Below are 71,705 nucleotides of genomic sequence, written 5' to 3' on the forward strand. Positions count from 1 at the left end.
TCACTGATATTAATGGGAGGAAGGTAAAGGAGCCTGACAACTATGTCCTGGTTCATGAACAGCTTCTTCTCATCAACCATTAGGCCTTTGAACCATAATGCACAACACCAACCATGACCCTACCTCAACAATGATCTATTCTGGATTCTGTACAGTTGCACTACAATAATGCTTTGCATTATTATGATTTGGGTACCGAGTATTAATGATAATTTATTGTATTATTGATTATTGTATATTTATTTGTTGTCTTATTGCATTAATGTGCCTGTAAAACGACACCAAGTAAGAATGTCACTTTTCCGTTCCTGATGCATTTCACTTTTAAACATTCTTGACCTACTCTTTCATGCAAATCATGTATATATCACAAATACCAGAGGTCTCAGCAGAATCTTGTGGAACACTACTAGTCACAGTTATCCAGTCAGAAAAGCACCTTTTTACCACTACTTATATGACAAAGCCAAAGTTGAATCGAATTATTCAACTTAACATGGATCCCGTGTGATTCAATCTTCTCAACCAGCCTACCATTGAATTAACTTCCACGGTCACTGTGCAGGTAAGAAACCACAAAAAGATGTTTGTGCAAATGTGTGCAAATTCCCAGGTGGCAGTTTTCCATTCCGCAGTAATCTACCTTCCTAAACAGCTGTGTCTGGAAGCAGATTTTCTGGCTGGTTGCTCAGAGACAAGATATCCACACATCATGGACGGCACCTGGTGCCTCTCTGAAACCTAAGCAATGAGGTACAGGAGAAATCCAATGAATATCACATGGCCACCAGTCCTGTCACTAAACAAGCCTTCAGCAAGTTTAGGGTCCAATTCAAATGCTTGGTATATCTGCCAATGTTCTTCAAGTCAAGAGTGTTTTATTGTCACATCCTGAAACGGAATAATTAAATTCTCACTTGCAATAGCACAACAGGTATGTAAACATAATACTCAGAAGCTAACCATGATAAACAACATAAAGAAGTTCAATAAATATGAAAAAAACAATATAGTGCAAAAACAAAAACAAAGTCCCTAGTGTATTCAAGGCAGTTTGTAGTTTGGAGTTTAGTTGGAGTTCATATTGTTCAATAGCCTAATGGATGTTGGGGAGAAGCTGTTCCTGAGCCAGGGCATTACAGTTTTCTGGCTCCTATACCTTCTTCTAATGGCAGGAGTAAAAAGAGATCATGACCAGGGTGATGTGGGTCTTTGATAATGTTGACTGCCTTTTTTAAGCAGCATTTCCTACAGATCCCTTTGATGGTCAGGAGATCAGTACCTGTGATGGTGATTTAAATTTTGAAAGACAGGACAATACACACTTTAACTTTGATGGCTGGCATGAGATAAATAGGTGGTGAGAGAGATTATTGAGGCAAGGGCAAAAGTGGATTTTATGGAACAAACTAGATTAAACATGATAAAGAAGATATGAAAGAGAGACAAAATTGTGATAGGGGATTATAAATACGTTGAGGTTAAAAGGACATCGGGGGCCCTTTGACAGACCAGAACTTAAGTTTGCATTAACATAAATCTCCCATTTGTTCTAATTAATCCCTTCATTTTTGTCAAATTATAGAGCTATAATTCCACTGTTATGCACGGGAATTTGGTATAATTCCCTTCCTTTTAACAGGCTGCATTCCACTTGAATGGAAAAGTGGAACACTTAATCGGAGACAGTGTAATATGATAGTTTGGCATTTTGTTGTGTACATAGTAGTGGTTCATGGTTCTTTGGCCACCTGGTATGTTCTTGACTTCAGACTTGCCAACATAAGGATGCAATGTCCAGAGGCTGGATTTTTCTCCGCAGATATGGAGCAAACAAAATGCGATACTCTTCATTGCCATCTGGTGTTCGAATATGGAAGACACACTGTTAGCTACTGGATGCAAGATTAAATGAGAATTATGTCGGAAGGAACGGCAGATGCTGGTTTAAAACGAAGATAGACACAAAAAGCTGGAGTAACTAAGTGGTCCAGGCAGCACCTCCAGAGAGGTTTTGAAGAGGATTTGAGTTTAAGAGCACGGAGGTCATACTGCAATGTACAGGGCCCTGGTGAGACCGCACCTGGAGTATTGTGTGCAAGTTTGGTCTACTAATTTGAGGAAGGACATTATTGCTATTGTGGATGTGCAACGTAGGCTCACCAGGTTAATTCCCGGGATGGCGGGACTGACATAAAATGAAACAATGGGTCGACTGGGCTTGTATTCACTTGAATTTAGAAGGATGAGAGGATATCTTATAGAAACATATAAAATTCTTAAAGGATTGGACAGGCTAGATGCAGGGAAAATGTTCCCGATATTGGGGGAGTCCAGACCAGGAGTCATAGTTTAAGAATAAGGGGTAGGCCATTTAGGATTGAGATGAGGAAAATCGTTTTCACCCAGAGAGTTGTGAATCTGTGGAATTCTCTGCCGCACAAGGTGGTGGAGGCCAATTCACTGGATGTTTTCAAGAGAAATAGATATAGCTCTTAGGGCTAATAGAATCAAGGGATATGGGGAAAAAGCAGGAGCGGGGAACTGATTTTAGGTGATCATCCATGATCATATTGAATGGGGGTGCTGGCACGAAGGACTGAATGGCCCATTCCTGCACCTGTTTTTTTCTATGTTTCTATGTAAGGAATGGGTGACGTTTCAGGTCAGGACCCTTCTTCAGACTCAAAATGAGAATTTTCGGATTACTTAATCATTTATTGATTATTCCATTTCCAAACTTTTTCTAACTGAGTTAATATCTTCACGAGGTAGCATGGAGGGGGGCAGGTGGTCACGGGGAGGGGAACACAGATGCGAGAGTCAATTGCTTTTTATGATGTCTATTGAATAAAGTGCAAGGAGACTTCCAGTTCACATGTTGGATCTTTCAGAGGTATTATCCTTTACTTGAGATATTCCCAGCTTAGTCATCCAGACTTGTAGGTAGGGTGACTGGCCTTATGTAGGTCACTCTCAATGAAATAAAAATTGTAGCAGTTCGCACACTTACGCTGTGCTAAGCCTCAACATTAAACTTTGAGAGCTCTCATTAATCTGCGTCCTGGTGCTATTATGTAGTGGGTTAAATGCCTGGCAGGAAGCCGTTTATAGAATATTTTAGTCTATTTCAAGTTGAGTGAAAATCATAGGTGAGATTAAGTTTGTTAAATTGAGGCTAGTGTATTACGAACGTGCAGAAAGAAGATGCTAAAGCACACCAAAGATTAATGTTGGATACCTTACTGACTTGTCTTTGTATGGAGATGACGGAGATTAGAGATGCCTATTCGATCTGCTTTGTTTGTTAATTTCAGTAGAGAGAAGGTCTATAGCAAAGATCATAGAGCAAGGAAAGATGGTCCACTCTTACGAAATCCAGTGGACTGACGTGTAGTACGCACCGGAGCGTAACTTCTGCCATTTCAGTAACCCCGGCCCGACTTCAGTTATGCCTCTCGCAGTGTAATGAGCATTGCGGTGGAACAGTTTGTGTGTTTTTAAATGTTTTAAATGTTCTTTTTAAATGCAGTAAACCCTGATCAATTTCCTCCATCACTGTCAGCAATTTGGTCACTATTTGCTGAAGTAAGTGTGTGTGTGGAAACTTGCGTGGTTGTTAATCTGACTGGAAGCCAAATCTGACTGGCCACACGCTAATTAATATACACGAAAATGGCACATACCTTGTACAGGGAGAAACTGTAGATGCTGATTTAAACTGAAGACAGACATAAAAGGCTGGAGTAAATCAGCAGATCAGGTAGCATCTCTGGAGAAAAGGAATAGGTGATATTTCGGGTCGACTTTTTCGATAGCTGCCATGACCCGTTTGATGTCATCCTTCACCCTGCTCCTGGTCTTGGCCCGCACCGATCTGCCGGACATGCTGTGTGTGTGTGTGTGTGTGTGTGTGTGTGTGTGTGTGTGTGTGTGTGTGTGTGTGTGTGTGTGTGTGTGTGTGTGTGTGTGTGTGTGTGTGTGTGTGTGTGTGTGTGGGGTGGGGTGGGTGTGGGTGGGTGTGGGTGTGAGTGGGTGTGAGTGGGTGTGAGTGTGTGTGTGTTTGGCGGAGTCTGAGGGGAGAAGCACCAGCACCAAGAGCGAGTGAATGCGAGGACAGACGGACGAAAGCAACGATCATAGAGCGGCATAGGTGATATTTTGGATCGAGACCCTTCTTCAGAGTGACAGTCAAGGGAGACGGGAGATATAGGCATATCTTCCATTCATTTGTACTTAGTTCTTAAGGGGTTGGACAGGCTAGATGCAGGAAGATTGTTCCCGATGTTAGGGAAGTCCAGGACAAGGGGTCACAGCTTAAGGATAAAGGGGAAATCCTTTAAAACCGAGATGAGGAGAACTTTTTTTTTTCACATAGAGAGTGGTGAATCTCTGGAACTCTCTGCCACAGAGGGTAGTTGAGGCCAGTTCATTGGCTATATTTAAGAGGGAGTTAGATGTGGCCCTTGTGGCTAAGGGGATCAGGGGGTATGGAGAGAAGGCAGGTACGGGATACTGAGTTGGATGATCAGCCATGATCATATTGAATGGCGGTGCAGGCTCGAAGGGCCTACTCCTGCACCTAATTTCTATGTTTCTATGTACCGTCTATACCTCTTGTTCCTCTTTCCCCTGACTTAGTCGGGTCCCACCCAAAGGAAATAGATGTTTAACAAAAAAAAGTTGGGCCGGCGATCGCTCCGTGTCCGTGTCGGAGGGGGGGAGGGGGAGGATTGCTTGAGTTCATCTTTCCCCTGACTCGGTCTGAATACAGGTCTCGACCCAAAATGCCATCTATTCCTTTTATCCAGAAATGCCACCCGACTCGCTGCATTACCCTTGATATTATATTACTATTATTCATTGGCTCCTTTTACCCCATCCCCACCCTATCTTGAGGGGCAAAGAGAGTGGGGCAGAGAGGGAGGGAGTGGGAGTGGGAGTGGAGGGAGGGGGGGGATGGGATGGAGAGGCAGGGAGAGGGGGGAGAGAGGGGGAGGGTGGAGAGGGGGAGGTGGAGAGGGAGAAATGGAGAGGGAGAAAATGGAGAGGGAGAAGGGAGAGGGGAGAAATGGAGAGGGAGAAATGGAGAGGGGGAAGGGGAGAGGGGGAGATGGACAGGAGGGAGGAGAGGGGGAGGAGGGGAGAGGGGGATGGGGCACGCACACACACTAACCACTCCCCCCAAACACACACACTAACCACCCCCCCCAACCCCCAAACACACACACACACACACACACACACACAACCACCCCCCCCCCACCCCCAAACACATGCCACTAACCACCATGAGGGGAGAGAAGGAGGAGGGAGATGATGGGAGAGAGTCGGGGTGGAGGGAGGGGGAGGAGATAGGATGGAAGGGGAGAGGGGGTGGAGAGGCATGGAGAGAGGGGGAAATGAAGAGGTGGAGATGGAGAGGTGGAGATGGAGAGGGACAGGGGGAGGAGGGGAGAGGGAGAGATGGGTAGAGAGTGGGGAGGGGGAGGGAAGAAGGAGAGCGGGGAGGGGGAGGGGGGGAGGAGAGGGGGTAGAGGAGGAGGAGTGAGGGAGAGTGGGAACAGAGAGGAGGGAGAGGGCGAGGGCGAGTGGTAAGGGGAGAGAGGGGGGGAGGGAGTGGGGGAGAGGGGTAGGGAGAAGGTCAGGGAGAGGGAGAGGGAGGAGGGATGGGAGGAGGGAGAGGGGAGGGGGAAATATAGAGGGGGAAATAGAGAGGGGGGAGAGGAGGAAGGAGAGGGGAGGGGAGGAAGGAGGGCAGGGAGGGGGGGGGGGGGTTGGTTGGGAGGGAGGGGTACAGTAGGGAGGTATCAAACCCTCCTGCTCTCCCTTACCTGTGGCCCACCTGATCTCCCACCTATTTCTCCCCTCCCAGTCTAGCCACATTCCTTCCTCTAGCTTCACAATTTGTAAGTCTTCAATCCTTTTATCTCACACCTCCTGTCTTTGAACTCTGGCCTTTAGCCAATCATCTGCCAATCAAAAAACCCGCCTCACCTGTATCTACCTATTCCCTGCCAAACTTTGTCCTGCCCCTCCCTTTTTCCAGCTTTCTTTCATCACCCCTTACAATCAGTCTGATGTATGGCCCTGACCCAACATATCACCGATCCATGTTCTCCAGAGTTTCTGCTTGACCCACTGAGTTACTCTGGAATTTTGTGTCTTGTAAGTTTGAGAACGAACTTGTACAAACGGACTGTAATTTAAGACTTTAAGTTCTAAATTGGGTAACAAAGTGTCTATTGTAGATTGCCAGAACAATGAAATTGTGGAATATGCAGCAATGCTCAAATAAATTGTATTTACATTGAAATATCAGTGTTCAAACAGGTTATTAAACTCATCTGGTACATGCATCAATAGATTCTATAGGTGTCTCTTCCCATCTCCAATCACACTTTAGCATCTGAGATCCTGTTCTCACATCCGGTTTTTGGTCAGATCACTATTACTGGCCTGAAGAAAGGATACAATGTTCCCATGCATCTCCTTGACATCATCAGTTGTTCCTCACTTGAAGGATGATGTGTACCATATAATTTAGTTTTAGTTTCTGAGATTGTTCAGGGGACCGATCCAGGAACTGGTTGATAAGATAAATTGATCCTGGTAAATGAACATCATGGCATCAGTCTAATTGCATACCAATATCCAAAATAAACACGTTGACAATGAATTGCTTAAGTTTTCGTATCATACTAGACCAGGTGCGGACCTGTTGGGCCCCATCCCAACGCAATATTCCACCACTCACCCATAGCCCCCAACTGCGCACACGTGGCTGAAGGGTTCCCAATGTGATGCCAGAGATCTGCATTGTGACTAGAATCACGGCATTCTCCCCCAACTGTGCCTCACCATCCCTCTTCCTACCCCTATCCTCCTCCATTCCCCCTCATCCCCAGCACTCCCTTCCCTTCCTATTCTTTCCCCTCTCCTCCCCCACTCTCCTCCCCCACCCTTAGTCACACCCTACCCTCTCCTCTCCCTCTATCTCTCTGCTCCCCACCCCTATCTCACTCTCCCCCTCACCTCAGCCACTGCCCTCCTCTCCCTCTATCTGCATTCTCTACCTCCCCCACTCCTCTCCCTCTATCTGTACTCTCTACCTCCCCCACTCCTCTCCCTCTATCCCCCTCTACCCCCCTCCTCCTCTCCTCCTCCTCCACTCTCCCTCCTCACCTCCCCCCTATCCCCCACCCCCACAATGAAAATCGCAATGTTAAAAAAAAAAGAAACCTCCTCCTATTGTTTTTTAAAATCAATATACAGCGCGGACAGTAAGTGGTCAAGATGAGACTTTTAATTATATAGATAGATTATCTGTTAGGATTAAATTAAAATGCATGTTGCTGGACGTAACTTCACTTTAGCCCAAGAGAAGCATGCATACTTAAAATGAATAACACCTTCAAATTGTCTCACTGCCATTTTCCTTTCAATGTATAGTACTTTATGTATGTTTGCTCTGAATTTTAACAGCCATTGGTTTGCTTACATGCAAGTTTTGACTAACCATCATTTCTTATTTAATTCTTCTAATTTCACCAACTTTTCTGGTTTTGTAAGCTTAATACAAAAGTTGAACATATCTGAACATTAGATGTATATTAGATGCATAAGAAACTGCAGATGCTGGAATCTTGAGCAAAACACAAAGTGCTAGAGGAGCGCAGTGGGTCCAGCAGCTTCTTTGAAGGGAATGAACAGACGATGTTTCAGGAATTTGGACACCTTTTGTAGTAGAGGAGTTAATTAAAACGTGAGGTGGCTGTGAGACAAAGCCTGGCAAGTCATGTATAGATGCAGGTGAGGGGTGGGTGATTTGCAGATCAGTGAAGTAAATGAGAAATGCTAGAGGTGAAAATGAAACAAATGGGTGTCAGATATGAAAAGAAGAGTGAAATGTAAAGCTGGAGGGATGGATATGGAGTGGAAGTGGACAGGAAGGGAGAGGAAGGAAGGGGGATAAAAGGGAAATGTAGAATTCTGGAATAGATGAGCAAATGAAGGAAGGGAAAGGAGCAGTATGACTGGAGCATTGGAAGGAGTTGGAAGAGTTTCTCTGGTCCTCACCTTTCACTCCACTAGCCTCCATATCCAACGCATTATTCTTCAACACTTCAAAGTGCTCTCTTCTCCAATCACATTTGCACGTCCTCACCCCTGAACCTCATGGGTGACCCTCGGACTATCTTTGTTCAGGCTTTGTTGGCTTTACCTTGCAGTAAATGTTATTCCCTTATCATGTATCTAAACACTGTAAATGGTTCAATTATAATCATGTATTGTCTTTCTGCTGTGTGGATAGCACGCAACCAAAGTATTTCACTGTATCTCAGTACACGTGACAATAAACTAAACTTTCTGGTTTCTGTAAAGACCACTCCCTCCGCAATTCCTTGGTTCATTCAACCTTTCTTGCCCAATCCTTCTCCTCCCCAGGCACTCTCCCCTGAAACCACAGGATATGCAACCACATGATATGCAACACCTGCATCTCCGATCTCACATCCAATGCAAGAAGATCAGTAGCTCTTCCAGGTGAGGCACCTCTACCAACCTCTTCTACTCCATTCTGGGCTCCTGATGTGACTTCCTTTATTTAATGAGACCAATCAGAGATTAGGCAACTATTTCACGTCCTATACACAATTAGGACGTGTGCTCAAGGAATGTGCTGATGAGTTAGCAGATGTGCTAATGGACATCTTCAACATCTCCCTTAGTCAAGCCATTGTCCCCACATGCCTCAAAACTTCCACAATAATCCCATTAATAAAGAAATCAGTTGTGGCCTGCCTAAATGATTACCGCCCTGTCGTCCTGACCCCCATAGTAATGAAGTGCTTTGAACGCCTGGTTAAACCTCACATTACTGCCAGCCTCCCCTCATCGTTAGACCCCCTCCAGTTCGGCTATCGCCCCAACCGTTCTACAGAAGATGCCATCTCTACTACGCTGCACACAGTACTCACTCATCTGGAAAACAAAAACACCTACGCCAGAATCCTATACATTGACTTCAGCTCAGCTTTTAATACCATCATCCCACAGAGACTTGTGGAGAAATTAACCCTGCTGGGCCTCAACACCACCCTGTGTCACTGGATCTTGGACTTTCTGACAGAGAGACTGCAGTCAGTCTGTGTTGGCAAGAACACCTCAGGCTCGATCACGCTGAGCACTGGCTCCCCTCAAGGCTGTGTGCTCAGCCCGCTGTTGTTCACACTGCTCACACATGACTGTGCTGCCAGATTCAGGGACAACAAGATTATAAAATTTGCAGATGATACCACAGTGGTGGGACTCATCAGTGGAGATGACGAATCAATGTACAGGGAGGAAGTGAAACAACTAGTGGACTGGTGTGGCAACAACAATTTAGCATTAAATGTCGACAAAACAAAGGAGATGATTGTCGACTTCAGGAGGGTACAGCCAAAACACACACCCCTCAACATCAGTGGCACCACAGTGGAGAGAGTGGAGAGCATAAAGTTCCTCGGAGTGCAAATTACAGACAGTCTCACCTGGTCCAGGAACAACACTGGGATTGTCAAACGGGCCCATCAGCGACTGCACTACCTGAGGAAACTCAAACAGGCCTCACTCCCCACCAACAACCTCAGGACATTTTACAGGGGCACGGTGGAGTCTGTACTCACGTACAGCATGAACACGTGGTACTCCAACTGTAACTGCTCAGACAGGAAGTTTCTGCAGAGGGTAGTGAGGGGAGCAGAGAGGATTATTAGCATCTCCCTACCATCGGTACAAGAACTGTTCCAGAGCCGCTGTCTGAAAAAAGCACTGAGCAAAGCAAAGGACAAACTGCACCCCCTCCACACACATCTGGATCTCCAGCCATCAGGCAAGAGATACCGTAGCTTCAAAGCCCAGACAACCAGACTGCTAAACAGCTTCCTTCCTTCCATAGGCTGTGAGGCTGCTAAACAGTCACTCCACCTGATTCTGCTGCTTTGCACTGACATTTTAATAACTCTGGCACTGGCCACTTAAATCAGATGCCCTGGACATTTTATGACTGTTTTTACTTGTATTTAAATGTTGCTGTTTTTACTTGCACTTTTTAATTATTCGTACTGTTTTATCAGGGACTGGATTGTTTTTTATTGTTTTTATTATGTGTGAAATGTTTTAAGTTTTATGTGCGATGCTCCGGTATTCCCTGGGAAACATCTTCTCATTTTGCACTGTACAATTGTTGCTTTGCAAGATGACAATAAAGGTTGATTGATTGATTTCACTGAACACTGGCACTTGATCCGCAAAGACCTGCAAAAATAAATAAGTTATAGGTGGGATTATTAAAATGGAATAAGATGATGGGAGGCAATGTTTGGCCCTTTAAGTGATTGTATTATCTACAGATAAGTACATGCCCCTAATAGCCAAGCCTATATTGATTCATCAGCCGGTAAAAATTACCTCAACTGTTTGTCAAACGATGTTGAACATAAATCAGCAATGTTTTACCATAGACACAAAAAGCTGGAGTAACTCAGCGGGACAGGCAGCATCACTGGAGAGAAGGATTGGGTGACGTTTCGAGTCGAGACCCTTCTTCAGACTATGTTTTACCATAATTCCTTCTTTATTCTTGTAAACACTTACTCAGCCGTTATCTTATTTTTCATACTAAGTGCTACCAATGCATGCATTAAACAACTAGGATGAGAAATGTTATTGCATGGTGCAATGTTTATGTACAATGCAGGTACAGCTTCTATAAAGTTAGAAAAATAAACAAGATCTTTAACACATGTTCTGTTGCCCATGATTTCCCTTTGCGTTCAATGTACATCCGATGCATTCACGCTGATGAAATCCTTTCCAGCACACATGAAGCTTACCTCAAAGAAGATCTTCCTTTGCTGGTTCCAGGTTTAATGTCATGGAAGCCTGCTTTACCTAAATCGTGATCGTCACCCATCATTGCTCTGGCACACATCCCTGGGAGTGCAACCCCCATTTCTCTCATGCCTTGCTCCTTTACTACTCTCATTTTCCAACCCCATCACTCAACCCCCATCCCCTCAACTCTAAAATGGTGCCCAAACAAGTGCACCCTCCTCCATCACTCAGATTATTTCGCCGGAATCCACATTTCTTCCCTGGTTACCTGCAGACCAAACCTGCAATCTGCCATGTCTCGTGCCTTGTGCAATTTCTTGAGAACAACATCCATTTGTTCAGTGTGCCTCATTAATTTTATGTGCCTTTTCAGGCCCAAAGAATTTCTAGGTTGCAATTTCTAACAATCAATCATTCAGCAGCCTGGAGAGAAGTATTTTATCTGAAACAATCATGCTGTTTCTCTGCCAATAGCTTGACGATAAAAAAAAAAGGAAACAACTTGTTTCCCCAATGGTGCTGAAGTGGATGTAAATGTCACCAAAAATTTGTCCTGGGCCAATCACATTGATGAAACAGTCAAGAATGCACTCTACTTCATCACTATCATTTGACTGGATATCAAGCAAACAAAGTTTTTCACTGTATCTCATTACACGTGAAAACAAATCAATAGTAGGGATTAACGGGTCGCTTTCAGAATGGCAGGCAGTGATTAGTGGGGTACCGCAAGGCTTGGTGCTGGGATCGCAGCTATTTACAATATACATCAATGATTTAGATGAAGGGATTCAAAGTAACATTAGCAAATTTGCAGATGACACAAAGCTGGGTGGCAGTGTGAACCGTGAGGAGGATGCTATGAGGATGCAGGGTGACGGATAGTTTGGGTGAGTGGGCAAATGCATGGCAGATGCAGTATAATGTGGATAAATGTCAGGTTATCCACTTAGCTGGCAAAACCAGGAAGGTAGATTATTATCTGAGTGGTGTCAAGTTGGGAAAAGGTGAAGTACAATGAGATCTGGGGGTCCTTGTTCATCTATCACTGAAAGTAAGCATGCAGGTACAGCAGGCAGTGAAGAAAGCGAATGGCATGTTGGCCTTCATAACAAGAGGAGTTGAGTATAGGAGCAAAGAGGTCCTTCTGCAGTTGTACAGAGCCCTAGTGAGACCACACCTGGAGTATTGTGTGCAGTTGTAGTCTCCAAATTTGAGGAAGGATATTTTTGCTATTGAGGGAGTGCAGCATAGGTTCATGAGGTTAATTCCCAGGATGGCGGGATTGTCATATGTTGATAGAGGGCTTGTATACTCTGAAATTTAGGATAAAAGAGGATCTTATTGAAACATATAAGATTATTTAGGGTTTGATGCTAGAGGCAGGAAACATGTTCCCAATGTTGGGAGAGTCCAGAACCAGGGGGCCACAGTTTAGGAATAAGGGGTAAGCTATTTAGAACAGAGATGAGGAAAAACTTTTTCACAAAGAGGGTTGTGAATCTGTGGAACTCTCTGCCTCAGAAGACAGGGGAAACCAATTCTCTGGATGCTTTCAAGAGAGAGTTAGATAGAGCTCATAAAGATAGCGGTGTCAGGGGATATGGGAAAAGGCAGGAACAGGGTACTGATTGTGGATGATCAGCCATGATAACAGTGAATGGCGGTGCTGGCTCGAAGGTGAATGGCCTACTCCTGCACCTATTGTCTACATTCCATTGATCAATATCTCCGTATTAGGTTTTTTTTTAATGTTTTGCTTCAGACTGATTAGCACAGAAATCTGTCCAGTTTCTATGCAGTATGGAATTATTCATGTTGTTTATGATTCAGAATGATGGAAGCCAGTTCCAGTGAATTTCCCTCTACTTATTTACTATATTTTTACAAATTCAATTTACAATGCAACTTTGCACTTTTTAACCTCATGACCTTAGAATGAAACTGCCCTGTAATTTGTTTTGTGGTATGAAATTCTGAATTTCATATTAATGAAGATAATAATTTAATAACACATAGCTCCCTAGCAACTGTTTCTATCACATCAATCTGAGTACACTGCTTGCTTAAAATGTAAGTGCTGATCCAAGCTTCAACTGCAGATTCCCCCCCAATCTTGAGCGCAGTTTATGACTTCTCTGGGATTCTCGTAGGAACAAGAATTTTGGATATATTTGCTGATCATACATTTCCCATGAGGAACTATGATGGAAGGGAAAGCTGGATAGGGAATCATTGTTGTTATCTAATCCACATTCTCTGTGTGTGGCCTCCGGCTGATTGTACAGTATCCATGAATTTACCCATTGTTTATCTCCTTTCATCACTGCGAACATGGAGGCGAGGCTTTTTCCAGCTGCTGTGAACTCACTAGGTAATAAAATACATTGATCTACTGTCATCAAATATATGTTCGTGACTCCGTGTTATCCAGTGAAAAAATATGATTTAGCCATACTTTGCAAATAAATCACTCCTGTCATTAACAAGAGTGGCAATCACTTTATTATAAATCCAGTTAATTATTCTAATCTTGCACAGAAGATTGGTACAATTTTCACCCACTATATGATGCAAAGGTTTCAAGGAAAAGTGACAGGTAAAGCCTAACTATCTGACCAAGGACCCGACAGACCTGGATTATGCGTGTTTGGTTCCGTCAAGTGTAAAAAAAAAACGTCCTTAGGTTACCTTTTAATTTTACATCCTTGTAGATGCCCATGATAATTTTAAGATACAGGGATTCTAAAATGTTATCATTAAAATTGTTGCTCCTGAACAAAAACTGAAGGCTTATAATTCAGAAAAGAGCAAACCATTTGTTCTACTTGTATGTGTACTTGTCAGGCTGTTATTCATTGATTACAGCTCGGCTTTTAATACAATCATCCCCTCCAAGCTGGTTACCAAACTCACAGTACTGGGTCTCTGTGCATCCCTCTGCAATTGGATTCTCGACTTCCTCATTCACAGACCACAGTCTGTTCGTATTGATGAAAATGTGTCAGCCTCGATAACAATCAGCACGGGAGCACCTCAAGGCTGCGTGCTCAGTCCCCTGCTCTACTCATTCTATACTCATGACTGCGTAGCCAGTCATAGTGTGAACTCCATCATCAAGTTCGCTGACGATACCACTGTTGTGGGACGTATCATTGATGGGGATGTCGGAGTATAGAGGAGAGATCGAGCGGCTGTCCATATGGTGCCAGCACAATAACCTGGCCCTCAACACAAGCAAAACCAAGGAACTGATTGTGGACTGTGGAATTAGTAGGATGGGGACCCACAGTCCCGTTTATATCAACGGGTCGATGGTTGAAAGGGTCAAGAGTTTCAAATTCCTGGGAGTGCATATCTCTGAAGATCTTTCCTGGTCCAAGAACACTGATGCAATTATTTAGAAAGCACATCAGCGCCTCTACTTCTTGAGAAGATTACAGAGAGTCGGTTTGTCAAGGAGGACTCTCTAACTTCTACAGGTGCACAGTAGAGAGCATGCTGACCGGTTGCATTGTGGCTTGGTTCGGCAACTTGAGCGCCCTTGAGCGGAAAAGACTACAAAAAGTAGTAAACCCTGCCCAGTCCATCATCGGCTCTGACTTCCTTTCCATCAATGGATCTATCGCAGTCTCAAAAAGGCTGGCAGTATCATGAAGGACCCACACCATCCTGGCCACACACTCATCTCCCCACTACCTTCAGGTAGAAGGTACAGGAGCCTGAATACTGCAATGACCAGGTTCAGGAATAGCTGCTTCCCCACAGCCATCAGGCTATTAAACTCGGCTCGGACCAAACTCTGAACATTAATAGCCCATTATCTGTTTATTTGCACTTTATCAGTTTATTTATTCATGTGTGTATATATTTATATAATGGTATATGGACACACCTATCTGTTTTGTAGTCAATGCCTACTATGTTCTGTTGTGCTGAAGCAAAACAAGAATTTCATTGTCCTAGCAGGGACACATGACAATAAACTATCTTGAATCTTGAATCTCTTGAATCTTGTGTAAATATATATGATGCCATACATTACTGTACACGGGCTACCTCTTTCTCCTACCCCCATTCTCCTGCCTTTTCCCCATAACCCTTGACACCCATACTAATCAAGAATCTATCTATCGCTGCCCTAAAAATATCCATTGACTTGGCCTCCACAGCCTTCTATGGCAAAAAAAACACAACAGATTCACCACCCTCTGATTAAAGACTAAAGACTAATCAAGGTTTTGTGCAGTTGTCGCAAATACAACCCTGCTTTTATAGACATAGAAACATAGAAAGTAGGTGCGAGAGCAGACCACCAGGTCCATCGAGCCCGCACCGCCATTCGCTCATGGCTGAACACTAAACAGACACACTTACCCACAAACAGTAGACACAAGACACAGAACACAAGACACTACCCTCCCCTTTATACCGCTATCACCCCTCTCCACCCCAAGAACCTCGTGATCTCCTGGGGGAGGCAAAAAACCGGATAAAAACCCAGGTCCAATTCGGGAAAAAAATCCGGGAAATTCCTCTCCGACCCCAATCTAGGCGATCGACACTTGTCCAGGAGATCACTCAGGTCTTACTATACTAACCATACCTAGGTCCATATCCCTGCCCTCTCCCCGTAGCCCCTTATCCCCTTGGCAGCTAAAAAACCATCTATTTTAGTCTTAAATATTTTTAAAGTTTCTGCTTCCACTGCTCCCTGGGGCAGTGAATTCCATAAATTAACCACCCTCTGGGTGAAGAAGTTCTTCCTCATCTCAGTTTTAAAAGAGCCCCCCCTTATTCTGCAACTATGTCCCCTAGTTCTAGTTTCCCCGATCATTGGGAACATCCTCGGTGCATCCACCCGATCAAGGCCCCTCACGATCTTATATGTTTCAATGAGATCGCCTCTCATTCTTCTAAACTCCAAAGAGTAGAGTTCCAGCCTACTTAACCTTTCCTCATATGTCAATCCCCTCATTGCAGGAATTAATCTTGTAAACCTTCGCTCGCTGCACTGCCTCCAGGGCTAGTACATCCTTTCTTAAGTATGGACCCCAGAACTGTACACAGTATTCCAAATGTGGTCTCACTAATACTGTGTACAGCTGCAGCAAGACCTCCGTGTTTTTATACTCAATCCCCCTAGCAATAAAGGCCAAAACTCCATTGGCCTTCCTGATTGCTTGCTGCACCTGCATACTAACTTTCAGTGATTCATGTACTAATACCCCTAGATCCCTTTGCGTTGCATTACAACGCAGCTCCTCCTCATTTAGAAAATAACTTGCCCTATCATTTTTTTTCCCAAAGTGAATGACTTCACATTTATTAGTATTAAATTTCATCTGCCAAGTTGTTGCCCACTCACCTAGCTTATCTATATCCTTTTGCAGACTCTTCCTATCCTCCTCATCCCCTACTTTTCCTCCCATTTTTGTATCGTCCGCAAATTTTGATATATTACACTTGGTTCCCTCCTCCAAATCATTTATATAAATTGTGAACAACTGGGGTCCCAGCACCGACCCTTGCGGAACCCCGCTAGTTACCAGTTGCCATCCCGAGTATGAACCATTTATCCCCACTCTCTGCTTCCTATTTGTTAGCCAATCCTCTACCCATGCTAATATATTACCCCCAATCCCATAATTTTTTATTTTTAGCAATAGTCTCTTATGTGGCACCTTGTCAAAAGCCTTTTGGAAGTCCAAGTATACCACATCCACCGGTTCCCCTTTATCCACCCGGGTTGTTACTTCCTCAAAGAATTCGAGCAGATTCGTTAAACAGGACTTCCCCTTCACAAAACCATGCTGGTTCTGTCCGATGAAGTCATGTTTATCCAAGTGCCCCGTTAGTGTTTCTTTAATAATTGTCTCTAACATTTTACCCACCACCGATGTTAGACTAACAGGTCTATAGTTACCCGCCTTCTGTTTACTTCCTTTTTTAAATATAGGTGTTACATTGGCCATTTTCCAATCCACTGGGACCGTTCCTGCCTCCAGGGAGTTTTGGAAAATTATCACCAATGCATCCACAATCCCCACCGCTATCTCCCTCAAGACCCTTGGATGTAATCCATCAGGCCCAGGGGATTTATCCTCCTTCAGTCTCATTAATTTCCCTAATACCACCTCCTTGGTGATCTTAATAGTATTTAGCTCCTCCATTCCTATCGCCCCCTGTTTATCCAGCGTTGGAATATTTTTTGTGTCTTCTATGGTGAAGACTGATACAAAATACTCGTTTAATGCCTTTGCCATTTCCATGTTCCCCACCAACAACTCTCCAGTCTCACCCTCCAATGGACCAACGTTCACCTTAGCCACCCTTTTTCTTTTTATATAGCTATAAAAACTCTTACTATTAGTTTTTATGTTGTTCGCTAAATTCCTTTCATAGTCTATTTTCCCCGTCTTAATTAATCTCTTAGTTATTTTTTGCTGACCTTTAAATGCTTCCCAATCCTCTACCCTCCCACTATCTCTGGCTACCTTATATGCCCTTGCCTTCAGCCGAATACTATCCTTTATAGTTTTACTGAGCCATGGCTGACTGTTCTTACCCTTACCCCTTTTTTTCTTCATAGGAATAAATTTTTCTTGAAGGTTATACAGTATACCCTTAAACGTACACCACTGCTCATGTACCGTCTTATTCTTGAGTCTGCTATCCCAGTCAACTTTGATCAGCTCAGTCCTCATACCTTCATAATCCCCCTTATTTAGACTAAGCACCCTAGCCTGAGTTTCAACCTGCTCCCCTTCTATTTGAATATGGAATTCGACCATATTGTGGTCACTTGTTCCCAACGAGTCCCTAACTATGACATTTTTAATTAATCCTGCTTCATTACACAGGACCAGATCCAAGATTGCCTCCCCCCTTGTCGGTTCTGTGACATACTGTTCTAGGAACCCGTCTCTAATACATTCTATAAACTCTTCCTCTAGTCTACCCTGCCCAGTTTGGTTTGCCCAATTAATATGAAAATTGAAGTCCCCCATGATTACAGCAGTTCCCTTTTTACATGCGTCAACTATTTGCAGATTTATGTTCTGACTAACAGCGTCACAGCTATTTGGAGGTCTATAAATTACACCCACTAGTGTTTTTTTCCCCTTATTATTCTCTATCTGTACCCAAGCTGTTTCACTATCCTGATCCTTCAACGCAATATCCTTCCTCTCTATTGCCGTTATTCCCTCCCTTATTAAAAGGGCCACCCCTCCTCCCTTTCTTTCCTGTCTATCTTTCCTAATTGTCGAGTACCCCTCTATATTTAACTCCCAGTCCTGATCCCCTTGCAGCCATGTCTCCGTAATGGCCACGATATCATAACTATATATACTTAATTGCACCGTTAATTCATTTATCTTATTACGAATACTCCGTGCATTTAGATAAAGCACTTTCAGATGATTTTTACTACCCTTCCTTTCCGTTTTTGCCCCTTTTACATCTAAAGCTTTATCTTCACACATTCTGTCTCCTGTCACATTTTGACTTTCCTCTTCCCCACTGATACCCTGCTCTATTTCCTCTACCCCTGCCGTTATTACCCCCCTTGATACCTCCCCCCCGCTACTTAGTTTAAAGACCTCTCTACTGCCCTAGTTATATGATTTGCCAGGACCCCAGTCCCAGCACCGTTCAGGTGAAGTCCGTCCTTACAGAACAGATCCCCCCTGTCCCAGTACTGGTGCCAGTGGCCCAAGAAACCAAACCCATTATTCCCACACCAGTCTTTGAGCCACGCATTTAGCTTTTTAATTTTACGTACCCTCGCCGATTTGGCCCGTGGCTCAGGTAGCAATCCGGAGATCAGTACCCTCGAGGTTCTGCTTTTTAATTTATTCCCTAACTGCTCAAACTCCTTCAGCAGATCCTCCCTTCCTCGTCCTTCCTATGTCATTGGTCCCCACATGGACCACGACCACTGGATCCTCCCCCTCCCTCTGCAAATTTCTCTCCAGCATCGCAGAGATATCCTTAACCCTAGCACCGGGTAGGCAACACAGCCTTCGGGACATGTTCTGCTGGCCGCAGAGAACCTTATCTACCCCCCGAATAATACTATCCCCTATCACTACGGCATTTCTTCTAACTCCCCCCTCTTGAATGGCCTCCTGATCCACGGTGCTGCAGCCAGGTTGCTCATCCCTCCCACAGCCCCTGATCCCGTCCTTACATTGAGTAAGAGCCTCGGTCATGCTCGTCAGGGACAAGGGCTGTGGCTCCTGCCGCATCTCCTCCTGGTTCCCCCTACCTGCCTCGCTTATGGCCACACCTTCCTTTCCTTGCTCACTGCCTACTGAATTAGTTAAACTGGTCGGTGTGACCATCCCCTGGCACAAAACATCCAGGTAATACTCCCCCTCCCTGATGTACCGCAGCGTATGAAGTTGGGTCTATACTTCATAGTTATACTTCATCTCTTGCAATAAAAAGGCCAACATTCCTAATCATTTATTGTATGTGCATGCTAAATTCATTTAATGCACAAGACTATCCAGATTACTCTCTAGAGCATTTGTATTATCTTTTAATGTAAATATTATCCTTTTCTCTTTTCCTATTGAAGTGAGGAACTTGCATTTCCTCACATTCATGTCCATCTGACAATTTTTTACCCAAACACTTGATGGTAAATCGTTGATGCTCCACCATTGATTCTACTCATAACTTGCAAAAATAAAAATCACATTTAACATGACACTTTTTCTGTTAGTTAGCCTCTGATGTAAAATTCAATGTATTTCAAACAATGATAGCCCCACCCCTGCTTACCCCAAAGGACAAAATGTCCAATGTATATACAATAATAAATAAATCGCATTATTTTGTGAGACTAACAAATCACAATTTCACACTATGAATATAAACAAGTGCATTACTTCAAATAAATAATTTAAGAAAATTATGTATTTTACTTATGTGCCACTTTTTGAACTTACTTACACTTCCTTTTAATGGTCATGTCATGCATTTTTATATTCTTAACTTTGAGTCCATAATGTATGTGGACACTCACAAAGATTGCTACAATAGTAGCCTTGAATATATGGCAGCCCAATTTCATGTCCATGTATTCCAGTGTATTGTGTATTGCTGCGTTTATTAGATGGGAAATGTTGTTCCTGGCAGGGCTGCCAACTCTCACGCTTTGAGAGTGAGACTCACTCATTTCAGCGAATTCTCACGCCCTCACGCTGAAGACAGAATTCTCACGCTGTCATCAACTATAAGATCTTTAGTCTTCAGTCCCTGCACATCAAGGATCCTATAGCGGAGCTATACGATCTTTGCTGCACAGTTTGTCTCTGACAGCGATCTGGGGAAGCGCGTCAGTTGACGGCTGTGAGTGACGTCACATCTCTTCTCTCTTGTTTGGATGTGCAGCCGCCGGGTGTCAGCCCATCGGTTTGCCGGCTGTGAGCGCAGCGCTGCCGGCCGCCACTGCAGCCTCGCTCCCTCCTGCTCTTCAACTCACACGGCAGCGCTAGCGCCGCCAATCCACGCTACACCGTGCCCGCCAGACTCCCCATTGGGCGGCTGGGGAGAGAGAGGGAGGGGGGGATAGAGAGGGAGAGGGAAAGAATAAAAGGGAGGGATGGAGGCAAAGAGAGACGAGGGGAGGGAATTTAGAAAGGGGATGAAGGAAGGAAAGGAGAAAGGGAAGAAAGAGGATCAGGAAAGAGGGTGGGAGGGGGAGAGAGAGAGGGGATGGGGCAGGAGGGAGGAAGGGGAGGATTGAGGGAGGGAAGGGGAAGGGAAGGTGTGTATGTGTGTCTGTCTCCCTGTGTGTGTCTCCTTGTGTGTCTCTCCCTGTGTGTGTGTGTCTCTCTGTGTCTCCCTGTGTGTGTGCGTGTCTGTGTGTCTCCCTGTGTGTGTGTGTCTGTGTGTGTGTCTCCCTGTGTGTGTGCGTGTCTGTGTGTCTCCCTGTGTGTGTGTGTGTCTCCCTGTGTGTGTGTGTGTCCCTGTGTGTGTGTGTGTGTCCCTGTGTGTGTGCGTGTGTGTGTGTGTGTGTGTGTGTGTGTATCTGTGTGTGTGCATCTCCCTGTGTGTGTGTGTGTGTGTCTGTTTCCCTGTGTATGTGTGTGTGTCTTCTTTTGTGTATGTGTCTCCCTGTGTGTCTGTTGTCACATCCTGGCCTTAGACAGGGCTGCTAACTCTCACGCTTTGAGCGTGAGAGTCACGCATTTCAGCCAATTCTCACGCTGGTGACAAAATTCTCACGCTGTCTTCAGTCCCTGCACAGTTTGTCTCTTTTGCGCCACATCAGAGCGATCTGTGGAAGAGCGTCAGTTGGCGGCTGTGAGTGACGTCGTGTCTCTTTTCTTTCTTGGTTGGATGTGCAGCCGCCGACAACATGATGCAGCCGGAGATAGAACTAACCAGGTGAATTGGTTGTAAAACATGGGGAGGACCACAATGAGGCCAAACATTTAGGACAGGGTTTGGCAACCTACGGCACACGGGCCAAATTCGGCCCATAATCCGAAAAACCCGAATACCCCCCCTCCCCCCGGTCGCTAAGCTCCCTCTCAACTCTCGCCCAATGTTGGCAGCCCTGATCCTGGTCAAGTTAACATTGTAAAATTCTGTGCGAAACACTATCTCACACACTTCACAGAACGCTAGAAAGTATTCAGAAGGCACCATCAAGGAGCCAAAGTCAGACGTTGATGCATCATATGCTTTATGATGAATGAATACGAGTGCAGGAACAACTAAAGTGGCATCAAGTCATAGTAGAACTTCTCTGCATGTGTGGCATTTTGAGGACAGTTCATGAAAAGTGGATTCTGCGCGACAGATGTGACCTGCGAAGAATGTTCAGCCTGTATGTTGTGTGACACTGCCAAGACAAAAAAAAATTAGAAAGTGGAGAAAAATGATAAGTATTCAAATTAAATGAATTTAGCATATACATGTAAATAAATCAGCATTTACTGCTAATTATCATTTAACGTAGATGTGATGCACCAATTTCAGTCTACCAAAAGAAAATCATGGTCTTGATTTTTTGAAGTCCCATTAAATCATTTAAATGTTGTCTAAATTATGCTTGAGGAAGTTTTAAATGGATGTTCTTACTTACAAGTACACATTCTATTAGTCTACACTGTGTAGCCTTATGTGTGATTATAGTTTTGTAAACATTTCACAAATGAAAATAGAAGTGCCATGCATGCTATTAAATATTGTGCCACTACCAATTGTATCAGTTGGTATACAAATTTGCTTGAGTATCTTTGCGTGTTACTGTCTCCGAGGAAACGGCAGGGCGGGACCCGGCGCTCACTGCAGCTATTCACTGCTCCGGTTCCAGTCATGGTTCCTCTTTGCCCGCTCCGCTCTCACCGCAGCAGAAGGTGACACAAGGTTGGCATGCGGCGAGCCGGCGTTTCCTCTGGAATGTTCTGGAACATTTCACAAATGAAAATAGAAGTGCCATACATGCTGTTACATATTGTGCCACTACCAATTGTATCAGTTTGGATACAAATTTCCAATTTAGCCAAAGTGAGAAAATAAATGTTATTTTAAAAATGAGAAAATTACTTGCCTCTTTGCTGCTTTGAAGGCTTTGGTGAAGATGGGAGGTTCCCATTCTTCCTCTCGAGTATCCTGCCTTGGGAAGACAGACGTTTCGGTGGGCTAGGGATGTCAAAGAGCGTTGGAACTGCATTCCAATTTAGCCTGTTCTTGGTCTGCTTGTTGGAAAACTGGTCAAGTTCGAAGTGTTCAGAACAAAGACAGCAGTTCTTTGAAGTATGTCTCCCTTTTAAGGGAGATGCTAAAAATGCATTTCGTTGTCTCTGTACTGTACACTGACAATGACAATAAATTGAATCATTTCATTTTTTTTTTTTTTTTTTGACAAGTACTCCGTAGTTCGGTGTGGGAGATCTTGTCGACGAGTATTCTGGACCCACTGTCGACATCTGAAATTACAGTAAAATAACATATAGAATTAAATTATAAGAACAAATTTGATTATAACCACATACCTGCAGAATGGATGATATATCACTTAATGCAATTGTTTTCAGGGGTGGGGAGATATATTGAAGATGCAGTTTTCCTCTAATAGGTCAATTTATCTTAAATATCGAAGAGCTTACACTAGCATGCATGCCTTACAACAAGAACAAAACCAAAAATGTACAGCAGTGTAAAAATTGACACCTTTATTATTGTGGTAAGTCTAAATCTATAAAAGAAGATTTTCCAATAACTTGCTCATGTACCAAAAAAAAATGTTTTATATAATATAATACATTGTTGGGATCATAAGAATAGAATTGTATATGTTAGTCAAGGAAATTAAGGCTTTAATATGTGCTCCACTTGACATGTCGTTGTTCCCTATAACACCATTTATCCTGTATTTTAAACACCATTGATCCGTGTACACTGTGTCCATTTAACATAATTTATCCTGTATTTTAAACACCATTGCAAACCGGCTTAAACACAAGCCGATTCGGGATCTCCGCGGCTTGGAGGTCCCGAATCGGCCACTTACTACCCTGCGCTTCACGATGTTATAGGCCGCAGGCCAGCGGTCGGAGCTCTTCTCCGGCGAGGGATCCCAGACTCCGCGATGGAAGTCCACGCTACATCCGCGGCTAGAAGCTCCGCAGACCGCGGCTTCAGGGTATTATCGGCCAGTGATCGGAGCACTTCTTCTGGCGACCCCCGTCTCTGCGATCTGAGCTATAGGAAGAGATCGGGCAGGCTACACGACAGAAAGTAATTATTTTTTTCTCACCTTTCGTCTTTAGTGGGGAACCTGAAGACAGGTCGGGTTGCTTACATTGGCGGTTCAAGCACTTTATAGCAGAACAGCACGCTACGCTTGTAGATGTGGACGCCATGACTGAAGCCAATTCCAAAAAACCCTCATATATTTGATTCCCAAAATGGCGTGAAAAAATTACCCATGACCTACTACGGCTTTTTCGCCTGGTGGTCTATCTTGCTCCTCTAGTATCTTTGATGTTGCTTGGGATGCAGTTATAAAGAGAGGCTAGGTCGTTTCTTTCTGGAGAGGTTAGGATGGGACTTGATTGAGATATGTAAAAGTATGAGAGGCATACCTCAGGAAACCTTTCTCCTTACCAGAGGTGCATAAAATTAGTAGTAAGGGTTTAGAGGGGAAACATTTTCACCCTGACTGTGCTCAGTAAATGGAATGCACTGCGAGAGAGCAGTGGAAACAAGTCATTGATGGCACAAGGCAGAGTCCTACCGACTGCGAAGGGCGGTGAAGGACGCAAAGAGAAGGTACAGGGACAAGATGGAGTTACAGATGGAGCAGCAGGACACCAGAAGCCTGTGGCAGGGGTTATGGATTGTAACCAACTACCGGAGTACCCCTTCCTCATCCGCATGTGCCGGCACCTCCCTAGCTGACGACCTGAACTCCTTTTACGCTCGTTTCGAGAGGGGCAACACCACTCCAGGTCTGCCGACTATCGACAATACCGCCAGCGGGCTGGCTACCGAAGCTGAAGGGAGGAATGTGCACACATTCTCGCTGTCCGAGCACGACGTGAGGAGGGCTCTGACACGGGTGAACACGAGAAAAGCTGCAGGCCCCGATGGCATCTCGGGGCGAGTACTCAAGTCCTGTGCTACTCAGCTAGCTCCAGTGCTCACTACATTATTCAACCTCTCCCTGGACAAGTCCGTGGTCCCTGCCTGCTTCAAAAAATCCATCATTGTACCGGTACCAAAAAATGCCTCCCCAGCCTGTCTGAATGACTACCGTCCGGTGGCCCTTACCTCGGTAGTCATGAAATGCTTTGAGAGGCTGGTGAAGAATCACATCTGCGCCTTCCTCCCTCGGAACATGGACCCGTTGCAGTTCGCATATCGTCCGAATAGGTCCACGGACGATGCGGTCTCCCAGGTCTTGCACACCGCTCTCTCCCATCTGGACAGCCAGAAGGGGGGCTACGTGAGGATGCTGTTCATAGACTACAGTTCAGCCTTCAACATGATAGTCCCCACCAGACTGGCCGGGAAGCTAATGGAATTGGGGCTCAACACCTCCCTGTGTGCCTGGGTCCTGGACTTTCTCACCGCCAGGCCCCAGGTAGTCAAGATGGGAGGGAATACATCGAAGTCCCTCACCCTGAGCACAGGATCGCCCCAGGGTTGCGTCCTCAGCCCCCTATTGTACTCCCTGTACACACATGACTGTGTGGCTAGGTTCAACTCCAACTCAATAATTAAGTTGGCTGATGACATTGTGGTGGTGGGCCTGATCTCAGACAACGATGAGAAGGCCTACCGGGAGGAGGTGGCTGATCTAGCACTGGTGCCAGGATAACAGCCTCCTCTTGAACATCAAAAAAACGAAGGAGCTGATCATGGACTTTAGGAGGGCACATCATCCGAGGACGTCCACTCCATTGAGGATAAATGGGGATCCTGTGGATAGGGTGAACTGTTTTAAATATCTGGGAGTCCACATCTCCGAGGATATGACATGGGCATCACACGCCTTAGCACTCGTGAGTAAGGCAAGGCAGCGCCTTTACCACCTCAGGCAATTGAGGAAATTCAGAGTGTCTCCGAGGATCCTCCAGTGCTTCTACGCAGCGGCGGTGGAAAGCATCTTGTCCGAGAACATTACCATCTGGTTTGGGAATAGCTCTGCCAAGGACAAGAAGGCTCTGCAGAGAGTAGTGCGTTCAGCCGAACGCACTATGGGAACTTCACTCGCCCCCCTGCAGGAACTATACAACAGGAGGTGCAACTCCAGAGCAAATAAAATCATGGGAGACCCCTTCCACCCCTGCAACGGACTGTTCCAGCTGCTACGGTCAGGCAAACGCCTCCGTTGCCATGCAGTGAGAATGGAGAGGTTGAGAAGGAGTTTCTTCCCAGAGGCAATTCGGACTGTAAACGCCTATCTCACCAGGGACAAACTCTACTGAACGTTTTTTCTTCCATTATTTATTATGTAAAAGAATATGTGTTAAGATTGTGTTTATAATTTGATTGGTTGTTTTGTTGTTTGTCTTTTGCACAAAAGTCCGCGAGCATTGCCACTTTCATTTCACTGCACATCTCGTATGTGTATGTGACAAATAAACTTGACTTGACTTGATTTAAGGAGTGCCGAGACAAGCACTTAGCACCCATTGCCTTAGAAGACGATGGGCCAAATGCCAAAAAAGGGATTAATGCGCAGTTTGGCGTTGACACGCTACACCAAATGGTGTATGATAGAACTGCAGATGCTGGCTTAAACCGAAGATAGACACAAATGCTGTAGTAACTCAGCGAGACAGGCAGCCTCTTAGGAGAGAAGGAATGGGGGCCGTTTCGGGTCGAGACCCTTCTCGACACGAAACGTCACCCATTCCTCTCCAGAGAGGCTGCCTGTCCCGCTGAGTTACTCCAGTATTTTGTGGCTATGTCCTGTTTCCGTGCTGTATAATTCTTTGACTCTAACTTCAGAAATTTAAAAAAATATGAATGTTGCAATGTGGGCTGCATGGCTGGAAGTGATAAGTATTTTGAAACTGTCAAATTCAACTTTGAAAAAGAAGGCAGTCAAAACATGAAGTGCTCCTCAAGTTGGAGCTTATTTATCTCTCCTACAGTTACCGTTGAGTATTCATTCGCCACCAGCACTGTCTCCTGCCTTACTCAATCTGTCCTGATGCACATCTATTGGAGACTTCTGCTTTTCTTCCCCCCACCCCTTTTCCATGTAACTTTTTTTTAGTTTTAAGGAAGTTCATTGGCATGAAATGTTCATCTTGGTTACCCTTCCACAGATGGTGTTCGATTTGTTGAATATTGCCAACATTTATCAGTTCCAATTCCAGTATTTATTTTGCTTTTGAGTATTTTCCGTAGATTAATATATGTGGTCGAAGGATTTAGTATGTACACCTAAAATACCCATTTAAAAAAAGCTATAGTTCATATTTGGGCGTGCAGTATTCTTAATTAAATACTCGATTTATTTAGTACTACAACAAATATCACCCACAATGAACTGCCAATCAGCTCCGCCATGGATTCCACACACCACAAACTTATGCCCAGGCCCGCACCGCACCTTCCCTTCGGCCCCTTCCTTTAAATAAAATCCTATTAAATCGCAGCCAAAGGTATTTTTTTTTGCTGGATCACAAACGTCTGCTCTTCACGCCGAAATGAAAAACCAAAGATCTTTGAGAAAAACAGCCGTAATGACCCAGAAGCAGTTGCATTACCTTTACCCTATGACCTATGGAGGACGTGGACGGGAACGGCAGCTGGAAGGTGCCAACACGAGTGGGTTATTGTTGACTGACTCTAACTGGCGGTGGTAGCAGCGCCCAAAGAGGTAGCGCCCAGGGCTGCGAAGAGTGGGAGCTGTAGACAGCGGAGCCTGGAGCTCGCGCTCCGGGACCCGCGCCCGGGAGGGAGGACAAGACTCCGCACCGCGAGCCACGTTAATCTGCAGACAGCGGTAGCAGCAGCAGCTACTGCAAGCTCACTGGGCGCTTTGTCTGCAGCACAGCGGCTGGTTGACGGCCATGGCTCCGATGGGCATACGGCTGTCTCCGCTTGGCGTGGCCGTGTTCGCCTTGCTCACCGTTGGGGTGCTCTATCACTTCTACTCGGGCTTTCTGGCTGGCAAGATCGCCATCTTCAGAAAGATGCCCGGCTCGGACAGGATCGACCTGAGAGAGATGCTGGCATTGTCGGTGGAAGCCGCCGTCCGAGGAGGGGAAGAAGTGAAGCGGGTGATGGAAGAGGGCGAGCTCCACGGCAAAATCAAAGGGAAGACTAAGGAAGGGGCCGATGAGATCCTCACCAACGGAGACCTGCAGTCACATCAAAAGATGTATCATTTAATTAAAAACACATTTCCATCCATACAGGTGAGCGCAGGGGCGCCAGCAAGGCAATGCGGCAGATACAACCGATGCTTTTTTTTAGGGGGGAGGGAGGGGGGGGAGATGCAGTGAAACTTTCAATTGGATTTCACGTTGAAACGATGTATCGAGTGATGCAGGGGTTTTCCAGATTAAGGTGTAAACAAATATGGCCGGAATAATTTAAAGCGTATACATTGTTCTCAGGACATGCCAATCACGGGTAGGGTGCAAATTATAACTCCTAGATTTCACAAGACATTTCTAATTTAAGCAAGCGTCACCCTAAACAATTTGGATAGTGTTGAAAAAGATGGCTTGTTCTTTCGAAAATACTCTTAAAATTGCAGATAGCTTTGGTGGAAATTTTTACTTGGTGTTTCCTCGTTTCATGTAAGGCTTATTCAGTACATCCCAGATCGCATATCATCGATCTTGCATACTAATTAGGAAAAGGAATGGCTCACTCGGTCCCTCAAAGCTTCCCTGTCATTTAACGTAATCAATGCTGATCTGTTTGTAAATTCAACATTTCCATCTGCTGGTGGTAACCTTTCAACCATCCATACAGCCCCTTTTTGATGAAATATCTGTCTAAGAGTTTAAAGATTCATAAACCTTAGAGAGAAACTGAACCACCTTACCAACAACTAGAGATCAGTCCTTAGCTACTATCTACCTCATTGGAAGCCCTCGGACTATCTTTCATTGGACTTTTCTGTACGTTATCTTGCACTAAGCATTATTCACTTCATCATATGTCTGTACACTGTGGTTGGCTCGATTGTAATCACATATTGTTTTTCCACATGCCGAGGCGCGTTTCCTCGGTACACGCGGGAATCAACTAAACTGAACTAATCTAAACTAGATTAGTTTAACTAGCAGTGACTCGTGGGGTACCACAAGGCTCGGTGCTGGGACCGCAGTTATTTACAATATACATCAAAGTTTTTGATGAAGGGATTCAAGGGAACATTAGCAAATTTGCAGATGACACTAAGCTGGGTGACAGTATGAACTGTGAAGAGGATGCTATGAGACTTAGATGACTTGGACAGGTTGGGAGAGTGGGCAGATGCAGTTTAATAATGTGGATAAATGTGAGGTTATCCACTTTGGTAGCAAAAACAGGAAGGCAGATTACTTTTTAAATGGTGTCAAGTTTGGAAAAGGGGAAGTAGAATGGGATATGGATCCTTGTTCATCAGTCAATGAAAGTAAGCATGCAGGTACAGCAGGCAGTGAAGAAAGCGAATGGCATGTTAGATAGATAGATAGATAGCCTTTTATTGGCCTTTATAACAAGAGGAGTTGAGTATAGGAGCAAAGAGGTAATTCTGCAGTTGTATAGGGGCCTAGTGAGACCACACCTGGAGTATTGTGTGCAGTTTTGCTCCCCTAATTTGAGAAAGAACATTCCTGCTATTGAGGGAGTTCAGCATAGGTTTACAAGGTTAATTCCCGGGATGGCGGGACTGTCATATGCTGAGAGACTGGAGAGGCTGGGCTCATTTACTCTGGAGTTTAGAAGGATGAGAGGATATCTTATTGAAACATATAAGATTACTAGACTAAGTGGGACCCGTTGGGTCCCAGCGTCACACGGGAGGGCGGGTCATCCAACGCAATATTCCACCTCTCCACCAATTCTAATATTGGTGGCCAGTTGGGGGGGGGGGGGGCTTTCTGGAGCGCTAGGCCGAGTGTTGTGGGCTGAAGGGACTGGTTTCCAGAGGGCTAGTATACAAATTGTGCGCCAAATGGATTATTGGGCTGGCGTCTCAGTCAGTCAAGCCTGTTGTGCTGGCAACTCACTCACGGCTGGTGGGCTGGTAGTTGACTCGCGGCTAATCGTTAAAATTCTATTTCAAGCAGGGTATAAGGCCACCAAATTCGTGCAAATTCAAGTCCGTCCCCCCCCCCACACCGGAAAAGTTGTGGCTTTCATGGAGTGATTGACAGGAGAGAGATTCTCAACATTTAAAAAAAAAACTAATAACACTTTTAATTTTCATTGATGGGAAGAATTCTCTGCATCTGCTCAGCGGAGAAGGACTGAGTAAGATGGCCAAAAATCACAACCGTAAGTGGTAGTGTTTTATCTAAAATCAATATACAGTGCAAACAGGAAGTAAGTGCATTTACAGTAGTGCCTTTTAACTTCAAGCCAAAGCACCCAAGCCACCATTTGCAGTAAGTGGAGCCTTTCAACTTCAAGCCAATGCACCCACGCCACCATTTGCAATAAGTAGTGGCTTTCAACTTCAAGCCACACATTGGCAGTAAGAGGTGCCTTTCCACTTCGTCAAAGCAACCAAGCCACCATTTGCAGTAAGTAGTGCCTTTCAACGCCAAGCCACACCCAAGCCACCATTTGCAGTAAGTAGTGCCTTTCAACTTCAAGCCACACCCAAGCCACCATTTTCTGGAGCGCTAGTATGAACCATTTTAGAACCAATAGACATTTTTTTTTGCAAGTTTTAGAACCAATAGACACTTTTTGCAAGCTTTAGAACCAATAGACACTTTTTGCAAGATTTAGAACCAATAGACATTGTTTTGCAAGCTTTAGAACGAATAGACACTTTTTTGCAAGCTTTTAGAACCAATAGACACATTCTGCAAGCATTTTAGAACCACTAAGGGCACTTACATTTGAGTAGACACGTGTTCAGTGTTATTCACAGCTCAGAGAAACGTGACCCTCTGCCTTCCTCCATCTTGAAGAGACTGTGTGGCACACCACTTCCTGGTTTTATAGTCCCTCCCGCCAGCGGGGGCAGCAGAGAGAATGGGAAATTTTGTAAAAACGTTAATATCTCTGTCATTTTTAATCGACGGGAAAATTCCTCGGCACACATGCGGCGGAGGGGGGCTCTGAGCAAGGTGGCCAAAAATGGCGGCCGTAGGTGGCGGCGTTCTCTCAGAAATGCAGCAAAGATGGCCAAAACCGGTCAAGAACAGACTTTTAGTAATATAGATAGATAGATGCTCTGATTTATAAAGGCTAGCATACCAAAAGTTTTCTTTACCACCCTATTTACATGAGATTCCACCTTCAGGGAACTATGCACAGTTATTCCTAGATCCCTCTGTTCAACTGCATTCCTCAATTCGCTACCATCTACCATGTATGTCCTATTTTGATTTGTCCTGCCAAGATGTAGCACCTCACACTTGTCAGCATTAAACTCCATCTGCCATCTTTCAGCCCATTCTTCCAAATGGCCTTAATATCTCTGTAGACTTTGGAAATCTACTTCATTATCCACAACACCACCTATCTTAGTATCATCTGCATACTTACTAATCCAATTTACCACACCTTCATCCAGATCATTGATGTACATGACAAACAACAGTGGACTCAACACAGATCCCTGAGGCACCCCACTAGTCACCTGCCTCCAACCTGACAAACAGCCATCCACCATTACTCTCTGGCGTCTCCCATTCAGCCACTGTTGAATCCATCTTGCTACTCCTGCATTTATACCCAACAATTGAACCTTCTTAACCAACCTTCCATGAGGAACCTTGTCAAAGGCCTTACTGAAGTCAATATAGACAACATCCACTGCTTTACCCTCATCAATTGCCCTAGTAACCTCTTCAAAAAATTCAAGATTAGTCAAACATGACCTTCCAGGCACAAATCCATGTTGACTGTTCCTAATTAGACCCTGTTTATCCAGATGCTTATATATATTATCTCTAAGTATCTTTTCCATTAATTTGCCCACCACTGAAGTCAAACTAACAGGTCTATAATTGCTAGATTTACTCTTAGAACCCTTTTTAAACAATGGAACACCATGCGCAGTACGCCAATCCTCGGGCACTATTCCCGTTTCTAATGACATTTGAAATATTTCTGTCATAGCCCCTGCTTTAACTTCCCTCAATGTCCTAGGGAATATCCTGTCAGGACCTGGAGCCTTATCCACTTTTATATTTTTCAAAAGTGTCAGTACTTCCTTTTCTTTGAATCTCATAGTATACATAGCTACTCTACTTGTTTCCCTTACCTCACATAATTCAATATTCTTCTCCTTGGTGGAGTTTTACAAACTCCAAACCATCCAGCCCATATATACAGAATGTGTTTCCCAGTCTATGTGTGGAAAATTGAAATTGTGTGGATTGAAATCTCCTACAATCACTACCTTGTGCTTACTACTAATATCTGCTATCTCCTTACATATTTGCTCTTCCAATTCTCGCTCCCCATTTGGCGGTCTATAATACACCCCTATAAGTGTTGCTACACCTTTCCCACTTCTCAGTTCCACCCAAATAGCCTCCCTCGATGATCCCTCCAATCTATCCTGCCAAAGCACTGCTGTAATATCTTCCCTGACAAGCAATGCAACACCTCCACCTTTTGCCCCTCCAATTCTATCACACCTGAAGCAACGAAATCCTGGAATATTTAGTTTCCAATCACAGCCCTCCTGCAACCATGTTTCACTGATCGCCACAACATCATACTTCCAGGTATCAATCCAGGCTCTAAGCTCATCCACCTTTCTTATAATGCTCCTAGCATTAAAATATGCACATTTAAGAAACCTACCGCCTCTTATTCTGTTTATTTTCTTTTTCTTCTTTCTCCCCTAGATTTTGGGTCCGAGTGCTACCATTCTCTGCCTCCTGCCTTACACACTGTCTGCTAGCTTTCCCAATTCGAGTCCCTCCCCCCAACCATACTGGTTTAAAGTCTCCCCAGTAGCCTTTGCAAATCTCCCCGCCAGGATATTGGTCCCCCTCGGGTTCAAGTGCAGCCCGTCCTTTCTGTACAGGTCACACCTTCCCCAAAAGAAGTCCCAATGATCCAGAAACTTGAATCCCTGCCCTCTGCACCAGTCCTTCAGCCACGCATTTGTCCTCCACCTCGCTCCATTCCTACTCTCAGTGTCGCGTGGTACGGGCAGTAATCCTGAGATGGTTACTATTTTGGTCCTTTTCCTTAACTCTCCTCCCAGCTCCCTAAATTCTTCCTTCAGGACCTCTTCTCTTTTTTTACCTATGTCATTGGTACCTATATGTACCATGACCTCAGGCTCCTCTCCCTCTGATTTCAGGATATCTTGGACGCGTTGAGACACATCCGTGACCCTGGCACCAGGGAGGCAGACTGCCATCCGGGTCTCCTGACTGCATCCACAGAATCGTCTTATCCGACCCCCTAACTATAGTCCCCAATCACTATTGCCCTCCTCTTTTTTTTCCCTACCTTTCTGAGCAACAGGGCCGGTCTCTGTGCTTAGTGTACTGCTAAACTCCAGCAGGTACAAGCAGGCACTCACTTGTTACATCTTCCCACAATAAACAGTAAAGACTGGTTTCTTCCCATTCCTTTAGTTGTAAGATGATCAATTTTCTGATAACCAATATTTTATCAGCTTCCCCATGTTCTTTTATTTTCCACAATGAACCTTTGAAGCAGCACCTTATCAAATGCTTTCTGAAAATCTAAGTATGGTATATCTACTGGTTCTCTAATATTCACAGCTCGTGTTACTTCAAGGAACAATAAATTCACAGACTGTGGTTTCCCTTTCACAAAATATGCTGGCTTAGTTTGATTAACATGATATTTTTCCCAAGCCTTACATCAGTGATAGGAAAATAGTTGAAGATTTTTAGGACAGGTTTTTTGGGGATGATTTGGAAAAGCATGGAAATTAGGGTTAGCCTGCATGTTTTTGTGTGGGAGAGCATCAGTCTCAATTTTTTTTTAGTGACAAAAATGCAGGTAGGACAATGGAGGTGGTCTATATAGACTTTAGTAAAGCATTCGATGAAGGTCCTCATAGTTTGCTGGTCAAAGACATTAAGAGATCCATGATGAGTTGGTAAGAAATAGGTAGAGCTGTAAATAATGTGAACAGCAGGATATTGATCAATTGAAAATTTTGGCAGAGAAATGGCAGATCTGCATAAGTGTGAGGTGCTACATTATTTTACGTCATATGTAAGAGGAAAGTTATGTGTAGGAAGGAACTGCAGATGCTGGTTTAAACCGAAGATAGACACAAAAAGCTGGAGCAACTCTGCAGGACAGGCAGCATCTTAGGAGAGTAAGAATGGATGCCGTTTTGGGTTGAGACCCCTCTTCAGACTGGTTTGGCATAAGGGAAACAAGATATAGACAATGATGTGGACAGAGTTGACGTGGAAAAGCTTTTCCCACTGAGAGTAGGGAAGATTCAAACAAGGGGACATGACATGAGAATTAAGGGACTGAAGTTTAGGGGTAACATGAGGGGAACTTCTTTACTCAGATAGTGGTAGCTGTGTGGAATGAGCTTCCAGTGAAGGTGGTGGAGGCAGGTTCGTTTTTATCATTTAAAAATAATTTGGATAGTTTTATGGGATGGGAAGGAATGGAGGGTTATGGTCTGAGCGCAGGTATATGGGAGCTAGGGGAGATTTATGTGTTCGGTAAGAACGGACTAGAAGGGTCGAGATGGCCTTCAGACCGGTTTGGCATGTAATTGTTATATAGTTATGATGTGGAGAGATAAAGAGTAAATAATAAAAGATATGCAAAAAAGTAATGATGATAAAGGAACTAAGTCATTGTTAGCTGTTTGTTGGGTGAAAACGAGGTTAGTGTGACTTGGGTGGGAGTGGGATAGAGAGAGGGAATGCCGCGGCTACCTGCAGTGAGAGAAATCAAGATTCATGCCACTGGGCTGTAAGCTGCCCAAGAGAAATATGAGATGCTGTTCCTCCAATTTGCATTTAGCCCCACTCTGACAATGGAAGAGACATAGGACAGAAAGATCTGAGTGGGAATGGGAGAATTAAAGTGTTCACAAATTGGGGAGATTAGGTAGGTTCAGACGGGCTGAGTGAAGGTGTTCGTTAATTATATTTGTATATTGTCACTTATACCGAGGTACAGTGAAAAGCTTTTGTTGCGTGCTAACCAGTCAGTGCAAAGACAATACTTGATTACAATCAAGCCATTCACAGTGTACAGATGCGTGGCAAAGGGAATAACGTTCAGTGCAAGATTAAAGCCTGTAAAGATCATCCGAGGGTCTCCAAAGAGGTAGATAGTAGTTCAGGACTGTTCTCCTCGTGATAGGATGGTTAAGTTGCCTGATAACAGCTGGGAAGAAACTGTCCCTGAATCTGCAGGTGTCCATAGTATACGATATATGGCAGGACCTTCAGGAGCATTGATATACAGAAGGATCTTAGGTTGAAAGTTCATAGTTTTCTGAAAGTGGGAACACAAGTGGAAAAGGTTGTAAAGAATGCCTCTGTGGTAAATGAGTTACTCATTTTGGGTCTATCTTTGTTGTGAAAAGCATCTGCAGTTCCTTCCTACATATTTTGTCTGGTCCACTGTGAAATCTCCACAAGGTATACCTACTTTGAATAAGTTCTCCCCTCTGTGGTGGGAGTTCTGCAACATCTTCTCTCACTGCTTCCCCTCTGTGATTCCTCCAGCTCTCTGTAGCTTTTCATACCTCTAGTTTCCCTCTCCCCTGACTCTCAGTCTGAAGAAGAGTCTTGACCTGAAACATCACCTAATCCTTTTCTCCAGAAATGCTGCATGACCCGCTGAGTTACTCCAGCATTTTGCTTAGCTTTGATGTAAATTATCTGCATAATTCTTCTGCTAACTCCTTGTGTTCTGGTGTCTTCAAACTCATTTTCAATTTTTTGCTTTCTTATTAATCTTTGTCATTTTTAGACTGTTTTTTGTAATCTGTCTGCTATTCTAGTCTGCCAACTGCCATATATAATTGTGTGTTTTTTCTTTAACTTCAATGTTATCTTTAACTTTCTCCGGTTAACTGTGGATTTTGAGACTCCCTTTGGAATTTTTCATTTTTCAAACAAACATATCTATTCTTTGTACCGAGAGAAAGATTTCCTTAAATTGCCATCACTGCAGAGTGCAGAGACGGTTTCACCAGACTGATTCCTGGGATGTCAGGACTGTCTTATGAAGAAAGACTGGATAGACTTGGTTTATACTTCTAGAATTTAGAAGATTGAGAGGGGATCTTATAGAAACTTACAAAATTCTTAAGGGGTTGGACAGGCTAGATGCAGGAAGATTGTTCCCGATGTTAGGGAAGTCCAGGACAAGGGGTCACAGCTTAAGGATAAGGGGGAAATCCTTTAAACCGAGATGAGAAGAACTTTTTTTCACGCAGAGAGTGGTGAATCTCTGGAAACTCTCTGCCACAGAGGGTAGTTGAGGCCGGTTCATTGGCTATATTTAAGAGGGAGTTAGATGTGGCCCTTGTGGCTAAGGGGATCAGGGGGTATGGAGAGAAGGCAGGTACGGGATACTGAGTTGGATGATCAGCCATGATCATATTGAATGGCGGTGCAGGCTCGAAGGGCCGAATGGCCTACTCCTGCACCTAATTTCTATGTTTCTATGCATCTTGACTGACTGATTCCTTGAAGTACTTTGACAGTTCACTTTTGCTAATTCAGCTTTTCTGTACTCGGAGTCACCCCAATTTATGTTTCAAATACAGGATGTAGTTTCATTCGTGTCCCTGCGCCTTTCATTTTATTAAAAATCGAAAAAAAAAACTATGGATGCTGGAAAGTTGAAATAAAACAAAAAATAGAAACGGAGATAAGGTTTCGGGTCATAGACCCTTCGCCAGAACTGTTGTAACCAGAAGTCTCCGATCTGAAACATTAGCTCTGTTTTTCTCCCCACAGTTCCAATCTGACATGAGTGTTTTCAGCATGTTCTGTTATTTTCTAAAGCCACCCTTATCATTTGGAGGAACAGCACCCCATATTTTGCTTGGGCAACTTACACCCCAGCGGTATGAACATTGACTTCTCCAACTTCCTTGCTTTCCTTATCTCTCTATCCCACCCCTTCCCAGTTCTCTGACCAGTCTTACTGTGTCCGAACTACATGGTGTTACCTTCTCCCAGCTAACAATGATCTATTCTACATTTTCCTTGATCTCCATTCCTGTTGTCCTATTTTCACACCTTACACTTCCTTATCAAACCTCAGATTGGCATCAATATCTTCAATGCATTGTCATCTAATGTACCGATATGTACAAACTCAGTGAACGGACATGGCGTGGGTGTGCGGAGATGAGAATAATCAAAGGAGGAAAGACCAAAAAACCAAGAGATTGGAAGCAGTTCTTGACAAATAATGAGAACAAGAAAAAACTCATTGAACTACTTCTTGATGTGTGGAATGAGCAGAATGGGAAAGAGACTATGCAGTCTGAGATTCAATCCCTGAAGTCAAACCAAGAAGAAACAGATTAGCAAGTTATCCTATACTGCAACTGTGGCAAAGAGCAAGGATATGACCACGTACAAGTCAAAAGCCCAGACCGCGATATATTTTTCATATTTGCTTCACAATGCAAACAGCATTCAAGACACTACAGTGTTCTTTGACACAGGGAGAGGCAACAGGCAAAGGCTAATAGATGTCACCCATTTTGCAAAGCAGTCCTCCTCAGAATACTGCTCAGCATTACTTGGACTGCATGCGTTCTCAGGCTGTGACTCAACAAATGCCTTCAAAGGAATCGGCAAAGTCAAGCCAATCAAACTGATGCAACAGCGTAATAAATTTGTGAAACCTCTGGCAGAGCTTGGTGATTTTCATAGTTGAAGACGATATGGTCCTAATTTAGTGGATTTTTTAATGTATCTTTACTAAGAAACAGACTCAATTGCATGTACCAAATTCACAGACCCCAAGAAAGAGGGCAAAGTGTGAAAAAACACAATTTTGACATATTGAAATAAGGGTTAAAAAAACATAATCCAAATGAGTTTTTTTCTTGGGAACATCATTTTTCCGACAGAAGAGATACCAATGAACAAAATGACACCCAAGAAGTAGGATCATAGGGGAGGGGGGTGCATGGTAGGCCCCTCTGGCCCTCGGACTATTATAGAGTGGATAAAGTTTTTTATGCAGAAGATGGATGCCTAAACACCCTGCCAAGCGTGGTGCTTGAGGCATAGTTGCATTTAAGAAGCTTTTAGATAGGTGCATGGATATGCAGGGAATGGAGAGATATGGATCACATGCAGGTTGAGGAGATTAGTTTAACTAGGCATCATGTTCTGCATGGACATAGTGGGTTCTGGGGCCTGTTCCTGTGCTGTGCTGTTCAATGATGTAGAGGTTAGTGATAGAGGGTTATTTTTCTGACCGAAGTCTGTAACAAATGGTGTATCACAGAAATTGTTGCTGGGACCTTTGTTGTTTGTAATAATGTATATAAAAGACTTGGATGTGAATATAGTTGGTCTGATTAGTAACTTTGAAAATTGCATAAAATTGGAATTGTAGATAATGAAGAAGGTTATCTAAGGATACAGCGAGACCAGGATCAGCTGAAATTTGTGCAGAGCAATAGTCGATGGAATTTAAGCCAGGCAAGTGTGTGGTAATGCACTTTGGGAAGTCAAATTCTGGCAGGACATCAGTAAATGGTAGGGATCTGGCGAACGTTGGTATATAGAGGGGCTTTGGGGTGCAGGTCCATAGCTCTCTGACCATGCAGCACAAGTGAATACGGTTTGCTTGTCTTCTTAGGCTGAGGCATTGAGTATAAGAGTCGGGATGTTATGTTGCAGCAGTTGGACTGAATTTGGAGTGTTATGTACAGTTCTGGTCTATAACTGCAGGAGGGAAGTGGTAGCAATAAAGAGGGTGTGGAAAAGACCTATGGGATGTTGCCTGGAATTGCCTGGAACTATTTAAAAGGTTAGGTTGGCTAGGCTGGGTTTATTCTATCTGGAACACAGGAGGCTGAGCGGGGTAATCTTGCAGCAGTTTATAAAATTACGAGAGGAATAGATAGGATAGATTGTGGGCGTCTTTTTCGCAGAGCACAAATTTAAGGTGATAGGGGAGACATTTAAAGGAGATCTGAGGGGTAGTTTTCACAGAGGCTGGAGATTATCTGGATCAAGGGAAATCAATGACAGCATTTAAAAGGCGTTTGGACAGGTACTTAGATAGGAAAAACATAGAGATACAGACCTAATAGTGACACATGGGATTAACATAGATTGGCATCATGGGTGACAGGGAGGAGGTGGCATAGCCACATTTTTGAGTTGCAAGTATATTTTTCAGACTGCAACCACTAGAGATGCTAAGTGTGGGATGTGTCATGTCATCATGCCTTCTCTAAATTTCAATCCAATTTTTATGGTGGAAACTATTTACTAGTTAATATCACAGGAGGAAATTTATGTTCTCAATGTGTTAAGTATTTTCAAGTTTAAAGTTAACAGATGATCAATCAATGGTGATCAACAGATTTTGCAATCTCACATACTATTATCTGTAAAGAATATCTGTAAAGAATAACTTTAATATTGAAGAAATTCCTTTCCACGTTAATTTTTGAATAGGATATTTTTTCCTAATCTGTTATTGAAAGACTTTTGAATGTTTCTGGTTTTTCTCCTTTCGTTGGGAAAAAAAATGTTTCTGAGTCAAATTTAGCCGTGAACTTTCTGAATCAAAGTCTTCATTTTGCTTTGTTTTGTTTCCACTCACTAGCTGTCAACATATTTGATCGTGTCTCATTACCATTTTCTTTTAAATACTTTTTTTTTTATTCCCGAAGATCTGAAGGGGACATTTTTCACTGCCACATGAGGTCAATTCACTGGATGTTTTCAAGAGGGAGTTAGATTTAGCTCTTGGGGCAAAGGAATCAAGGAATATGGGGGAAAAAAGCAGGAACGGGATACTAATTTTAGATGATCAGCCATAATCATATTGAATGGCGGTGCTGGCTTGAAGCAATAGCCTAGAGTATATGCAATAGCCTAGAGTATATACGATCAAGTGTGATAAAAGACGAGTGATTGATGTCCATATTGAAAATGTGAAAGGAATATTTTTTGGACCTATTTTCTATGTTTTGAAGTAATAGTGTTTCTTTATTGAACTGTTTCTTCCCTTTTGGTGCTCTTTGTACCTGCATTATTTTTTGTTTGTGTTGTCCTTTTTAATAACTAAATAAAATAGAAGGCCAGTCCTGTTACATTCCTGGAAAATGGCAGGTGAGATCAGAACATGTAAATGTGTTTTGTGTTGTTGTGCCTCTGCAGAAATTACAATGACACCCAGGAGTAACCTTTCTTGTAACATTGATATGTGCATCCCCGCATTTTATTTTTGATGGTTGCTTTTCCATTTAAAAAAATAAATTTGACATTTTACACTTTTATATCTTTTTGGTTACCAGAAATGGAAAAGGGGGAAAGTTGCAGTAAAAATTCTTGCATTCTTCCCTTAATCATAGACATTCAGTTGCATTACACTTTTTTCCAGTATTTTGCAATTGAAAATAGACTGTAGAAAATAGGTGCAGGAGGAGGCCATTCGGCCCTTCAAGCCATCATTGTGATCATGGTTGATCGTCCCCAATCAATAACACGTGCCTGCCTTCTCCTCATATCCCTTGATTCAACTAGCCCCTAGAGCTCTATCTAACTCTCTCTCTTAAATCCATCCAGTGATGTGGCCTCCACTGCTCTCTGTGGCAGAGAATTTCACAAATTCCCAACTCCAAGTAAAAAAGTTATTTCTCACCTCAGTCTTAAATGGCCTCCCCTTTATTCTAAGTCTGTGGCCCCGGGTTCTGGACTTGCCCAACATTGAGAACATTTCCTGCATCTAGCTTGTCCAGACCTTTTATAATTTTATATGTTTCTATAAGATTGCCCCTCATCCTGCCAAACTCCAGTGAATACAAGCCTAGTCTTTTCAATCTTTCCCCTTATGACAGTCCCGCTGTCCCAGGAATCAATCTCATGAACCTACGCTGCACTGCCTCAATCACAATGTCCTTCCTCAAATTAGGAGACCAAAACTGTACACAATACTCCAGATGTGGTCTTACCAGAGCCCTTTACAACTGCGGAACAACCTCCTTACTCCTATACTGAAATCCTCTTGTTATGAAGGCCAACACATTAGCTTTCTCCACTGCCTGCTGTACCTGCACGCCAACTTTCAGTGACTGGTGTACAAGGACACCCAGGTCTCACTGTACCTCCCCCTTACCTAACCTAACCCCACTGAGATAATAATCTGCCCCCCTGTTTTTGCCACCAAAGTGGATAACCTCACATTTATCTATATTATACTGCATCTGCCACGCATCTGCCCACTCATTCAACCTGTCCAGGTCACCCTGCAACCTCCTAACATCCTCTTCACAGTTCACACTGCCACCCAGCTTTGTGTCATCCGCAAACTTGCTAGTGTTGTTCCTAATTCCCTCTTCCAAATCATTAATATATATGGTAAACAGTTGCGACCCCAACACTGAGCCTTGCGGCACTCCACTCAACCACTGCCTGCCATTCTGAAAAGGACCCATTCACTCCTACGCTTTGCTTCCTGTCTGCCAACCCTCGAGCCAAAGACTCACACTACGCACAAGGCCGCTCCCTTAGAGCAGCCTTGCTTATATTAACCAAATAACAATTACAGCACGGAAACAGGCCATCTCGGCCCTACAAGTCCGTGCCGAACAATTTTTTTACCCCTTAGTCCCACCTGCCTGCACTCATACCATAACCCTCCATTCCCTTCTCATCCATATGCCTATCCAATTTATTTTTAAATTATACCAATGAACCTGCCTCCACCACTTTCCACTGGAAGCTCATTCCACACCGCTACCACTCTCTGAGTAAAGAAGTTCCCCCTCATATTACCCCTAAACTTCTGTCCCTTAATTCTGAAGTCATGTCCTCTTGTTTGAATCTTCCCTATTCTCAAAGGGAAAAGCTTGTCCACATCAACTCTCTCTATCCCTCTCATCATTTTAAAGACCTCTATCAAGTCCCCCCTTAACCTTCTGCTCTCCAGAGAATAAAGACCTAACTTATTCAACCTATCTCTGTAACTTAGTTGTTGAAACCCAGGCAACATTCTAGTAAATCTCCTCTGTACTCTCTCTATTTTGTTGACAATTTTATTGACTGATAAATTACCTAGTTTACCAATTTACAAACCAAATTCCTCAGTTTTAAACTGTTTTTCCTCTGTGAATTACTCACCTTTCCCACGGGCTTCAGCCAATCAGCTCTTCTCCCTGCTAATGGCCTTTACTTAACTGTTTCAAGAATGTGACCCCATTAGTCACATTTTTCAGACTCGAATTCCATATCAGAGACACAGAATTTCTTTATTCCCTGTACTTGTACCACTCTTTTCTTGAATGGGTATGTCCTATTTTGTATTTCCCTTATTATTTTAAATATACCTACCATCCCACAGACTGCAATTCATTCCATCACTCCATGATCTGTTGAGATTCATAATGAAACCTTTGAACATTACATTGCCTGCTCCCTCACCACTTGCCTCACCCATGGCTGTGATCCTGAGCACCCTTGGGCCAATTGTGCAATTTTTCATTACTCTTCCACCCACCCATTGCCCAAGATCTTTTCCACTCCCACCCCTCAACAGCAGTACAAGCCCAATTGTCACCTGCAAAGCCAGTTCCTCCTATCACGGATTTGGGGCAGACAAGAATCAGCAGTATCCTCCTGCATTGTCCATCCAGTGTCCTCAAATGGTAGTAAGAGTATTTCCAGGTGTATTCAGGGTAGCTGATATCACAGTCCATTTATTCTGCTGGTTAATTTTCACTATTTACAAACCTTGGACCTAATTTCATGTCTTTGTAATCCTCTGAAGTCTATGCAACCCATGTTTCTACAGATTGCTGCTTGTATTTGAACTTCTGAATATTATTAAATCCTTTTCAAATATTTTCCCTTTTCAAGTTTTTTCTATTTCCTCCCTGAAGCTGCTGCATCACGCTGATTGCATTTTGTGTCAATGCGCCACAATTCAAGCAGTTGTTCTTCAGGTGAAAATCTAGTTGGATTATTTAGAGACACGAGTTAGTTGGAACCTAATTATGATTCCATTTATATGCAGAATTATAAAAGTGTGTAGCACAGAAGGGAGTCACTTGGCTCTGATCATGACAGGCAGGTTGCAACAACAGGGAATGAAGCATCAATCAGTAAACATGGCCTTCCTGTGGAATGCACCTGCTCTGTCTTATTTCTGTAAATTGTCTGCTTAGTATTTCATAGCAAATGGATTAGAAAATAAGGGGTCAGCAACTGTTGCTGGGGGTGTCATCACAGAAGAGAATCGTAATATTGACTTTGAAGGTAGGAATGTGTAGACCAAGTCTGATGTTTCTGTACAGGAGGGTGTTCTGAAGCACTGATATAGAGGAGAGAGCTGTTTGCAAGTTAGGTGCTATGCCGTTAAAAACTCCCGTTCAACCAGGCCTCGAGTTTTAAAAGACACTTGCTTCTCTTGCTTTACAATTGACTCGTTCCTTCACTCTGGTAGCCCCATCTGCCCACTCTTTCTGTATGATTATTAACTGCATGCATTTTGCTGCCTGTTATCCTTCATTCTTACTTCCTTTTAGCCTTTCCAATTATCCTAATCTTCTCCCTACTACTCCTCATTGTCATTTAAATGTTAACTATAACTTTACTTGCTGTTGTATTTGCTTTTAATCCTCCTCGCCATCCACATTACACATTTAATATTTGCCTACTTCTAGTTCAGTATAATTATTTTGTATTTAATTCCATTCTCAGTTTTTTGATTGACAACAAACCTGTTTATTTATCCAATGATTTTAAATCTGATCTTTCTGTTAATCTCACTAACCTTTGCCTTTATTTGTCCAGCACTTTTTAATCCATGGTTCTTCATTATCTAGCAATGTCACAACATTTTGAGATTAAAAAAATCAAATCTGCAATTTATCCCATCAGATAAAGCATAAAAATAAGTTTAATTTGACACCTAATTCACTTTCATATCTTCAGTATTAAAAAATGTTGTGGCCATTTTCATACTTGGAAATTAGCATCTTGTTCCCTATTGCTTTTCCATTGACTTAACACAAAAGCTGTGATCGAGGACAGTCAAAACCCACATAACTTTCTTAAAAATTAAGAGAACTGAATGAAATGTTCAGTTATTAGAGATTGAAGCATTCTGAAACAAATATAAAACATCTTACATGGATGACCTGAAATTAAAGCATATAATTAGTTAATTACCTAATTGTAGCTAATTACATAATTGTCATAATTGTGACAGAAATAGTAATAAACACCCAGACTGCCTTGAAAATTCAAAAATGTGATATTCTCAAGATCAGAACTTTAATATCATTTTATAATATGTTGTAAGTCCGTAACAGATAGGTAAATAAATTACAATTTCTAGCAATAGACCAATTTAATGTTTAATTCCCATCATTTAATCCAGAAAAATCCTCTCAAAATATAATCAAAATTATTGTTTTTTGCACAATACATGTGACTCAAACTGTTGTGAATATTTAGTTTAAAATTAATGATCATGGAGAGAGAATAGCACAAAATATAGACAATTTGGACGGCTTATGACATGATTGTCCAAAAAAAATGGGCATTTTAATCATCTTGCTTCTGGAACGTGATCGATTCTAAATCGATATTAAATTGTCCAGTGAATTTTTTTTTAAAATATAGCGCAAACGGAAGTCTGATTTTTTGTTTTCATCAGCAGCTAGCAGCCCAAGGAAGTCAGCCTCAGACAGGCAGTACAAAACTGCATTTTAATCCCGCTATCTATCTATCTATCTATCTATCTATCTATCTATCTATCTATCTATCTATCTATCTATCTATCTCTGCTTTAAAAATATCCACTTGTTCTTTTATATCTTTTGATTGGCCAGCGAGTCATCTCCCTCCAAGTCCTATCTACTGGCCAGTAAAAAGAATTTGTATTTCTTGGGGTTTTAAAATGTATCCTTATGGTGGGAAGGTTAGTGATTATTGCCCATCCCAATTTACCCTGAGAAACACGTTGTGGACCTGCAATTGCTGTTGGCAGCTTGATACAACTGAGTGGCTTACTAAGTTGCATTGTGGTGTTTTGAGAATCAGCCACATTGTTGTGGGAACCAATTTGCTTATGGACCAGAACAGATAAGGAGTACATGTTTGCTTAAAGACCATCAATTGGATTTTACAACAATTCAACAGCCTTCTAATAAGTAGAGTGGCACGGTGGCGCAGCGGTAGAGTTGCTGCCTTACTGCGCTTGCAGCGCCAGAAACCCGGGTTCGATCCCGATAGGTCTGTACGGAGTTTGTACGTTCTCCCCGAGACCACGTGGGTTTTCTCAGAGATCTTCGGTTTCCTCCCACATTCCAAAGATGTTCGGGTATGAAGGTAAATTTGCCTGGTAAATGTAAAAATTGCCCCAAATGTATGTCGGGTAGTGTTAATATGTGGGGATCACTGGTCGGCGCGGACCCGGTGGGCCGAAGGGCCTGTTTCCGCTCTGTATCTCTAAACGAAATCCTTTGTTCAGAGATTGAAATTTACTGAACCTAGTATAAACGTGTGGTTGCATAACAGTGATCATGCATATTGGGACATATATAAAAATTATGAATTCTTTACGTTACTGTTCCTCTATAAAAATGAAGGCGTTAAGTCTGCATCAACAGGAGACCCTCATGAAACAAAGTCATTTTCAGACTTTGTGTAATGACCGATGAGAAAAACAAATCCAAAACAAGCAGGCATCAATGTTGAAATCCAGCCTTGGTTAAAGTACAACTTTTCTTGTGTCCCTGGAGGAATATCTCATGGTCCAAAATGGTTTACTTTCATAGGAAACACGGGCAGTGATTATGGAAGGCAATTGTGATAGATTCCTCTAACTACATTGTCTTTGTTTTGCGAACCAAGATAGGCAGATTCTGTACCAGGACGTTTAATAATAAATTGTGAAAGGCATGTGAAATTGACTGTGGGATTAATCTGATTGAAGTACCCTTTGCACTAGGTGTACTCTGAAGAACATGATACTGGTAACGTACCAGAAATTGTTCCATGGGATCATGTCATTCCAAAGGAAATCCTGGACAAAATAACCACAACTGAAGAAGCCTTTTCTGACAGCATTACAGTATGGATTGATCCTCTAGATGCCACCCAGGAATATTCAGGTGTGACATCTATTATTTAGTTATATATATTTAAAATCAGGAAGTGAAGTGAAGTAAATTGTGACTTTTGATTATAATTATTTAATGTTATTCTCTGTGAGAAAAGCAATTCTTACCATGTGCAATTTAAATGATAGTTTTAAGTTTAGACTGGTGCACTGTGACATTGATCAAAAGTCAAAGGATACGTCCTGCTACTTTGATATGGTGATATTGTATTTTTCCGCATGCACATGTGTTTGTCTCCATCTCGCCCTCGTTCCCCACATCTACAATTATTCTTCCATTGCAGTTTTCTGCCTTTCTGTTTATTTTACACTATTCTGTAGATGCCTTGTGTTGTCCTTTTAAAGGTGGAAGATGTTGGGCAGCGCAGAGGTGCAGTTAGTGTGGAGTTTTGCCTCGGCTCCAGCACCCCAGGTTGGACCCTGACCTTGGGGACTAAATGTGTCAAGTTTGCACATTTATCTTATGACTATGTGGGTTTGCCGTGGAGGCCCTGACATGTTGGTAAACATGTTAACATTAATGTACAAAGGACAAAGGACATTTATTGTCACATACACCATTTCTGGTGTAGTGAAATTTGAGTTGCCATTTGCAGCACACCAATAAAAGACACCACTTTAAAAAATAATTTAACATAAAACATAAAAACATCCCCCCACAATTGTTCCCACTGTGAGGGAAGGCAACAAAGTCCAGTCCTCATTCTCTTGTTCACCCATGGTCGGGGCCTATTTGAGGCCTCCGCAGTCGCCCGATATTTCAGGCCCTCTCGCCGGATGATGGGGCTCCTCCGTCGGGAGAACACTCTTCAGGGGCTTGGAGTGTCTGGAACGGCCGCTTGCTGCCAGAGACCGCGGCTCCCGAAGTCCACAGGCCGCGCTGGTCGGAACTCCGACACTGGCGATCTCGGCGAGAGATCCCAGGCTCCGCGGTGTTTAGGCCCCCCCAGCGCCACAGCAGCTGGTAGCTCTGCAACGATAACTCCGCAATGTTGGGGCCCCCAGTGCTGTGCTGCCGCTGAAGTTCTAGCCGGTCCCGGCAGGAAACGTCGCTCCAGTCCCGTTGGTAGGCCGCAAGGAAGGGGCAAAGATACGGCTCGGAGAAAAGCCGCATCTCCGACCAGGTAGGGGCTGAGAAGACTGAGGAGTCTGAAGAAGGGTTTCGGCCAGAAACGTTGCCTATTTCCTTCGCTCCATAGATGCTACCACACCGGGAAATGGCGGCGCTGTTGAACGGCTGCGGCTCGCCTTGCAGTCCGTCTGTCTTTTTTTTTTTTAATGTTTGTTTTTGTTTTCTTGTTTTAGTCAAATTTTCGTTATTAGGTTGTGTTATGTGTGTGTGGGGGGGGGCTGAAATGTGGTTTTCTGTCTCTCCCTTTGGGGGAATGCGACTCTTTCTGTCGTATCCCCCCTTCTCTGCCTCCGTCTGCGCTGAGGCCTAATGGCGGAGCTGGCGGCCTCCAACTGGGACCGACCTCGAGGCTCCGGAAGCAGACAGCCAGGACTTGCAACGCGAGGCTGGCCATCTTTGAGCTGCGGCTGCGTTCCGGCGTTCCAATGGCAGCGGCCCGACTCGGGGCTGAGACGGCGCTCCAGTGAGGGCGGCCCGACTTGGGGCTGAGACGATGCTCCGGTGAGGGCGGCCCGACTCGGGGCTGAGACGGCGCTCCGGTGGCTGAGGCGGCGTTCCGGCGGCGACGACCTGAATCCGGGGCTCGGCCGCGGGCCAGTGGACAACATCGTCGGGAGCTCGCAGGTCACAGGCTGCTGCCTGTTTTCCGGAGCTCCCGCGGCAACAGCTGCGTCCGCTGGACTGGAGGGCGGCAGCTTCGACCACCCCGGGCCGCGGAGCTTGAACCGGCCCGTTCGCGGAGCTCGGTTGAGCCGCGGGTCTGACTACCATCGCCCGGTGGGGTAACAACATATCGCCTCAGCGCAGAGGGAGAATGAGGAGGGAAGAGACAGTAACTTTAAGACTTTTGCCTCCATCACAGTGAGAAGGTGCCTGGTGAACTCACTGTGGTGGATGTTAACGTGTTTATTATGTGTTTTGTTGTTTATTATTACATGTATGGCTGCAGGCAACGACATTTCGTTCAGACCAAAAGGTCTGAATGACAAATAAAGGATCTAATCTAATCTAACCCGCTGAGTTTCTCCAGCATTTCTGTCTACCAAGGACTGAGAAATGCAGTTTCCCCCTTGCCCCCCCCCCAACCCCCTACATAAAAAAGATTAGACCTCCAAACAAAAGTTTTTAACATACGAAAAAATGTTTTAAAGGGTGAAAGGACGGACAGCTGCAGGCTGGGCAGCCACACACGATGATGCCCCCTCAGTATAGGTGAATAATAGAATCTGGAGGGAGTTGACGGAAAACGCAAGGAAAATAGGTTAAGGTTTGTGAAGCAATTGGATTACACTGAGAGCCAGCATAGACTCGATGGGCCAAAATGGCCACATATGTGGTCAAGAAAGAGGACATTTTGATTATAGGATATTGGGTTTCTTTGAAGGCACTTTATGCTGGTAGATTGGATTTGGGTAAGAAAGAATACAGTATGGATATTTTGTTAAAAAGTATGAAATGATGGTTGGAAGTAGAATCCATTAGAGGTAAGATATGAGAATGCAGATAGACAATAGGTGCAGGAGTAGGCCATTTACCCTTTCGAGCGAGCACCGCCATTCAATGTGATCATGGCTGATCATCCACTGATCTTCTCTCCATATCCCTTGACTCCGCTATCTTTAAGAGCTCTGTCTAGCTCTCTCTTGAAAGCATCCAGAGAACCAGACTCCACTGCCCTCTGAGGCCGAGAATTCCACAGACTCACAACTCTCTGTGTGAAAAAGTATTTCCTCATCTCTGTTCTAAATGGCTTACCCCTTATTCTTAAACTGTGGCCCCTGGTTCTGGACTCCCCCAACATCGGGAACATGTTTCCTGCCTCTAGCGTGTCCAAACCCATAATAATATTATATGTTTCAATAAGATATCCTCTCATCCTAAATTCCAGAGCATACAAGCCCAGCCGCTCCGTTCTATCAACATATGACAGTCCCACCATCCAGGTGAACCTACGCTGCACTCCCTCAATAGCAAGAAGGGATGCCAGAGGCGGGACATTGGAACTGTTTGCAGTTGTTAATGGAGAACACAACAAGAACAGCTACAAGCAATATAGGTTTAAGTGGTTTAGTCAGATCTGACACCAGCCTCTGTTCTGCAGAACATCAAATTAAGTGCCTGAAACAAAATATCTGTCCTCGCCTTTGAATGGTGTTCAGAGTCGAACACAATATCACAACCTAACCCCACCTGAATCTGCTAATGAAATATGATTTTCAGTCTGCTGATACCTGAATAAGTCAATTGTCTCTATTCTCTCTATATGCTACAGTGTAAGAACATTGGGAACTAAAAGGTCGTCCATTTGTCACCTCACTTGAGTATGTCCAGGGTTGCCTTAAAAAGAAATCTATAATTATAGCTAGTGATTGTATGCCATTGGGAATGCAACAAAATGGGAAATCAATATTTTAATGTTCCAGCACATGCATATTAATAAATTATTTATTGTTTTCACCTTTATGTAGAAAAACTTTTGCAATATGTCACCACAATGGTGTGTGTAGCCGTGAATGGGAAACCAATTATTGGAGTAATACATAAGCCATTTGCTGATTTTACAGGTATGGAAAGCAATTACATTTGAAAATCCAGTTTAATAAAGTTTGTACCTTGTTATTTATCCTTCTTACCAGCTTTCCTAATGTATGTATATATATATATTTCTAATATTTCCTAATATTTATATTTTTTGTTTTTCACAATTCATAGTAATATAAAATGTAATTAATTTGGTAAAGTATTTTAGGAATATAACCGTTACTTGAATTAGATTGTCTCAATTTTTCCCTTATGCTCTTTTATGATGGATTGATTTTTAATTTTAATCCCTTCATATTTGTGGAATTTTAACCAAAGTTCTCAGCTTACAAATACTTACACCAAAACTTCACTGTTTTAATCAAGCCACAAGATGTCCTTGTAGAGTCATAGTCTTACAGTGTGGAAACTGACTCTTTGGCCCAACTTGCCAGCACCAGCCAAGATTTCCCATACACATGAAGATATCCACAAAGCTGGAGTAACTCAGTGGGACAGGCAGCAACTCTGGAGAGATGGAATGGGTTACGTTCCGTGTCGAGACCCTTCTTCAGACTCGGCCCAAAACATCACCCATTCCCTCTCTCCAGAGATGCTGCCTGCCCCGCTGAGTTACTCCAGCTTTTTATGTCTATCTTCGGTTTAAACTAGCATCTACAGTTCCTTCTTACACATTTCCCACACACTTGTCCCACCTATCTGCGTTTGGTCCGTATCCATCTAAACCTGTCCTATCCATGAACCTGTCTAAATGTTTCTTAAACATTACAATAGTACCTGCCTCAACTACCTCCTCCAGCAGTTCGTTCCATACACCCTCCACCCTTTGTGAGAAAAAAGTTACCCTACAGGTTCCAATTAAATCTTTTCTCCCTCGTTTTAAACCTATGCCTTCTGGTTTTCGATTCCCCTACTCTGGGCAAGAGGCTCCTGTGTATCTACCAAAGATACAATAGCGGAGCAAGATGGTCCATTCGACGAAAAAGCCATAGTAGGTCATGGGTAATCTTTAGCGCCATTTCCGTAACTGGCTTCCGTCTCCGCTCTAGTATCTTTGCTTTGGTCGTGGCGTCTTCATATTGCTATTATTTTACCAAATACCACATAAATCATCTTTTTTTTTTCTCAGCTGCAGGTGATCATTTTGATATTCCTGCCTAGTCTTCCTTATTAACTTTGAACATACAAAATATGCCATTAGGAAGGAGCTCCAGAAAATCCTGCACCCACTCAAGCCATCCTTCCCTCTGACACGGATATGGAGCGATCGCCTGCCCCCCTTTTTTTTGTTAAAGATCTATTTCCTTCGGGTGTTTTTTAAATTTCCCCCTTAACATTTCCGTACTTTTTCAATTGCTGCAACGACCCGTTTGATGTCATCCTTCGCCCTGCTCCTGGTCTCGGCCCGCACCAATCTGCCCGACATGCTGTGTGTGTGAGTCTGAGGGGAGAAGCGCCGGCACCAAGAGCGAGCGAACGTGCGGACAGACGGACGAAAGCAAAGATCATAGAGTGGAATAAGTGACATTTCGGGTCAAGACCCTTCTTCGGACTGAGTCGGGGGGAAAGAGGAACAAGAGATATAGATGGTACTAAGGACAAATGAATGGAAGATATGCCTATATCTCCCGTTTCCCTTTCCCTTAACTCTCAGTCTGAAGAAAGCTCTCGATCCGAAATGTCACCTATTCCGCTCTATGATCTTTGCTTTCATCCGTCTGTCCGTGCGTATGCTCGCTCTTGGTGCCAGCACTTCTCCACTCAGACTCCGACACACACACACACACACACACACACACGCACGCCCACGCGCACGCCCACGCACACGCACACACACACACACACACACACACACACACACACGGAGCAGGGCGAAGGAGGCATAACTGAAGTCGGGTCGAGGTTTACTGAAATGGCGGAAGTTATGCTCCGTTGCGTACTACACGTCAGTCCATTGGATTTTGCAGGAGTGAATCATCTTGCTCTGCTCTAGTATCTTTTGTATCTACCTGGTCTGTTCCTCTCATGATTTTGCATACAACTTAAAAAAGTATTTTAATTTATTTAAATGCATTCTGCCCAAACTCGAGCTACTTGTTTGCTTATTGATAATTTTCTCTCTGACAGCATGGGCAATGGTACATGGAGGATCAAACGTGAGCCTGCGCAAATCGTACAATGAGAATAATCCCAAAGTTATAATTTCCCGATCACATACAGGCACTGGTAAAGCATTTGCTCAGAAAGCATTTGGCAATGACACTGACATTAGAGAAGCTGGAGGGGCAGGTAAGATTGGATGAAAAATACAGCATTTTCAGAAGTTTTTATTTTTCACATTTTACTGAGTTCAGGAAAGTGGTTTGAAATTTAAGCTACTTCACAACTTAAGGTGGTGATTATAATTCACCTAGTGGAAACTCAGTAATGAGACCAGTAGAAGGTGATTTTGCCTGATCAGAAGATGAAGTGGTGAAATTAATACACGTTCAGCATTATCACTGTGCGGCCTGTCCATTAGCTGTGATGCCTGACATTGGAAAATATAAATTTCAAATTGCAGAGGATGCTGCTTCTCTGAGGGCAGTGTTCCTGAAGAACTGCTGTTTTAGGATTGGTTCCAATTCCAGAGCAAAACTGATGTCGGGGATCCAGAACATGGAGAACATATAGAGCAAATGATCAAAAATACTTAAGATAGACACAAAATGCTGGAGAAACTCAGCGGGACAGGCAGCATCTCTGAATAGAAGGAATGGGTGGCGTTTCGGGTTGAGGCCCTTCTTCAGATTAAATACTTGTCTGATTTAAAATAAAATAATCCAAAATATGGAGATTTGGGATCTTTGTTAAATTTAATTTTAACCTTTGTTAAATTTAACATTGAAACATATAAGATTGTTATGGGCTTGGACACGCTAGAGGCAGGACACATGTTCCCGATGTTGGGGGAGTCCAGAACCAGGGGCCACAGTTTAAGAATAAGGAGTAAGCCATTTAGAACGCAGACGAGGAAACACTTTTTCTCACAGAGAGTGGTGAGTCTGTGGAATTCTCTGCCTCAAAGGGTGGTGGAGGCAGGTTCTCTGGATGCTTTCAAGAGAGCTAGATAGGGCTCTTAAAAATAGCGGAGTCAGGGGATATGGGGAGAAGTACTTAAGGAAAGTATTTTCCCTTAATTAGGAAAGGGAAAATAGATTATGAAAGAAAACTGGCAGGGAATATAAAAATTGACTGCAAAAGTTTTTATAGATATGTGAAGAGAAAAAGATTAGTTAAAACAAATGTAGGTCCCTTGCAATCAGAAACAGGTGAATTGATCATGGGGAACAAAGACATGGCAGACCAATTGAATAACTACTTTGGTTCTGTCTTCACTAAGGAAGACATAAATAATCTGCCGGAAATAGCAGGGGACCGGGAGTCAAATGAGATGGAGGAACTGAGTGAAATCCAGGTTAGCCGGGAAGTGGTGTTAGGTAAATTGAATGGATTAAAGGCCGATAAATACCCAGGGCCAGATAGGCTGCATCCCAGAGTACTTAAGGAAGTAGCTGCCGAAATAGTGGATGCATTCGTGATAATTTTTCAAAAGTCTTTAGATTCTGGAGTAGTTCCTGAGGATTGGAGGGTAGCTAATGTAATCCCACTTTTTAAAGAGGGAGGGAGAGAGAAAACGGGGAATTACAGACTAGTTAGTCTAACATCGGTAGTGGGGAAACTGCTAGAGTCAGTTATTAAAGATGGGATAGCAGCACATTTGGAAAGTGGTGAAATCATTGGGCAAAGTCAGCATGGATTTATGAAATCATGTCTGACGAATCTAATAGAATTCAGCACATTTGGAAAGTGGTGAAATCATTGGACAAAGTCAGCATGGATTTATGAAATCATGTCTGACGAATCTAATAGAATTTATCGAGGATGTAACTAGTAGAGTGGGTAAGGGAGAACCAGTGGATGTGTTATATCTGGACTTTCAGAAGGCTTTCGACAAGGTCCCACATAAGAGATTAGTATACAAAATTAAAGCACACGGTATTGGCGGTTCAGTATTGATGTGGATAGAAAACTGGCTGGCAGACAGGAAGCAAAGAGTAGGAGTAAACGGGTCCTTTTCACAATGGCAGGCAGTGACTAGTGGGGTACCGCAAGGCTCAATGCTGGGACCCCAGCTATTTACAATATATATTAATGATTTGGACCAGGGAATTGAATGCAACATCTCCAAGTTTGCGGATGACACGAAGCTGGGGGGCATTGTTAGCTGTGAGCAGGATGCTAGGAGGCTGCAAGGTGACTTGGATAGGCTGGGTGAGTGGGCAAATGCATAGCAGATGCAGTATAATGTGGATAAATGCGAGGTTATCCACTTTGGTGGCAAAAACAGGAAAGTAGACTATTATCTAAATGGAATCCGATTAGGAAAAGGGGAGATGCAACGAGACGTGGGTGTCATGGTACAGCAGGCAGTGAAGAAAGCGAATGGTATGTTAGCATTCATAGCAAAAGGATTTGAGTATTGGAGCAGGGAGGTTCTACTGCAGTTGTACAGGGTCTTGGTGAGACCTGGAGTATTGCGTACAGTTGTGGTCTCCTAATCCGAGGAAAGACATTCTTGCCATAGAGGGAGTACAGAGAATGTTCACCAGACTGATTCCTGGGATGTCAGGACTTTCATATCATGAAAGACTGGATAGACTCGGCTTGTACTCGCTAGAATTTAGAAGATTGAGGGGGGATCTTCTAGAAATTTACAAAATTCTTAAGGGGTTGGACAGGCTAGATGCAGGAAGATTGCTCCAGATGTTGGGGAAGTCCAGAACAAGGGGTCACAGTTTAAGGATAAGGGGGAAATCTTTTAAGACCAAGATGAGAAAAACATTTTTCACACAGAGTGGTGAATCTCTGGAATTCTCTCCCACAGAAGGTAGTTGAGGCCAGTTCATTGTCTATATTTAAGAGGGAGTTAGATGTGGCTAAAGGGATCAGGGGGTATGGAGAGAAGGCAGGTACAGGATACCGAGTTGGATGATCAGCGATGCAGGCTCGAAGGGCCGAATGGTCTACTCCTGCACCTATTTTCTATGTTTCTATGAAGCATATAAGATTATTAAGGGTTTGGACACGCTAGAGGCAGGAAACATGTTATCGATGTTGGGGAAGTCCAGAACCAGGGGTCACAGTTTAAGAATAAGGGGTGAGCCATTTAGAACTGAGACGAGGAAATACTTTTTCACACAGGGAGTTGTGAGTCTATGGAATTCTTTCCCTAAGAGGGCGGTGGAGGCCGGTTCTCTGGATACTTTCAAGAGAGAGCTAGATAGGGCTCTTAAATATAGCGGAGTCAGGGGATATGTTGAGAAGGCAGGAACGGGGTTGGAGATTGGGGATGATCAGCCATGATCACATTGAATGGCTCGAAGGGATGAATGGCCGATTCCTGCACCTATTGTCTATTGTCTAAAGTCGGGATAAGGGAAATGAGAGATGTCTCGTCACCCATCCCTTCTCTCCAGAGATGCTGCCTGTCCTGCTGAGTTACTCCAGCTTTTTGTGTCTATCTTTGGTTGAAACCAGCTTCTGCAGTTCCTTCCTACACAATTGTATGAAGTAGCTGTTTCTGAAACTGGTGGTGTCGAGCTTCAAGCGTCTGTATTTGCTGGCTGATGATAATGACCAGAGGCAGCAGACACACCCCCATCCACATAAACGGAACTGAGGTGGAGCGCGTCTCCAACTTCATATTCCTCGGTGTACACATCTCTGAGGATCTGTCCTGGTCCCTCAACACCACCAAATTGATTAAAAAGGCGCAGCAGCGCCTCTACTTTCTGAGGAGGCTTAAGAAAGCTCACCTGTCCCTTCAGGTCCTGTCCAACTTCTACCGCTGTGCCATAGAAAGCATCCTGACCACCTGCTTCACGGTGTGGTACAGCAGCTGCACCACAGCTGACAGGAAGGCACTGCAACGGGTGCGGAAAACCGCTCATCACATCATCGGTGCCCCACTCCCTGCCATGGCTGTCCTTCACTGCACACGGTGTCCGAGACGAGCTGGCAAAATCATTATGGACCCCTCGCACCCCAACCTGTTTGCCCTCCTCCCCAGGGGCCTCGGGTCTCGCACCAGCTGGCTAAGGAGCAGCTTCTTCCCCAACACCATTACCCTGCGGAACTCACAGGCCCCCCCCCCCCCTCCCCACCCTTCTCATCAGTATTATTTATAGTTTATATAATTTATAGTTAAGCTCTTATTCACCAAAATATAGCACATGTCAATCTTTTGAACGTTAACAACTATCTGTATATATGAATTTGCCTATGTACATACACCAATATATCCTCATTTGTATATATTGTCTTAATCAGCACTTTACTACTTTGCACTCTGGTTAGTTGCAAAACTGCATTTTGTTGTACCTGTACTTGTACTATGTGCAATGACAATAAAGTTGAATCTAATCTAATCTAATCTAATCTATAAAGCATTGTTGGAGTATTCAGAGACATACTGAGTCTCTTTAAACTTGAAAGTAGAGGTGTCGGTGACCCGCTTTTGATTACATCCGTATTCTAGGCCCAGGACAAGTCATCTATGGTATTAATGGCCAGGAATTTGAAGCTGCTAACTTTCTAGACCACTGATCCTCCAATAAAAACTGGTGCATGGTCTCTTGGCTTTCCCTTTCTGAAGTCAACAATCAGTTCCTTGGTCTTATTGACATTGAGCATGAGGTTGTTCTTGCGGCAACACTCAACCAGATGATCTTTCTCTCATCTGTAGGCTAACTCATCAACAATGGTGAATCGGCCAACCACAGTGATGTCGTCAGTAAATTTGTAGGTGACATTAAAGCTGTACTTAGGCTTGGTTGTAAAGAGAGTAGAATAAGGGGGAAATTCTTGACTGAATGTTTGTTCGTGAATATTTACTAACATCTTACATTTTTCTATAGGTTATAAAGTCCTGTCCCTGCTGAATATTGCTGATGAAAAACAACCAGACCATGCTGACGTGTATCTGCATGTAACCAATATCAAGAAGTGGGACATCTGTGCTGGCAATGCTGTTTTGGAAGCACTTGGTGGTCAAATGACCACTCTCCAAGGAAACACGATTGACTATACCAATAGTGAATTGAATGAAGGTGGAATTTTGGCCAGCATTGGTGTCTCTCACAAAATATTGCTTGACAAAATGCCAGATTTGAAATCTGTTAAAACACAGTAGAACTTTCCAACCAGTTATTGGAGAGTAAAAGCAAAAAAAAAATTGCTCATAATTGGTCCGATTTAATCTTTATCATCACGCGCTTGGAATCATTGAGCAGATTTATATGTGTGAAGATGACAATATAGATGTGGGTGGCATTGCAGAGCAAGAAATGGGTTACAGTAGGACCAATCCTGATTTTAAAATTGCAAATTTGGGCAGGTGAGCAGTTTTGCTGGATTTGTATAAACAGTAGCAAAATTTAATGTATTCATGTGAATGTTTATATGTTTAAGTTAATAAGTTATGGGTGTAGAATTATGAAACTTGTAATTCTAGTTCTATTATATTCAATCTATAGTTCAATCTACTATTAAAGAGCTAGATTTTTATTTTTCCTAACTCGGTTTGAATGAAGTGTACTGTTAAAGAAAACTGGATTTTTTAAATACTCTTCCCAAAACCAGGATTTGAAAATATCAAAAACATTTTCTTTTGTGGCATTCCAAGATCCTGAACCTACAGTAAATGATTTAAAACTAGTGTAATCATTCTATTGTATTCCATGGTCATATTTGAATTGAACCTGGTTTATTTATTTTGGCACAACAGCTTTATTTAAATGATTGCTGCGAAATAGCTCGGCAATAATGAATGATTCAACATGCAAGACTACATTAAGTAGGAAGATCTTAGTGCACTGGAATTTTTATGTTTTTTGCATCCTTATCTCTTCATATTTCTCTCAAAGTCACAGCCTTATGTGTTTAGAATCGATCCTGGGTACCATGAATACCATACGGTAGAGTTGCTGCCTTACAGTGAATGCAGCGCTGGAGACCTGGGTTTGATCCCGACTACGGGTACTGTCTGTGCAGAGTTTGTATGTTCTCCCTGTGACCTGCGTGGGTTTTCTCCAAGATCTTCAATTTCCTCCCACATTCCAAAGACGTATAGGTTTGTAGGTTAATTGGCTTGGTAAATGTAAATATTGTCCCTAGTGGGTGAAGGATAGTGTTAATGTGCAGGGATCGCTGGTTGGTGTGGACCCGGTGGGCCAAAGGACCTGTTTCTGCGCTGCATCTCTAAACTAAAGAACCAATCATTGATAGTGAGTGATGGTAATTTGGCCTTTCCAGCAGCCTCCACTGCTTTGTGATAAGGAACTGGAATACTGCTAGAAACAAGTCAGAGAATCGCCCTTTGCTGTTCCACTGAAATTGGCCAGCCCAGCACAGACTTGTGCACTCATGTAACATTCATATAGCTGGTTACTGTTGTGGGTGGCATATTACCAATTAATCAATCAATGGCAGCTTACAGAGTTCTGCTATATCAAAATTCAGATTTTTAAAAAATATATTAAAACAATCCAATATACATATACCTTGCAGTTCAAGCACAGTCTGATTTTACATTTTGAAGGTGAACTTTAAGGAACCAATTGCAAAAACGTGTAGGGCGAATCAAATTTGAGTCTAAAATGTCTTGGCCTTAGTTTCAGGAATGAAGATTGTTGTTATTCAGTCCACAATTGAATAGCCCCAATAAAATGGCGTAAATGTTGTGTTTTAGATTTGCTGTGATTCCTTCTTATCCGTACTTGCTCTGAACATCTATCTGTCCAAATGCCATTTGTATTTTCAGACAAAGCTTCATAGGTACTTAGTGATTTAACCTTTCTATGTAAATAGAAGTATTTGTGGAACTAAAGTAGTTTTTTGTGTGCTCTTATTGTAAAGTATAATCCAAAGGTGATCGTTATTTTTAAGATCTTGTAACTTATTGATTTTAGACAGCTCTGGATTTGCATTCTTACTCAGCTTGATCTTGATTAGAAAGTATTTTAATTTGCCGCTTTTCTATTGCAGTGGTTACATTATCTTATTTTTATTAATGACTAGGTTGCCTACACTTTGGAAAATAATGCTTCTGCTTTAGATTACATTTAATATCATGGCTTAAGTGTGTCTAAAAGCTGTCCGTATACAAATCTCGTGGAGGACAACATTTATTCAATGTGATACTTCAGAAATCCCAGGTTTGTTCCCTCGGGTTTTCTGAAATAAGGGGATGGATTTTGTCGAGGCAGTAGCATTAGTAGCTCTACTTGGGAAAAGATGTTGTTTGGTTTCCTGCTTCCCCACCATCTTTTGTCCTCTTCTGGAAATGTGCATTTTTGATACTGTCAAGCACCATTTCTGCCTTTGGACACTATAGTGTCCAAAGGCAACTGTGACTAAGAAGCCATTCGAGGAAGAAACTGTGGAATTAAATATGACGGAGTGATGTGTGAAAGAAATAAAAGTGTAATGAAGTTGGAGCAGAGGTGGTTATCCCCTCTGCCAATCTAGCAACTTTGTAAGCGTAAAACCTAAAACATTAACAACTGTGTAATATAGACTATCTCCATTCTGAGTGCAAGTACACTGGTTCTGCTTGTCTCTGTCTTGCAGAGCACTGATCTGTTACAATGTTCTTGGTCCTGGGAAAAATATTTTTACAAAAAAAATACTATAAAACAAAATAAAATTATAAAATGATCAAAGCTTACTGGGTTGTGGAATGTGTCCAGAGCGTTTGCTGAGTGTGTTCACTTTGTTCATGTTTACTCTGCCGGTCAGTGCACCCATTTAGTGCTCGCGCATTTAGCATTCTTGTTCCTGGGAAAGCAATCTGAGTGCTGAGTGAAATACAAACACATGCAACTGAAAGGACTTAATTTTGTAAATTCTAAAGAATCTATTGCAAGTATAAATGTGTTTTTGTTTATGCTGCTGAGAAATTCGGGAAACTTATTCATCAATGCAAGTTATTATTTTGAAAGGATATTATGTGCATTAACACGCTAAAGAAACATAGGTAAACAGATTAATTTTAGCAAAAGACAATAGATGCAGAAGTAGGCCATTCGGCCCTTCGAGCCATGTGATCATGGCTGATCATCCCCAATCAGTACCCGTTCTTGCCTTCTCCCCATATCCCCTGACTCTGCTGTCTTTAAGACCCCTATCTAGCTCTTTCTTGAAAGTATCCAAAGAATGGGCCTCCATCGCCCTCTGAGGCAGATAATTCCACAGACTCACCACTCTCTGTGAGAAAAGGTGTTTCCTCAACTCCGTTCTAAATGGTTTACCCCTTATTCTTAATTATTACTCCCCCAACATCGGGAACATGTTTTCTGCCTCTAGCGTATGTGTCCAAACCCTTAATAATCTTATATGTTTCAATAAGATTGCCTCTCATCCTTCTAAACTCCAGAGTGTGCAAGCCCAGCCGCTCCATTCTCTCAGCATATGACAGTCCCCGCCATCCCGGGAATTAACCTTGTAAACCTACGCTGCACTCCCTCAAAAGCAAGAATGTCCTTCCTCAAATTAGGGGAGCAAAACTGCACACAATACTTCAGGTGTGGTCTCACTAGGGCCCTATACAACTGCAGAAGGACCTCTTTGCTCCTATACTCAACTCCTCTTGTTATAAAGGCCAACATGCCATTCGCATTCTTCACTGCCTGCTCTATCTGCATGCTTATTTTCATTGACTAATGAACAAGGACCCCCCGATCTCGTTGTACTTCCCCTTTCCCCAACTTGACACAATTTAGATAGTAATCTGCCTTCCTGTATTTACGTCACATTTATCCACATTAAACTGCATCTGCCCACTCACCCAACCTGTCCAAGTCGCCATGCATTCTCATAGCATCCTCCTCACAGTTCACGCTGCCACCCAGTTTTGTTTCATCTGCAAATTTGCTAATGTTACTTTGATCTGGTCAGAGCATGTCTACTACATACCCCTCAGCCAACATTACAGAAATGGCTTGTATGGTCATTATTAGAGCCAGGATGTTTATGCACTAAAGAACTCTGAAATGGACAGGCAAAAAGGCAAAATAAAATGACAAAAAAAGGCACGAAAAAGGCATTTATTGACAAAGGCATAAAAAGGCTTTTTTTTTCTCACCACCAAAATATGGTAAAAAATGATAACATAAAGGTATCCTACATTAAATGATCAAAATTGCCTAGTTGCACATAATTACAAACATATCTTTTCAAATTATCTGGTGTTAAACTATGCCGCCTGTCAGACAGAATACGCTGCAGTTGTGAAAAACGTGTTTCTACCCCAGCTGAGTCACTGGTGCATACCCGAAACAAGCTATAGACTATATTCATATTGATATCTTGTGCATTACAACTACCTATGAGAACTTTAGCTATGTTTTCTATTTCTTCAAGATCTTTGTTAGCTAAAGTCACTCTCACATTTTCCTTGTATGTCTTTAACTACATCGCCAGGAACTTTACGAATATTGTCAGTTACTTTGTTGAAAACCTGCAAGTTATTCACTAATTTTTCACCACGTTTCTCAAGGGAAGTGATAGCCTGTGGGAAGTTTGCAAAATTGGAAGAAATAAACACATGATCGCGGTGGAGGGACTTTTTCTGCATGATTTCACTGACGATCCTGACTGCAGCAGATTCTTCTTCTTCAAAACAGTTGACGATTTATTTTATCTTTTCAAAATTTGCAGCATAGTAGAGTACGGCAGAGATTCATGTACCCCACCTAGTCAAAACAGGCTGAGAAGGTAGCGGAATCTCGGGTGCCATTTCCTTGAACAACTGCACACGTGACAGTGCTTTGAGGAAGATTTTCTTGACATTGGAAACTAGGCGATCGACATTTGGAAACAAGCTACATATGTGCTTGGCAATTGTATGACGTCCTTGAGCTAAGCATATCAAATGCAACATTTTGGGGAATAAAACTTTAAGCTACAAACAAGAATATTCTCATGTTTTATATCTTCTGGCCAAAGTACAGCAAGTGAAGATCTAAACAACTGAGCAATAGTTGAGCTGTTTGACTTCTCCAATACTTCCAATGTCAACAAATACTCCTTTGATGGTTGACATACCATCAGTGTACCGGTGACCACATTGGCACCATATCTCCCCACAGCTTCGGTTGTCTCGACTATTGAGATCCATATATTTGTTGCATGCAACTTCATCTCTAATTTTCTGCACAACAATGTTGAAGTTGTTGTCAATATAATTCTTCTGTAATGATGACTTGCTTGGTATACGTTCCTCTGTGTATTTCTCTAAAACACCTCAGAGATTTGTTTTCCAATTTCCACTGTGGAATTCCAGCATCAATGAATGCCTTGCACAGATCACTCAAACTCAGATTTGCAACTGGAGCCAGCAGTAAATGTAGCGGGGAGACAAGCTTGGGTATTTCGCTTGGGTAGTCTATACCCCAGCGGTATCAACATTGACTTCTCTAATTTTAGATAGCCCTGATCTTCTCCCTCCTCTCCCTTCCCAGCTCTCTTTCTTGTCCTACTGTCTCCGCTTCTTCCTTTCTTTTACACCCCCCCTACATCTGTCTGAAGAAGGGTCTCAACCCAAAACATCGCCTATTCTTTCTCTTCATTGATGCTGCCTCACCCGCTGATTTTCTCCATTTCTCCAATTTTCTCCTTTGATTTTTCCAGCATCTGCAGTTCTTTCTTCAATAGATCTTGGAGAAGACTGAAACAGCGGGCAGCGGCACAAATGAATGAATGACTGATGGTGGTGCCCCCGGTTTTACCCCGGTGGTGGAAGTTTTCTTGTAAGTTATACTATGTTAACACGTTAATAATAGCATTCATGTTAACGTGTTAACATAGAAAATATCAGAACGGGAACTAATGATTAAAATTACGAAGGTTACATGGGAAAAGCACTTGATATATATTCACAAATGTTCGATTAATGTAAGACATAATCTAATTAAATTTAAAATTTTAGATAGATTATATTATTCAAAAACAAGATTGAACAAATTTTATCCAAATATATCCCCCATTTGTGATAAATGTTTATCCCAAAACACAACTATAACACACTCCTTTGTTTCCCGCATAAAACTTTATAGATTTTGGAGTGATATTTTTGAAATATTTACAAAATTATTCAAGATAAGAATGGAACCTAATACTGAAATGATTATATTTGGAGTAATGGAAGATGGGAATAAATTGAACACATCTCAAAATTTATTTTTTAACTATGGTTTAATAATAGCAAAAAAATTAATACTTAAATTTTGGAAAAATACATCAATACCAACGCTTAAAATGTGGATTGCAAGTATGTTGGACACCGCACATCTTGAGGAAATGCAATTCCTCCTAATGGATAAATCAGACCAATTCATAACGAGTTGGTCTCCATTTGTCGTCTTTTTGGAATCATATGGTGCAACACAATTGTAAAAACTAACTGTTTCAGGACTGGACGAGGGTTGGTCAAGATTATAAACAATGATCTCCTTACCCTTTTTAAAAAAATAATAATTTAAAGTCTTATTCTCTTTTTTCTATTTTATTTTCCTCAACTTTCTTCACTCATTCGTCTTTTTTCTTTTTCTTCACACACTATATATCTCACGCCTTTCTATCCTTTACTATCTAATTTATTTTTCTTATTCTCATCCTTTATTATAACAAAAAAAATAAGAAGCTGTACATAAAATGTATTATGAAAATATATATTAGGCACTTTGGTGCCATATGATTGTACTTCTAATAAAAATAAAATATTTAAAAAAATATATATATATATATATTGTAATCACGGTACAACTAGAGAAAATAGCACGACCTTTTAGCAAAACAAGGCTGGATTAGGCATGCAATTGTGAAAAAGGCATCCTGGTGAAATCATCAACTAAGGCATGAAAAGGCATTTATGACATTTATGGCAAAATCCTGGCTCTAGTCATTATTATTGATACTGGTGGGGTCTTACTGTGTCCAAATTATCTCATTTTTCATTAATTGCAATATTGACTGCACTTCAAAATTAATTAGCTGGTGTTAAATTAGTTGGGAATATCTGAAGAATAGTTGGGAGGGGGGGGAAGCTAGTGAAAAGCCCTTTATAAATCATTTTTTAATTTCAATGTTAAAAATACTATAGCTTGATTAGACATCCCCTTATATTTGCTAGTGCCTGTCTATCTGATATCAGTCTCTTTATTACTTTGAAGGTCACCTTTATTGTTGATACCTGGTCATTATATACTACAGGAATGATATGCAATGCAAATTGAATAATATTATCTTATGTGGTCCAAAATAAATATCTATGTGCAGAAAGTTGTACTGATTGACGCCATTGAAAAAACTGCCAATTATAAATGAACAAGTTATTTATCTTGTGCATATGCAAACTAAGGAAATAATGGAAATGACACAAAATGCTGGATTAGCTTAGTCACTCGGGCAGCATTTATGGAGAAAAGGAATAGGTGATGTTTCACGATGTGACCCTTCTTCAGACTGGGAGAGAATAATGGTGACTGGTTATTCATTTTTAACTATATCACATGAAAACATCCTAAAAACATTTAAGTTGACACTTCACTGACTGGAAATGTTTCAGTAATTAAGTAAAACTAAACATATAACTGGCCTTGATTTCTTCCCCTCATGTAATTCCGGTCCTAATCTTACCCCTCTATTCTGGTTCAGTCAAACACCGAATACGAAACACTCGAATCCAACTGGCTTTATTATACAACACCAATACAATATGTAGTCCAATACCGGGGGTCCGATCCTTGTTTCTACTCATTTGAGCCCATCAGCCCCCTCCTGGAGCCGTCCCCCTCCCCTGCTACAGGCTGCACCTCCCCCCCATCGGCCCCGACAGAAGCTGTCCCCCTCCCCCAGCTGCCAGATGCTCGCCCCCCCCCTCCCTCCCAACCGTCCCCGACAACGTCAGCCTGAAGCCGTCCCCTCCCCGGCTGCTGGATGCTGCCCCCTCCCCCACCGGCTCTGACCACCCCCGCCTGAAGCCGTCCCCTCCCCGGCTGTAGGACGCTACTGCCCCCCGAGAGCCCATGATTGATGCTGTCCAGGGCCGGATTTAGATGAAGAGAAGTATAATGCTCATTTAACTGACTGTAGTTATGTTATAAATGTATCCAGCACCAATTGTAACTAATTTTAATCTGATCCAACAACTTAGCGTGGAGTTTTCGATAGTAAATAAAGTTGAATGAAGCTCCAGTTTCAAAACCTGAATTAGAAAATAATAGTTCAGATATCTTTCCACTAGAAAGGATAAAATTACTTATTAATCAGCTTCAGACATTAAGCTATCAAGTAATCTATACAAATCCAAGAGGAAATTATTGAGGGATCCACTGCAGATCCACTGCAGATATTCTCAGAAAGAAGATAACACAAGACTGTTAATATTCTCATTCTTAAATTAAGTTTCTATCTCGAGAACAATGCAAGAGAATGAAGAGAAATGTTATTTTTCAAATCCAAGATAACAGAGATTAAAAGGGAAGATGATAAATAAGCAGTGGGAGACATTTAAGGAGGTATTTTGAATTCATATTCCATATTCTAGGAAAAAGATCACGCATGCATGGCCAAGAAAGTTAAAGATAGCATCGTTGATAAAAAATGGCTCACAACCCACTATGATGAGTAAAAAGGAACCAGAGAAGAAAAGGAAGGAGAGAAGAAACTCAAGGAAATATCAGGGGACAACCTCCCACATTGTACACATTGGAAGCACTTCAAAGAGGATTTCACCAAGTTGATTTCTGTGATAAATGGGTTTGCTTGAATGAAAGATTTGAGTTTGGAAGAATGAGAGATGATTTGCATGAATCACACAGATTGAAGAGGCTTGACAAAGGAAATGTTTACCCTCATAAGAGCCTCAAAAAAGATGAGCATGACGAGGAATGTTTTTCTTTCAGTGGACTTTGAAATTCTTTATCCCAAAGTACTGTGGAGTTACAACACGGAATAGTATGAAGACATAGATGGATAGATTTTTGGTTGGGAGGAGAGTAAAGGGTTATAGAAAACAGGCAGGATGATGAGGTTCAGTCCTCAAAATCAAATTAGCCTTGATGCCATCTAATGCTGAGACAAGATTGAGACACTGCAGCCCACTCTTGCTTCTATTTCTTAAGTTGTGTTCTTGATCTTAAATTACAAAAATGAAGGGTACTCCACTTGTCTCCAAATACATGCAGATGTTTAGTACATAATGAAATTCTGTTAAAGGTTTGTAACGAAATTAAATTCTCATTAACCTCAAAATTAGACTCAGTAAAACCATTTAGAATGACCTTGAAAATTACCTTATGCAAGTTACCTCCTGCACAGAACTCCATCACAAGTAGAGGGACATCATTAAAGGCAATACCCTGCACTTCTTCAGGACCTTCTCAAGCATTAGCAACATTTGCAATGTTTAACCTTTTTTGGGACAAGATAACAGAAGTGATCTTCAAATAACCCTTACACAAGTCAAATGCATCTAAATGGTAGGAGAGAAAAAAACTGAGACTACACAATTAACAAGTTTGTTAAAATGTAAATCTACTATTGGCCTGATATGCAAACTGAAACAAAAAATAATCCCAACTGCAAAACAATTGCCTGAATTTTATACTTGAGATTTAACTATGCAAAGAAAATTGCCTATTATTGACAAAGAAGAGAGGAACAATTTGTTATCAGGCTTCAGTAGAAATAAATTAAAATAAATGTTTAATTTAGTAGTGTTTAGTAGTGTTTAGAGATATAGCATGGAAACCGGCACATCAGCCTATCGAGTCCTTGCTGACCACTGATACCCGTACACGAGCACTATGCTGCACACTAGAGACAATTTACAATTGTTACCAAAGCCAAATTAACCTACAAACCGGTATGTCTTTGGAGTGTGAAGCACCCGGGGAAAACCCACATGGTAACAGGAAGAACGTACAAACTACATACACATAGCACCCATAGTCAGGATTGAACCCAGGTCTCTGGCGATGTAAGGCAGCAACTCTACCACTGCGCCACCCCTGTGCCACGCCTTATGCAATACTCTGTCTTACTCTTGTGCTACTAAATGATGAAGTCAAGAGTCAAGTGAGTTTTATTGTCATGTGTCCCAGATAGGACAATGACATGCTTGCTTGCTGCATGAAACATGAAACATACTGTTTTATACTGCTGAAACATACAAATTAATACTCAAACTGTAGCCACCAAGGTTCTGATGTACTCACAATATTTTACAGAATCTTCCACAGAATCTTGTTTGGAACAACCTTATCCCAGCAAAACAAAATACCACAACCTCAGTGATCTTGATTGGGAGACGGGAAAATCAAACTAAGAATTTCCTCCAAGTTCCACCTAACCCAAAGGAACGGGTATTTTCAGCTTGCACGCTATCCTTATGCCCAGGTAACAAAATATTGAGCACACTGTTCCCTCAAAACCTATAACTACAAATCACAAATATATTGATTTTCATAAAAAATCTTTAGTCAATGGTTCGTGATGTACTGTGAACAAATAGCTGGATACAAATGGATTATCTGTGATGGCAAAAAGTTTGTGAAACTTTTTAAGCCAAGGTCCACTGCATCACTAAAGAAACTCCAGAGGTCTCTGAAAATATACTCACTTTTTCATGATTTGAATCTCATGGCAACACCTCTCCTTGTTTCTTGCACTCAACTCCACACGACAGGCTTTAACTGCAATCCTTTCCCCAGTGCTCTGCAACAGAGATGTCAATTTAGAAGTTCATTATATAGTAAATCAAAAGGGAATTAGTTAAAGTTGTTGACAAAATTATTGACGGATCACAAATCTCAAAACGCAGTTACACTCGCTTCACTTAGTTAATTTGAAACTGGTTTGCAAATCATCCCAACTGATGTTAAATAAACACCTGTTTAAATTATAATACGGAGCGGTACAATAGGCTTGACTTGTATAATTCGCCTAATATTGGTTCGTTCAACGATTAAACAAAGCTTGGAAATAAGAAAAGGACGTCAGGCAAAAAGGATATCTGCGAGACTGAAATAATGAGAGGATGTTTCATGTTTCATGCAGCAAGCAAGCATGTCATTGTCCTATCTGGGACACAAAGACTGCAAATGCTGGAAACTGGAGCAAAACAAAAGTTGTTCCGGGGACTCAGCGGGCAGCATCTGTGGAGGCAAAAGGATAATCGATGTTTTGGGCTAAAATTCTGCATCAGGAGATCGTTCAGTTATATGGCTCATATAATCAACTCTGCACAAAGTGCTGAGGAACAATGCGTCAGCAGCATTTGTGGAAAGAATGGACAGGCGACATTTTGAGTTAGGACCCTTCACACCCTGTCAATCTCTCAGTCTGATATATTTTCGAACATATAATTATGGCGACACTATTGTAACATCGATAACGTGCCAGACTAATTGGAGTTATAATGTTATGTCTTGCTTGGCTTTCAATGTGTAGGTGAGTGGAAACAATGTTGTATAGTAGCAATACTCCAGTAATGTTTCATCTTTAAGTATCAATAGAGTATTTCTCATATGTGTGTAGGAAAGAACTGCAGATGCTGATTTAAATCGAAGGTAGACACAAAATTGCGGAGTAACTCAGCGGGACAGAAAGCATCTCCGGAGAGAAGGAAGGGATGACCTTTCGGGTCGAGACCCTTTTTCAGAGTCAGACTGACACGAAATGTCACCCATTCCTTCTCTGCAGAGATGCTGCCTGTCCCGCTGAGTTACTCCAGTATTTCGTGTCTACCTCCGAGTATTTGTCATAGGCTGATACATAGGATCCGTCCCTCAGTAGCCTGTGTAGTCGGATTCTGCGTTGCAGTCCTTTTCCTCACGGTGCCGTAACAACAACCAAACCCGTCGCTGGATCTTCTTGGTAAACAGTTACAGAGTCAGACATAGATAGGAAAGTCTCTTTAGCCCAATTCGACCTTGACGACCAAGATGCCTTTTCTCCGTGAGTCTCATTTGGCCCAGACCCTTCAAACTTTGAACCACCCCCCCACCCACACCCAAAGCTTTTCTATTCGTTTGTCCAAATGTCTTAAAAAAATTGTTATTAAAGAAGGGAAGTCAACTGTCTTATCCACACCTCAGCCAACTCAAGTGCAAGCTGTAAGCGGCAGAAGCTGTGTATTAAAGGTGATGATCAAATCGGGCGGGCTGGGGGGACTATTGTGCTGGGCAAATATATAAGATATCTTTATTAATTAAAATATATATATGTTATGCATAAAACACATACATGATACAAGAAATATGTTACATGACTACATGACATTGTGTCTTCAAATCAATATGTTCAATTTACAAAGCCCATTAGCACTGAGATATATGACAACATATAAGATCCTGACAACGACCATTCTAAAATGCTCACATTTTATTTCTGAATAACAATAAGATTTAGTGTAGGAATTATATTTTCTTCAACGTTTTTTAAAAGTATTTTTCAATCGTGGTGGTTGGTTATTCGATGTTTCTTTCTTTACTCGAGGTAGCTATACAGTTGATGTGAGTTTTTTTACTTGTGGAAGTTTTTACTCGAGGTGTGTTTTTTAGTCGAGGCGGGCTTTTTACTCGTGTTTTTTTACTCGAAGTATATTTTGTAACCTGGTTAGTTTTTTTCCTCGAGGTGTGATTTTTACTTGAGGCGGGCTATCTGTTCGTTTTTTTTAATACTCGATGTCTGTTTATTAACTCAGTGGGATTTTTTCGAGGTGTTTTTTAACGCAAGGTAAGATGTTTTTTTAAGTCCAGGCGAGCTTTTCACGTTTCTTTTTATGATAAATGTGTGTCGAGATGTGTTTTTGTACTCGAGGCGTTACAGCACTCGAGCTGTGCTTTTTGCTCGTTTTTTTTTCACTCGTTAATTGTTTTACTCAAGGTGATTTTGTAACTGGGGTGTTGGGCGGCGCTGGATGTTTAGGCGGGTTGGATGTTTACAGGAGCAGGTTGTTTACATAAGGGGCTGTCCACTCGAGCTGCACTTGAGACGCGCGCGGGCTTCGGACACTTTCTCCGCCTCGGTCTCCCGCTCAAAACCCGTTCGTGCTAATTGGACGAAGCTCAGGTCCGATCAGCGTTGGGGGGCGGGTGCTGCGAGTGTTTAAAAGGCAGACGGGTCTGGTTCCACTCAAAGATCCTAGAGGAGCTCCTCTATAATCTTTGGTTCCACTCTGGTGAAGAAGCGTCGTGGTCGCCAGCTCTTTTTTTTTTTTAACAATAGTGTTTTTTTAAGGCGCTAAAGTCGCGCACACCGCCAGTGGCAGAACTGCAGCACCGCTGAAGGTAAGTTGTGTAACATACCTAAGTAAGGTGGGAATTTTACTCGTTCTTTGTGACTCGGCGTGTGTTTTTTAATTCAAGATGTGTTTTTAACTCGAGGTGATTTTATTTTTAGTCTTTGTTTATTTTATCTCCTAGTTTATTTTACTCCGTGCGTTGTTTACCTCGAGGTGTGTTTTTAAGTTGTGATGGGTTTTTTAGTCGAGCCGAGCTTTTTACTCGTGATCCCTATTTACTCGACATACGTTTTTAACTGGAGAAACTCAGCGGGCGAGGCAGCATCTATGGAGCGAAGGGAATAAATAGGCAACGTTTCGGGCCGAAACCCTTCTTCAGACAGGAAGGGTTTCGGCACGAAACGTTGCACATTTCCTTCGCTCCATAGATGCTGCCTCGCCCGCTGAGTTTCTCCAGCATTTTTGTCTACCTTCGATTTTCCAACATCTGCAGTTCCTTCTTAAACATGCGTTTTAACTCGTGTTTTTACTTGACCTGTGCTTTCTGCTCGAGTTGGTTGTTTTACTCGAGCTTTTGTAACTGTTTAGTCGGGGTGGTTGTTGAGAGGTTGATGTTGAGTCTGGTGGGTGTTTAGGCGGGTGGTTGTTTACTGCGGCAGGTTGTTTACATGAGGGGTTGTCCACTAGTGCTGTACTTGTGGCGGGCGCGGGTTTCGCCGACAGCGAAAACTTTCTCCGCTTCGGTTTCCCGCTCAAAAATTCCCCTCATGACGAATCCTCTCATGAACGATCAGTGTTGGTTACTCTTGTTTTTACTCGAGGTATTTTATATTTGTAACTCTATGTTCTTTTTACTCCTTCAGTTTTTTCTTACTTTAGGCGGGCTTTTTACTCGTTCTTTAAAATCTAAACTCGGGGTGTGTTTTGTAACGATGTGTTTTTTTAAAGTATTTTTTAATGGTGTTTATTTACTCGAGGCAGGCTTTGTATTGGTTTATTTTACTCGGGGTGCTTTCTTTAACTCGAGGTGGGGGTTTGTGTCGAGGCGAGCTTTTTACTCGTGGTTTCTATTTATCCAACATGCGTTTTTAACTCGACGTTTGTTTTTCTTCGAGCTGAGCTTTTACTCATTTTTCTACGCGTTGGATGTTTTACTCGAGGTGTTTGTAACTTTGGTCGGGGTGGTTGTTTAGTTTAATCTGGGGTGGGTGTTTTGTCGGGGTGGTTTACCGGAGCGGGTTGTTTACATGACGGGTATTTTTAATCGAAGCCAACTTTTTATTGGAGATGGGTGTTCAGTCGAGGCGGCCTTTTCTTCGTTTTTTTTTTTTTTTAGCTCGACTTGGTTGGTTTTATTCGAGGTGTTTTTGTAATTGTTTAGTCGAGGTGGTTGTTTAGTGGGAATTGTTTACAAGAGGGGTGGTCCACTCGAGCTGTACGTGTAGCGCGTGTGGCCCAGGCGAGCTTTTCACGTTTCTTTTTATGATAAATGTGTGTCGAGGTGTGTTTTTGTACTCGAGGCGTCACAGCACTCGAGCTGTGCTTTTTGCTCGTTTTTTTCACTCGTTTATTGTTTTACTCAAGGTGATTTTGTAACTGGGGTCGTTGGGCGGGGCTGGATGTTTAGGCGGGTTGGATGTTTACAGGAGCAGGTTGTTTACATAAGGGGCTGTCCACTGGAGCTGTGCTTGAGACGCGCGCGGGCTTCGGACACTTTCTCCGCCTCGGTCTCCCGCTCAAAACCCGTTCGTGCTAATTGGACGAAGCTCAGGTCCGATCAGCGTTGGGGGCGGGTGCTGCGAGTGTTTAAAAGGC

General features: G+C 42.7%; 1 protein-coding gene across 1 annotated transcript; it reads left to right on the forward strand.

The window, feature by feature from the left end:
* Positions 1-27,199: 27,199 nt before the first annotated feature.
* Positions 27,200-59,304, forward strand: bpnt2 (3'(2'), 5'-bisphosphate nucleotidase 2). Its single transcript, XM_055634042.1, has 5 exons — positions 27,200-27,788; positions 45,697-45,859; positions 49,468-49,563; positions 51,668-51,829; positions 56,500-59,304. The coding sequence occupies exons 1-5, from the start codon at positions 27,441-27,443 to the stop codon at positions 56,772-56,774; spliced, it is 1,044 nt and encodes a 347-aa protein (XP_055490017.1). The 5' UTR covers positions 27,200-27,440; the 3' UTR covers positions 56,775-59,304.
* The last annotated feature ends 12,401 nt before the right edge of the window (positions 59,305-71,705 follow it).

The sequence above is a fragment of the Leucoraja erinacea genome, chromosome 4 (assembly GCF_028641065.1).
Source record: "Leucoraja erinacea ecotype New England chromosome 4, Leri_hhj_1, whole genome shotgun sequence".
In the NCBI taxonomy this organism is placed as follows: Eukaryota; Metazoa; Chordata; class Chondrichthyes; order Rajiformes; family Rajidae; genus Leucoraja; species Leucoraja erinaceus.

Bases quoted from the DNA above. Each gene is read 5' to 3' on its own strand.
- bpnt2 (XM_055634042.1), top strand. From the start codon at position 27,441: ATGGCTCCGATGGGCATACGGCTGTCTCCGCTTGGCGTGGCCGTGTTC. The intron at 49,564-51,667 runs GTATGGAAAGCA...TCTCTCTGACAG, and splicing joins GCCATTTGCTGATTTTACAG to CATGGGCAATGGTACATGGA. The intron at 51,830-56,499 runs GTAAGATTGGAT...ATTTTTCTATAG, and splicing joins TAGAGAAGCTGGAGGGGCAG to GTTATAAAGTCCTGTCCCTG.